The sequence below is a fragment of the Cornus florida genome, unplaced genomic scaffold, assembly GCF_030987335.1.
Source record: "Cornus florida cultivar Cherokee Brave unplaced genomic scaffold, ASM3098733v1 CherokeeBrave_3.0.0_Hap2_Chr10, whole genome shotgun sequence".
NCBI lineage: Eukaryota > Viridiplantae > Streptophyta > Magnoliopsida > Cornales > Cornaceae > Cornus > Cornus florida.
This window is the reverse complement of record NW_026775580.1, coordinates 65,608,792-65,680,880: the sequence shown is the minus strand read 5'-3', so window position 1 is coordinate 65,680,880 and position 72,089 is coordinate 65,608,792. Positions and strand designations below refer to the sequence as shown.

General features: G+C 34.2%; 5 protein-coding genes across 9 annotated transcripts; 1 reads left to right on the top strand and 4 right to left on the bottom strand.

Moving 5' to 3' along the window:
- Nucleotides 1-17,822: 17,822 nt before the first annotated feature.
- On the bottom strand, nucleotides 17,823-23,830 carry LOC132278800 (uncharacterized). The gene is made up of 5 exons (XM_059780690.1): nucleotides 23,688-23,830; nucleotides 23,194-23,604; nucleotides 22,005-22,200; nucleotides 20,714-20,845; nucleotides 17,823-18,228 (listed from the first exon to the last, which is right to left on the bottom strand). Exons 2-5 carry the CDS (start codon nucleotides 23,505-23,507, stop codon nucleotides 18,106-18,108), a joined length of 765 nt encoding a protein of 254 aa, XP_059636673.1. The 5' UTR covers nucleotides 23,508-23,604; nucleotides 23,688-23,830; the 3' UTR covers nucleotides 17,823-18,105.
- An 8,362-nt stretch (nucleotides 23,831-32,192) lies between these two features.
- On the top strand, nucleotides 32,193-38,605 carry LOC132279702 (ABSCISIC ACID-INSENSITIVE 5-like protein 5). Of its 5 annotated transcripts, none has more exons than XM_059781732.1 (6): nucleotides 32,193-32,293; nucleotides 32,554-32,583; nucleotides 32,833-33,988; nucleotides 35,596-35,667; nucleotides 35,790-35,819; nucleotides 37,941-38,605. In XM_059781732.1, exons 3-6 carry the CDS (start codon nucleotides 32,879-32,881, stop codon nucleotides 38,013-38,015), a joined length of 1,287 nt encoding a protein of 428 aa, XP_059637715.1. In that variant the 5' UTR covers nucleotides 32,193-32,293; nucleotides 32,554-32,583; nucleotides 32,833-32,878; the 3' UTR covers nucleotides 38,016-38,605. The 5 variants fall into 5 exon arrangements, with proteins under 5 accessions (XP_059637715.1, XP_059637713.1, XP_059637712.1 ...); XM_059781730.1 differs by having other exon boundaries at nucleotides 32,724-33,988; XM_059781729.1 differs by lacking the exon at nucleotides 32,554-32,583.
- Nucleotides 38,606-39,305: 700 nt separating this feature from the next.
- On the bottom strand, nucleotides 39,306-47,690 carry LOC132279985 (THO complex subunit 5A). Its single transcript, XM_059782073.1, has 8 exons — nucleotides 47,286-47,690; nucleotides 45,190-45,480; nucleotides 42,870-43,206; nucleotides 41,820-42,157; nucleotides 41,431-41,690; nucleotides 40,483-41,095; nucleotides 40,243-40,374; nucleotides 39,306-39,868 (listed from the first exon to the last, which is right to left on the bottom strand). The coding sequence occupies exons 1-8, from the start codon at nucleotides 47,493-47,495 to the stop codon at nucleotides 39,602-39,604; spliced, it is 2,448 nt and encodes an 815-aa protein (XP_059638056.1). The 5' UTR covers nucleotides 47,496-47,690; the 3' UTR covers nucleotides 39,306-39,601.
- Nucleotides 47,691-49,116: 1,426 nt separating this feature from the next.
- LOC132277733 (triacylglycerol lipase OBL1-like) lies at nucleotides 49,117-53,761 on the bottom strand. The gene is made up of 5 exons (XM_059779575.1): nucleotides 53,449-53,761; nucleotides 52,192-52,385; nucleotides 52,035-52,068; nucleotides 51,011-51,624; nucleotides 49,117-49,537 (listed from the first exon to the last, which is right to left on the bottom strand). The coding sequence occupies exons 1-5, from the start codon at nucleotides 53,759-53,761 to the stop codon at nucleotides 49,250-49,252; spliced, it is 1,443 nt and encodes a 480-aa protein (XP_059635558.1). The 3' UTR covers nucleotides 49,117-49,249.
- A 997-nt stretch (nucleotides 53,762-54,758) lies between these two features.
- LOC132279917 (triacylglycerol lipase OBL1-like) lies at nucleotides 54,759-58,749 on the bottom strand. Its single transcript, XM_059781986.1, has 5 exons — nucleotides 58,316-58,749; nucleotides 57,562-57,758; nucleotides 57,414-57,447; nucleotides 55,788-56,404; nucleotides 54,759-55,056 (listed from the first exon to the last, which is right to left on the bottom strand). The coding sequence occupies exons 1-5, from the start codon at nucleotides 58,617-58,619 to the stop codon at nucleotides 54,787-54,789; spliced, it is 1,422 nt and encodes a 473-aa protein (XP_059637969.1). The 5' UTR covers nucleotides 58,620-58,749; the 3' UTR covers nucleotides 54,759-54,786.
- Nucleotides 58,750-72,089: the final 13,340 nt, after the last annotated feature.

Below are 72,089 nucleotides of genomic sequence, written 5' to 3'. Positions count from 1 at the left end.
TCTTCTAAGATATTTGAATCTACAACGGCACTTTTCTGCATTTAAGTCTTCCAACTACTTCTAACAGACATATTAAGCTACGGCTGTCTATATAAGGAAGGCTCATTTGCTGAAGCAAATAGACCACCATTTTGAGAGACACAATATTACATTTCAAGAGAGCTTTTGTTCTCTCATCTTCTCATCTCTCTCATTCACTCTTATTCTATCTTGAGAGATTCTAGCAAAGATTAAAAGGGCTTTTGCTCTTGCTTTAATCTTCATAGAGTTTTTGCTCTATTATTCACTTGAGAGATTATAAAAGCTTACATTGTTCACTTATATCATCTTCTCTCATTCATATCATTTATAGAGTTTGAGCTTCACTTATATTCATATATACTCTAGTTGAGAGCTAAAGTTTGTACATCAATCTTTGAGAGATATTTCTTGTGAGCTTGCACTTGTATATCTATCTTGAGAGAGATTCAATCTTGTATTTCAATTACAATCTTTTCTACAAACTTGTAAGGGTTGGTGTGACCCAAAAGAAGCCTAGGAGAAGGGTGTTCTCCTAGCAAGGAAAAGAAGCAAGGTCTTGCTTCATGTAAAGGTTTGCTCTCCACCCGCAAGGAGAAGTTATATTGGATTGGGAAGTCTCAAGAGGGATCTTGAGCCGAGGAGTAGGAGTTTCCGAACCTCACAAAAATCGCCGTGTTGTAATTTGCAATTTCTTTTCCCTTATCTCTCTTATAATTATGCTTTAATTGCTTATTCCATATCTTGATCTCATATCTTGATTATTGCATAATTACTTAAATTGTTGAATAGAAATTTTATTTCTATATATTGCGAAATTTATCCATTGTTTGGCATTGACTCTATTCACCCCCCCTCTAGAGTCAATTCTTGGGCAACAGTATGAAATGGTACCTCAAATGTATATGCTTTGTTCTGGAATGGAATACCGGATTTTTAGCAAGATGAATAGCACTCTGATTATCACTGTACAAAATATTATTCTCTTGCTTCTTACCTAATTCTTCCAAAAAAACCTTGCAACCAAATCATCCCCTTGCTAGTTTTAGTAATTGCAACATATTCAGCTTCTGTAGTCGATAGAGCCACAATCTTCTGCAACTGAGAGACCCAACTCACTGTTGTACCACCCAAAGTATACACATACCCTGTAGTACTCTTCCTATTATCCATAGCACCAGCCAAGTCTGAATCAACATAACCATGCAATGCAACCCCTTTCCCAGTAAAACATAGTGATGTTTCTGTGGTACTCTTCAAGTATCTAAGGATCCATTTTACCGCCTCCCAATGATGCTTGCCTGGATTACTCATGTACCTACTCACAACTCCCACTGCATGTGCTATGTTCGGTCTGGTACAAACCATGGCATACATTATGCTGCCAATAGCTGAGGCATATGGAACTCTTTCCATATATGCTCGTTCCTTCTCTGTCTTGGGCGACTGTTCCTTAGTTAGTCTGAAGTGACTAGCTAATGGGGTGTTCGCTGGTTTTGCATCTTGCATGCTGAATCTGCTGAGAACCTTTTTAACATACTTTGTTTGTGACAGCTTCAGAGTACCACCCACTCTGTCTTTGCAAATCCTCATGCCAAGAATCTGTTTTGCTGCACTCAAATCTTTCATCGCAAAATGTACAGACAATTGTTTCTTCAGATTTTTAATGTCCTCAAGACTTGACCCAGCAACCAACATATCATCAACATACAATAGTAAGATAATGTAGCTGCTGTCAAACCTCTAAACATAACAACAATGATCTGCATAACATCTTGTGAAACCATTATTGCACATGAATCCATCAAACTTCTTGTACCACTGTCTGGGGGCCTGCTTCAAATCATACAAGCTCTTTTTTAGCTTGCATACCAAACCCTGCTTTTCTGGCACTGTGAATCCCTGTGGTTGTCTCTATAGATATCTTCCTCCAATTCACCATGGAGAAAGGCAGTCTTCACATCTAACTGCTCTAAATGCAAATTTTCTGCAGCCACAATTCCGAGCACCAATTTGATTGTAGTCAACTTCACAACAGGGGAGAAAATCTCAGTGTAGTCAACACCATGCTTTTGTTGAAATCCCTTGACAATTAATCTGGCTTTATAATGCTTGTTGCCATCATGTTCTTCCTTGATTCTATAAACCCACTTGTTATGTAAAGCCTTCTTTCCTTTTGGTAGTTCAGTTAACTCCCGTGTCTGATTTGACATGAGTGAGTCCATCTCATCCTACATAGCTGACTCCCACTTGGTTGAATCATCAACCTATACTGCTTCATCATAACTCTCTGGTTCACCACCATCAGACAACAATAAATAGTGTAAAGAAGGCGAGAAACGCTGCGTAGGTTTGGAGACTCTGGAGGACCATCTTAATGCAGTAATAGGTGTGCCTTGTTCCACCCATGGAACTATATTTTCTGGATTGTTCTGAACTATCCCCTGCACATCTTCCTTGGAGATTTCCTCCAACTCAACAAACTCATCATTTTTAGCATGAGTACCTGCATTAGTAGAATCTGATGCTTACATATCCTTATACATTACTTTCTCATTGAACACAGCATCTCTGCTTCTAATTATCTTCCGGTTTTGATCATCCCAAAACCGATAACCAAACTCATCAGTGCCATACCCAATAAAAGTACATTTTTTTTACTTTGGATCAAGCTTGCTTCTAGCATCAGAACTTATATGTACATATGAAATACAGCCAAACACTTTCAGATGTGAAAGATTTACCTCTTTTTTGCTCCAAGCCTCCTCTGGTAAGCCTCAATCCAAAGGAACAGAAGGTCCCCGATTGATCAAGTATGTTACAGTGTTAACTGCATCAGCCCAAAACATCTTAGGCAATCCAGTATGTATTCTCATACTCTGAGCACGCTCATTCAAGGTTCTGTTCATGCGTTCTACAACCCCATTTTGTTGCGAAATTTTAGGAATAGTCTTCTCCATTCTGATCCCGTTAATAGCATAGAATTCTTTGAAGCCTCTATTTTCATACTCACCGCCATTATCAGACCTCAGACACTTCACCTTCAAGCCTATCTCATTCTCCACCATGGCCTTCCACTTCTTGAAAGTATTATATATTTCAGATTTATTTTTCAATACCTTTCTTGTAGAATTATCAATAAATGTAACATAATACAATGAGCCACCAAGAGATGAAATTGGAGAAGGCCCCCACACGTCTGTATGAACCAACTATAATTTCTCTGTCTTAGGTGTCCTACCAACCTTTGAAAAACTGACCCTCTTCTGTTTCCCGAAGATACAATCCTCACACAAACCAACTTCAACTGATTTAATACCCGACAGTTTTCCTTTCTACAGAAAAACCTTCATCTCCTTCTCACTCATATGACCTCGTCTACAATGCCAAAGGTTTGAATCTACGCTAGCATCAGCAACAACAGTGGCATTTTTAGTGTTTGTTGTCATGTATAGAGTACCTGTCTTGCTTCCACGGGCCACGACCAAGGATCCCTTGGTGATTTTCCACAAGGCACCCACAAAATTAACTGCGTGCCCATCGTCATCAAGTTGTCCCACAGAGATCAAATTTCTCTTCAAGCCAGGAACATGCCTCACATTCTGAATCTTCCATACTGCCCCATTAGGTTGTCTGATCCGAACATCACCTTTACCCACAATATTTAAAGGCTCATCATCAGCTAGATAAACCTTTCTGAAATCACCACTAACATAGTTTCCATGATTTCACGATGCGAGGTAGAGTGAAAGGATGCACCTGAGTCTAGAACATAGGACTCAATCGGACTATCTACACTCAAAATCAGAGTATCAACAATCTCTTCTCTAATGGCGTTTACAGATTCCTGTTTCCTTCACTCTTCTTCTTTGGTGCCCGACACTCAAACCTTAAATGCCCATTCTTTCCACAATTCCAGCAGGTTTTAATTTTTGTGATACCCTTCGGATCCGAGACGCGGGTTGATCAAGTCTGAGCCCAAACCCGAGGGATATCAAACAATTAAAGTATTTTAAATCGAACACGAAATACAAAGTGAAATAAGAAATAAAATTAAATAGCTGGAAGAAACTAAATTAATAAACCTTGAAATAAAATTATTCAAATCTGATAATCCAAAACTCCATAAGTTTACAACTCGAGAATCCATCCAGTGGACCCCTTATTAATATTCTCAATTCAAAACTGAAATGACTGAAATAAAGTCTAAAGCTAATATAGAGAAGATTCCTATATAGTCGGAGGAATGAATATCTGTATCTGCTCTGCACGTCCAAGCTCTAACCCTGGAACTGACGAACACCTGAAAAATAAAGGAGTGGATCAGGCCCACATGCAAGTCCTAATCTACTACAATCCAAACAGTAATTCGATACGCAGATACTTCCTAGGAAGACTCAACAATATCTAGAGTAGTCCATATATGTACATAGTACACACTATAGGATACTCGCTAGTCCAGTAGGTTTGTCTTAGCCTGAATAGAAGGCAACATGCAAATATGCACCCTAAGGTGGGCATGAGTACCTAGACCTACCAGGGAACAACACCTATGTCCAGTTATCCATCCTAGGCGATATACGCACCGTAACCATAGTCCTGAGACTTAGGCTCATACCATGACACATAAAATAAATACATAAAGTCCGTACTCCCTATACAAAATATCAGTCATCTATGTAGTGGTCTGATATATGTAAACACTCCATCCTAAAACCGTAGTAAGTCTTTCAATTCACAATTGATATGACACATGTAGGTGATGGACTTAACCTTTATGGTTAATCCATACCTTAATCCAATTTGGGTAGGACTTAGTATTTTGAACTAATCCATTCCCAATATAGATAGGTCTTAGTATTTTAAACTAAGCCATCCCTAATATGACATCGTCCTATACCGGTTCATATATATATATATATCCATATAAGTAGGACTTAACCTTTTTATGGTTAATCCAACTCGTTCCAAATTAGGTAGGATTAGTGTTTTAACTAATCCATACCTAGTATGTCACCGTCCCATACCGGTACATACAATCCTCTAGTTAACACAGTTGACCATACCATTATTAAATAGTTATCAACCACATTCCATAATATGCACAAGATAAATTTAATATATAGACATAAATAATAGGCATTCAGTACGGGCCTAAAATCCAATTCCAATTATGTAAAGTGCTACAATAAATTTAAGCATTCACATTCTCCATCATAGTCCAAAAATTGATACAGTTAATAGAAATTTAAGTATCCACTACACCCAAGGTAAGCATAGGAAAATTCAGTTAATTCCCTATACTTCAAATACTATAGAATTATGATTTACACAACAACCTGGCCAAGCTCAGGTATATAAACCTAGCAAATCTTCCAATATAGTTCACGAATTGATACTATTAATAGAAATTTGAGTATCAATTAAACCTAAGGTAAGCATAGGGAATTTTTAGTTAATTCACTATACTTATAATACTATGGAAATATGATATATTTTTATAATTGAATCATATACACAATCTTTGTTAAGTTTCAGTGCCAATAAAACTTATCCAACCGTGTGCAACCCCTAAGTCTTATTTACTTATATAGTCCATCCTTTAATCAATTTTTGAGTTATTATTTTCCCATGTTATTATAGATTTATAACAGCCCATACAACACTTAAAATAAGTTAGACGAAGTCCTAATGCACTGTACAATCCAATTAACGCATAAAAATCATACTGTTTGAGATTTTCTGGGCAAGAGCAGGCTCTAGAAAAATTGTGCCTGCTCTTTTATGGATTGAGCTGGCTCTGAGGATCTAAGAGCCTGCTCTAAACAGCCAAGAGCCTGCTCTAAGAATATTAAAGCTGGCTCTTTCCATTTTTGGAGCCTGCTCTTGCTCCCTTGCATGCCGTTGTCCGTTCCGGCTTCATCTTCTTCAACTCCGGTGTTTTCCTACACCCTCTGTGATGTTTTTAATCCTTGTTCTAGGTTCAATCTTAATCCTAGATACATCATAAACCTCTAATATCCAACCATAACATGTATTGAACACAATATTTGAAACCAACGACAATAGAAAATCAGTTTGCAATCTACCGCTTTCCTTAGATTTATTTTGCTCCATTCTTATGCTTAATCATGGATTAATGTTTCCCATAATATATTAAGCCTATTATAGTCCCAAGACATCAATTAAACAATTTATATGAAGTGGTAATCATCTGAACAGTCCATACAGTGCCCAAAGTCCAATTTGTGTACATTTGGGTGAGAACAGGCTCCATAAAATTTGAGCCTGCTCTTTTAAATGTTGGAGTCGGCTCCCTAACTTAGGGAGCCTGCTCTTTTCAGCATGGAGCCGGCTCCATGCTCCTTGGAGCCGGCTCTTTGTGTGAGGGAGCTGGCTCTCTCATTTTGAGAGCCTGCTCTCTCTTTTTCCGGCGCGTTCTGCGTTTTTCCACTTCATCTTCCTCACATCCGGCGATACCCAAGCCTCTGTAAATAATTCAATACATGTTCTAGGGTTCCATTAAATGTTCTAGATTAACCCTAAATCCATGGTATACAACCACGACATGAATTGAACACACCGTTTGAAAACTACGACAACAGAATTTTCAGTTAGAAAATTTAACCAATTTCAAAACAGATTAATTCTGTAAACTCCAACCCTGTTTTAATACTGGTTCTAGGATTAAATCTTAGACCCAGACAAAATCCTAAACCATGGTTATACATCCACAACATGGATTTAACAAAATCTTTTAAACATAACGGCAACAGAAATTCGACTAGTAACTTTAAGCAAACTCAAACCCAATTTTTACAATGAAATTAAATACTGTATGCTCATGCATAAAAGACGTGTTACAACATCTATTTAATCCATTTTAAACCTTATTAAATCCCTGGAGACTACCTAGGCATGCACAGAACACAAATTATAGAGGAAAGAGAAGAACAGAACTTGCCTGCAGTTTCAGATTTTGAAACTGTAAACCAACGTCTCTGGATTTCCAGTCAACGTCCTAGGCTGCCGTTCACCACCTCCGGTGCTCTTGGTTCAACCCAAAAGCACTCTACTCCTTCCTCCTTGAGCTTCTCTGTATATTAGTCAGACTCACTCTCTGTTTCTTTGTCTCTCACAACTCTTTTTTTTTTACGTGAATAGGGTTAACAAAACCCTTGGCAATCCGTACTTATGTATTTATAGGTTTTAATTGAAACCCTAATTTAAATCCTAAACCAAACCCTAAAGTAAAGCCTAAACCAATTATATGTCGGCTCCAATCCTAGACACGATGTAAAACATGAAACCCTAATTACCAAAACAGTGAATTCACATAAGCACGTAATTAATTAAACTTGAGAAATACATTTAAATTAATGAAACAAACCAAAATACAATTTAAGCAATTAATTAAAGAAAACACAATTTAGAACGATTAATGAAAGAAAAACACAATTAATTGAATTAAAAATAAAATAAGTAAATAATTAATTAATCAAAACAAACAAATAATCAATTAATTTAATAAAAAAATAATAAATAATTAAATTAAATTCCAGGACTGTCCTTTTAAAATTAGGGGTATTACAATTTTTGACTTGCTTCTATGTTTGGATTTGGATTTACTGTGATCCAAGTCTGATCTTTCAGAAGTTCTTCCTCTACCCTCGATATTGAAAATAGATCCAGATGATTCCCCTGTTTCCCTTCTGCGAATATCTTCGTTGAGGATCAAGTCCTGAACATCATCAAACTTCAATTTTCTTTTTCCTGAAGAACTACTCACTGTTGTAACAATACCGTTCCAGCTTTCTGGTAAAGAGGGTAAGAGAAGCAGCGCCTTAATCTCATCATCAAACTCAATCTTTACAAAGCTTAACTGAGTCGTAACAATATTAAACTCATTCAGATGGTCAGTCACTGAAGCGCCTTCTGACATTCTTAGGTTGAATAATCGCCGTATCAAATATATTTTGTTAGACGCAGTGGGTTTCTCATACATATTTGATAGGGCAGTCATCAAACCTGCTGTTGTCGTCTCCTTTGCTATGTTGAAGGCAACGTTGCGCGATAGTGTCAATCGAATGACCCCTAGTGCCTGCCGATCAAGAAGAGCCCAATCATCATCCTTCATTTCTTCTGGTTTCTCTCCAGAAAAAGGCTGATACAACTTCTTCTGATACAGGTAATCCTCAATCTGCATCTTCCAGAACCCAAAATCTGCACCATTGAACTTGTCGATCTTAATCTTTCCTTCTTCTGTACCCATCGCTCCCACTCGAACCTAATGGCTCTGATACCAGTTGTTGCGAAATTAAACAGAAAACACAAGAAATAAATCAAACACACACACACAACAAGAACACACAAATTTTATTTGGTTCACCCAAAATTCAGGGCTACGTCCAAGGGTTGTAGGGATTTCATTATGATAATAATAAAAAAAGGCTACAGATACAGAAAGTTCAGTATGAATAAATACCCTCATACTAGGGCAACATAACAAGTGCGGAAATAACCAAAATACCCTCCAAATAAGTTGGGTCTTGGTGTACAGTATCGATCAGGTTCCACACTACCCATCAGAGAGATGGAGAGAGAGCCTGTCAAATCTGTAGAGAATAATACTTATGATTTTTTTGTCTTTAGCATTTTATTATTTTAATTTAGTGAGAATGGAATGGCCATTCCACAAGTCCAAAGGAGGAATGATCACTCCATCTAAAAGCTGAAATGAGCATTGCAAGAGAATGGCTATCCACTTTTAAAGTGGCAGGCATACCAAACAAGAGAAAGGAATGAAAAAGTAGAATGGTCATTCCATTCCACCCCCATTCCATCACACCAAACTAGGCCTAACGGGTGAATGGATATTTATAGTTGAATCGGTTCCTTGTCACTATAAATACCCTATTCATTCTACCGATTTCCAAATACCTCTACGGAGCTTTTAAACACCAAATCTACAATCTTCTCTCTTTTACCTTACCTATACCCTTACCCAGTCGATCTCTCAGTTCTCAGCTTGCTTTATCTCTTACTTCTCTCAGTTCTTAGCTTTCAAACGCTTATCTCTTACACCCATGGAGAATCTTCTCAACGTCAAAGTCACTGAGATGACTTCGGAGCTATCGAGTGTTAACTCACCGGCACACATAAGTAAGAAGAAGAGGAAAGCGAAGATCAAAATGATGAGCCAAAGAATCCTGAAGGCAGCCATAAAGTGCAATAAGAGGAATATAGCCTCACGTCGCAAGAGAATTTTGATAAGCAGCCGGCTCTTGAAACTTCAAATACTTGTCCCCGCTCCTGGCGGATTTATCACGATGGATGAAACCTCCATTGTAGAACAAGCAACCCACTATCTGGGCTTTTTTGAATGCTTAATTAAGGACAATACTTGGGTCCAACCCAGGTTGGATCCAACCTGGGTACGTGAACCAATCAAATTACGACATGTGGCTAAAATTAATATTAAATTAAATTGGGCATTGCCCATCAATTTCCGGGTATAACCCATTTTTTTTCTCTCATCTCTTCAAAAATCTGCAGCGGCAAGCTCGGATCACAGCAATTACAAACCCAGCTATCACCAATTACAAACCCACTTGCCCAAACATCAATTGAAACAGTAGTACTCTTGAAGTGTACCTTCCCCAAGTCCAACCACCTCCCTTAGATCTAATCTTTAAGTCATCGCAGAAGTATTTTTCTGATCTCGTAGAAAGCCATAAACCCTGCTCACCCACCAAACAGAACCACCCCAATTACAAACCCAAACCCTTGCCGGAAGACCAAATTAGTCCCATACATACCCTTCATCTACCACCCCAATCTGAATAGAGAGAGAGTCTCATTCGCAAGCCACTATCTCCACCATCTCCGCCGGACTGAACTTCAAGCACAGACCACCATCACCGGACTGAACTTTGCCGCCCACTCGCCATCACGCGCTGATGCTAGTAGATCTAAAGTGTTTTCACAAGCGGCGCCTTCTTCTCTGACGATTGCAATACCGGCTCCGAGCTTCGATCATGATCTTCTTTACGCCCTCTGGCCTCAACATTAATTCTTTGATGTCATCTAGCACTGGACCCGGAACTGGTCCGGCCTCCGTTCCTCTGTTGTCGCACATACAGCTGCCGTCGGCTGTGACACATTCATCGGCTAAGGGTCCTTCGTACAGCTTCGGCTGGTAATTGAAAGGAGGCAGCTCAGGCTGATCCGAAGAAGAAGGTGTTGCTCGTGTTCGTCGAGAGGGAGGATTGCAGATTTTTTGAGAGATGAGAGAGAAAAAATGGGTTATACTCGAAAATTGATGGGCAATGCCCAATTAAATTTAATATTATTTTAGCCACGTGTCGCAATTTGATTCGCCACGTATTCAGGTTGGATGAACTTCATCCGACCTGAGTTGGACCCAAGTATTATCCCTCAATTAATTCAGTGTGTGAAGTTTGTCAGTCCTTCGTTTAGTGGAACGGCCCAAGACATCGTTCACGGTGTCACGAGGAGAAGGAAAATGATTGGAAATGATTAGATGATAGAAAGATAATTAGATTTAGTTAAAACATCGTTTGCACTGTGCTGTTTCTCTTCGTTATAATTTCTTTTATCTAATAAATTTACTTCATCTTCCTGCCTTGGTTCAGTGGATTGTTCACGGTGCATTGATACGTGTGTGCGTTAGTACAATGTACTGACACTACCCGTGAGAATATTTTGTTAATATATATATATATATATATATAAAACATAACATAATTAGAAAGAGAAATATGGATCATGAATTGTTAGAAGATTATAAAGACAACAACACCGGCCGAAATTGATCAGGAGAAATCACGTTGAAGTTGATTAATGCTTCCAAGTTGATTTCATTGACCACTATTACGATAATAGCGGGTAAGTTGATGAGCTGGTAAATATGTAAACCGAAAATTTATATACGTGTAAGTTTATGAAATTGTAGAGGTACAGTATTATAAAGTGTGTTGGATTAGGAAATGAAATAGGTATATATAAATGGATTGAGGGTTACTTACATAGTTTTAATTTTTGAATCAAACAGAATCTTATCTCATATTGAATCTAAATAAAAAGTGAAATATGTTTAAATGAATTGAATGTTAAAAAGAAGGTGTTTGTAAAGTACCCTGTCCATTATATGTGGCAGTGTGGTCAATGCCACATACATGCATTGTATAATTTGTATGCATCTCATGAAATGAGACTACAGACCAAAACAAATATTTACCCAAAAAAAAAAAAACTAGTCAATCTAGGATATATTCAACAACAATCTGATTTGAAGCCCTTTCATTAAGGTCCCAGCATCCTCGTATTGAAGACGAAATTTGAAATCTACTTTTCTTTAATTGCATTCCATTTATCATTTTTTGGGTCATGTCAAAAGAAATAATTTATTCGATAAAAATACTTTATTTTATTTTATTTTTATCTTTATATATTATAATCTCTCTAAAAATTTCATTTCATTCTATTATTAGGCCTCAATCAATAGAGAAATTTAATAATAGTCCCAAATAAATTTAATTCGATTTAATGATTTTAATATTTCTAAAGATGAAAACTCTAAGCATTTTTTCCCTAAATGTATTATGGCGTCTCTTGCATTCAAAAGATTTGGATAAAATATTTTGTTTTTATTACAAGTTGTTTAATTCAAAGTATGGCACAAGCCAATTAAGGAATTAGAGACTGAAAAATTTTAATGATTTGTTTTTTCGCTTGCTTTGGCACTGTACACTCACAATTTTGTAATATACAAAAATTCTCAGCTCCCCAGTCCCCTCTCAATCGTTGGCGATCATGACACTTCAAAAGTTTATAGATGTTTTAAGATTTGATTATAACAACTTTCTTTCTTGTTCTCTTTTATGACAAAACTAAACTAAACTAATCTCTTTCATTCGCCTTTCTTGGAATTCTTTTCACTCTTTTATCCATCCAATGGATCATTAATGCATTATTTTTTATTTTATAATACTATAATTATTATTTTTATTATAAATAATATATATATATATATATATATATATATATATATATATATTTATTTGCTTGTTCTTATGTTCTTGCATAAATTAATCCTACCTAATAAACTATGTCTTTTAATTTCTCTTTCTAGTCAAGTTCTCTTGCGGAGCATCTCCAATGTCCTCTCAACGGGTATTTCAAAGTCAAAATATAACAGGTAAATGAAAATAATATACTCCAATGAACTCTCAAAAGACCTCTCATATTTTGAGATTGTCAAAAATAAGCTCTCAAAATTTTTTGAGAGGTCTTTTTTTTCTTATTCGGTGCCGTTTCTCATAATATAGCATGTGGATAAAAATAATAAACTCTAAATAACATTTTGAATTAAATGCACAATTAGAACAAAATTATTAAAATATAATATTTTGACACTGTATTCCCTCTCTAAATATAACTTTGACATAGAAAAATAGATCTTGCATTGGAAATGTTCTAAGATGCTTTGTGTAGCTTTGACCATTGCTGTGGTTTAATTGTTTGAACCACTAACAGGAGCTTCTTTGATTGCCGAATATTAAAAAGGCACATGCAATGATTCCCTCATAAGTTGATTCTAGGAAAAATTCCAAAAAAAAATACAGTTTTGGAGGTAAAAGGCTAAAAAGATGAAGTCAAACTTTAATTTTTTAAATAAATAAAGTTTTATGAAAGGCTGATGTGAATATGAAAATTTATTACGAAATAACCCAACTATTCATTCAACTATTTCTTTCTCTTTATCACTTTAAGATTAAAGACTCCCTGCCTCCCATTGACATAGCCGAAGAAGAGAAAAATCGACGGGAAAGTCGCAATGCTGAAGTAAGTTTAGGCTTCGGCACACAAAAACCATCGACTATGTCGCGATTCTGCGGTGAGTTCAGACTCCTGAAAAGACGCTATTTCCGAAGACGATGAGAAATTCCGACCGTAATGGGTACCAAAAAGCTAGACTTTCCCCCTCTATTATTAGATGGAGTCAAACTTGTTTTTTCTATTTGTTTATTTTTTGTTTTTTCATATTAGTTTACTCATCTTATTTATTTAACTTGTTTTTTTATTTTTATTTTTATTCTTTTAGGTTATATATTCTTCCTCATTTAGGTTATATTAAGAATATAAAAAATATATATTAAGAATATAAAAAATATATTACTTTAAAAGTTTCAAAGTCAACCTCTAAGTGAAAGTGTCATCATAATAGACATGCTATTATTAATATATGTTAAGATATATGACAAAAAATATACGAAGTAATATTTTATATTTTTATGAATTTAATTATATAGTGCTACTTTGTCCCCCACGAGTATTTCTAGCTTGGTTTTGAAATCTTTCATATTATATTTGTGTGCACATTATGGAGCATTGGCGAAAGATTATAGAACATCGGTGAGGTTGTAGAATATTGGTTGATTTGAGAGGATTTTAGAAGAATAAAAAAATTTGTAAATATAGAAATATTTAAGTGAAGAGTTCTAGAAAAATATTAGACGTTAAATGATTATTATTTAAAATTAAATATTAGGCATTAAATAATTATTATTTGAAATTGTTTCTTGTATAATAATGCATTTTATCAGTTTATGAATGAGAATGATGTTTTTATATGGATAGAAGTCTCATTTGTAACAAGCAGCTTATGCAAAAGAGGAAGATGTTTATATACAAGTAGAAGTCTCATTTTAATGAGAATAAAATAACCCGTTATTAACCAGCTAGCATGTGAGACACTACCATACTAGCGAGAGAGTGTGGTAGGGTATTGGTACCTGTGAACGTTAGTGCTATGTATTGACAATACCCGTGTATTTTGTCGATATATATATATATATATATATATATATATATATATATATAAATAAAGAAAGAGAAGTATGGATCATGATATGTTAAAAGATTATAATAACAAAACAACAACATTCGCCGAAGTTGATTAGGAGAGATCACGTGGAAGTTGATCAATGTGCCCAAGTTGATGTGATTGACCATTATTACGGTAATACCAACGCATTTCTTTAGCCAAAGACTTCGTTTTTTCCTCTTTCCGGATGGTAAATATTTCTCAGAACATGGAGTGTGAATCAAATCCATGTTTGAATTGAAATTGAGATACTGATGCAAGTTCCCCTCCCCAAGCTGTGCTTGCATTTTTCATTGCACACGGCTTTCCCTATGTATACATCTAAACCTCAGTTCACAAGAAGTTGAATACTCAGTTGATTTAACCCTTACCTACACGCTACATGAACATTTCAAAATAGAAATAAATGGATTTTTTTATCTCTTCATTATTCAGATTATTTAGGAATCATTTACACGATCTCATAACAAATCATTCGTGGTTGGCCAGATCATTGATACAAATAATATCCAAATACCAAATCCGCCTTCTATATAACCCCTGCGAAGTAGAAGAAGCTCTTGGGAAGGTCAAAGAAAGAACTTGTTCCTCCTCCATAAGGAATTCTTCCAATAATTCCGAGCCTAATCTTTTCAAAAAAGCGCGTACATCCTTGTATACGTGTAAGTTGATGAGGTGGTAAACGTGTAAACAAGAAAACTTGTATACGTGTCCAAATATTTACCAAAAAAAAAAAAAATAATTAATCAATGTAGAATACATTCAACGACAATCTGATCTGAAGCCCTTTCATTAAGATCCCAGCATCCTCGTATTGAGTTTTTTTATTCTTTTTGTTTTTCCACCCCCAAATGCACTGTCTGTACTTCATTTCTACACACATCATTTGTTTTAGATGATGAACAAAAAAAAAAACCTTTATTGCAAGGTGACAAATGCAAGAAATTTTGATGATATTGCAATTTTCATTTCCCTTTATTATTATTATTATTATTAAAAATGGAAAATTATATAAACCCTTAACTCTGTTGTTCCCTTTTAGATGTTATAGCAACTACATTACAATACAAATATAAGAACTAAACTTAGTTTGATGTAGGGACTTTTTTTATAATTTAATTTCAAAAAATAAAGGGAATGGAGAGCTGAGAATAATTGTGAAGCGCCAATATCAACTCCCTATATTATAACCTCCCTAAAAAATTTATTTCCTTATATTATTAAACCTCAACAGAAAGTTAACGGTTAAAAGATTCTCTCTTTTCTCACCTTCATTTGTTTTCCAATTTTAATTTATTTTTGGCCCCAATTTTTTTTTATTTTATATATTTATGTCAAAAGAGATAATTTTTGAAATGGTTACTTTTTCTTTTTTTGATTCGGTCAAAAGAGACAATTTATTCAACATAACAAAATTTTATTTTATTTTGGTCCCATAAAAAAAATTTATTCCAAAAATTTTTTTATTTTATTTGTGTTGTCAAAAGATAATTAAAATATTAAAGATTAGAGATAAGGAGAGAAAATATAAAAGGACAATTGTGTCATTTAAAAAGTAATAATTATTTACTTTAAAGTTAAGGTTAGAATTGCCATTTTATTTAAGATTGTAGCAAATATTGAAAAGTGAAGTATTAATATTGTCTCCCCTTTTTTATTTTTATCTTTCTATATTATAACCTCTCTAAAAATTTCATTTCCTTCTATTATTAGGCCTCAATCAATAGAAAAATTTAATAATAGCCCCAAAAAAATTCAATTAGATTTAATGATTTTAATTTTTTTTTAAAGATGAAAACTCTAAGCATTTTTTTCCTACATATATTATGTTGGTTCTTGCATTCAAAAGATTTGGATAAAGTATTTTGTTTTTATTACAAGTTGTTGTTTAATTCAAAATATAGCACAAGCCAATAAAGAATTAGAGACTGAAAAAATTTTAATGATTGATTTTTTCGCTTGCTTTGTACACTCACAATTTTGTAATATAACGACTTTCTTTCTAGCTCTCTTGTAGGACTAAACTAAACTAGTCTCTTTCATTAGCGGATGATGCATTATCTTTTATTTTATAATACCGTAATTATTATTTTTATCATAAATAATTTTTTTACTTTTTCCGTTCTTTGCTTGTTCTGTTATGTTCTTGCATCAATTAATCCTGTCTAACAAATTATGTCGTTTAATTTCTCTTTCTAGTCAAGTTCTCTTGCTAAGATGCTTTGTGTAGCTTTGACCATTGCTGTGGTTTAATTGTTTGAACCACTAACAGGAGCTTCTTTGATCCCCGAATATTAAAAAGGCACATGCAGTGATTCCCTCAATTTCCAAATACATAAGTTGATTCTAGGGATGATTCTAAAAACATGGGGTTTTGGAGGTTAAAAAGTCAAAAATATGGAGTCAAACTTCAGTTTTCTAAATAAATATAGTTTTATAAAAAGTTGATATGGACATGAAAAAATATTGCGAAATGACCCAACTACCCATTCAATCGATCTTCCATTTCTCTCTTTTATCACTTTCGGGATTGACGGCTCCTGCCTCCCATTGACATAGCCGAAGAAGAGAAAAATTGATGGGGAAGCCGCGATGCCGAGGTGAGTTCAGGCTCCGGCACACATAAACCATCGACTATGTCGCGATTCCGCGGTGAATTCAGGCTCCGGTGAGAAGATGCTACTTCCGAAGACGATGAGAAATTTTGACCGTGATGGGTACCAAAAAGCTAGACTTTCCCCCTCTATTAGAAATTTGAGCGAACCAAGAGTGACATCGGCAAATAAGGACGGGCAAGAAGGGCAAAGACTTTATACTTAAAGAGGGATGGTAGGCCTAAAGTCTCAGGAGTAAAGAGAAGGAACAAAGTCCATGAGAAGATCCTATCCCTAGATTATTGGATCAAGAAATCTTCAACAAATCAAATCTTCATATCGTGTCTTCAAATTGAACTTTAGACAGTCAACTCTATTCCTTACCGCACCCTGACTTACCTTCAGCTGTGTCAATGGCGAGGCAGAGACGTCCTAAAATGATGAAAAGAAGAAAGGGCATATCAAGAGAAAGGGCAGATCAATTCAATGGGTAGTTGAGTCATTTTGCAACAAATTTCCATGTCCACGTCAGCCTTTCATAAAACTACATTTATTTGGAAAATTAGAGTTTCCATTTTTTTATTCTAAAGCAATCATTGAAGTGGCTTCGCATGGTGGTCGTGGCGGCAGCAGCAAAGGTGGTGAAGCCCCGGTGGTCCTACGAATTGGCAGTTATTGAAATTAAGAGAGAAAAGGAGAATTGAGAAAGGGTCACGCAAGGGAAAGAGAGATTAAGAATTAGTGCGGGAGACCGAATAGGTTAATAATCAGAGACGAAAACATCTCAAAGGGTAGATGTGGTATTTGAGATAAAATACTCAATTTATTTATAAAATCAGAAAATGTCAAATCTTTTAAGATTAGAGTGCAATTATAGAAAGAGGGAGTTCGCACATTTGCAAGTTTTTTCTGAAGTATGGTGGTCCGAGTGGTAAAGGCAGGCCTTAAATGCCCCCATATGCTCCCAAGTTCAAATCCCCTTCCCCTAACCCCAATCCCCACTAATTCCTTACTCTCTAACCATTGCCAGGCTTAAAGAAAAAAAAAAAAAGGGAAAAAAATGCTTTGATTGAACAGATGAGCACTTGCTAGTCCCAAACTAACAAAAAAAACAACGGCTTCAGACACTTTCTAGAAGAAGGCTATGTCTCTATTTTCAATTTCTTCAAACATTTTAGAATTACCAAACAACTTATTTTGTTATATTTTTCTTTAAATAATTTGAGGTTAACAGACAATGTTCTTTGTTTTTCATTTTCAAAACAAGCTCAGCATTTCCGTGTTATCAAACAATATTTCAATTATTGATAAACAACATAACATAAACACTACTTGCATTTAAGCTTTAAATGATAAACAGAACCGAGAACGGTTAGCAAGCAGGTCATAAAAGCGAACCTTCGCACAGCACCCGGCAAAAATGAATGAGCAATGGGCACTGGCCAGCACACAGAACAAGAATCTAGCGGACATGATGAGAAATGAATTAGATTCCGTTGATTTGAAATTTGTGTGAAGTGCACAGAGGATATAAATTGGCATTTGAGTTTACAAGGGTATCATCATCAAATAAGCCGAACACTTTCACAATCCTTGGCCGTATGTGTTTTCAAGGATTCGAACCCCTGGTCCATATATCACACGACAACGATCATTGAATGAACTAACAAGCCGAGAGACCACCTCCTTGAAGAACACTGAAGCCATCTGTCATATAGAAAGCCATCAACTGAGTTAGAATTGCTTCAATCTGCTCTTCATCACAACAGAAAACTTCCTGTTTGAAACTCTTAATCTTCTGGACTAAATTTCATTAGTAGCATTCATTAAACGTATGAAACTAGTAATCATGAAGTGTATGCCTAAAATCTTGGTAGCTGGAATTAGGATATAAATCATGAAAATATAAATTGGCATTGAATAATTGGATGTAAACACAATCCATGTTCAACACAGCTACAATATGTTTAGCTCTTGCCATACACAATAAACCGAGAGATAAAAACACACACCACTTCAGCAATTAGGGAAATAATAATAATAATAATAATCCTTCAACCCACATGAGATTAGAATTTGAAATAATCGACAAATTCCTGAAGCAAAAACCTATCGCAATTAGTATGAGGCTTCAACAATTACAAAAATGAACGCTTACCAAAATCAAGTTCACTAAAAAAGTGAAATGTGAATAAGCAGTACTCAAGTCAGTATAAATGAACGCTTACCAAAATCAAGTTCATTAAAAAAGTGAAATGTGAATAAGCAGTACTCAAGTCAGTATACGTTGACAAGTGACAACAACTTTATATATTTCAGGAAATCTATGCATCTCATTCTTGGACCTGATAATCATTCACTAATGGAATAGCTATAAACAAAGAACTCATTCAACCAGTAGGGCCAGTGGTTGTACACGTAAAGCAGTTTAAACCTGACCCATCGTAACCTAATGATAACCCACATCCAAACAATGGCACGGCAAGACCAGGGACAGACATGATTCACTAGTCAAATATTGAGTCTTGCTTAAAATGAACCCGTTCATGGCTCTTCAATGTTTGTTAAAAGAATGGTGATCTCTTTAACTCACATTCATGTGGAGTCTAGGTGTGTGAAACCATGTGAGCTAAAACTTGAAACCATCATGTGAAATAATAGACTATAGAGCTCCATGCAAACCGATAGGGGCACACATTAGATTTCTGAGCCCCATCCAAGACGGTTTCAACCAATAACCTGAATCAACTATTGATTTCACATCTCCTTATGGTGAAACCAAGACCAAGACATATTGCTCCCAAAGGAATACCATTGTTATAGCATATTTAAGTGCAGTTAAAGAACTGAGAATTGGAAACTGTATAAGGTACATGATTTAAAAATAAAATAAAAAAATTGATTCAACCGGACACACGCACAAACATATGTTGGTTCGAAGATTCAATTGAACTAAATTTAGTAAAATATCTAGTTCTAAAGAAAGGAAGAAAATACTGAATCCTGTGGAACTGGCAGAGGGTGGTGAATGCACAATGGTGCCATATCTCTTGGAGATGCAATGGCAGCAGCAGCCTGCTGAGGTAGTGGATGAATTGATGGATGGGGTGATAACAGCAGCAGTATGGAAGTGTTCACAAGTGGAGGCAAAATGGTGCCTTGTATAGGCATGTCTTGCATGGCCATCACTCTCCTCCCCATATGGGTTGGCCGCAAATGGAAGCGTTCATAAAGATGTCCCTTGGCTTATGTTACCTGGACTTCGGTAAGTGTATCGGGTGCAGGGATATCTATCCAAAAGTTGTATAGGGACGTACTACACATTTAGATACATTATATGTTTTATTATAGCTTAATGTTTATTGTTGTTTTAGATATTCATCTGTTGTTCTCCTTTGGGAGAACTCCCCTCTTGAGAGCTGTTAATGAAGTCTTCTTACTTATCAAAAAAAAAAAAAAAAAATACTCAATTATTACTCTAATTACATGTGATGTAATAAAACAAAAGGGCTTCCATCTATCTCATAGACAGGAAACTCATTTCCACTTTCATACTCTCTCCGTCCCAATATAGTTGTCCACTTCGTAAAATGTGACTCACAATTATATGAGTCACAGTTTACAAAGTGGACAACTATATTGGGACGGAGGTAGCTATTTAATCTGAGTTTTTTCTTCTTCTTCAACCATGCCATGTGAAGGATTGGGCTGTCTGATTTAGCTTTGTATGTTGAACACGTATCTTGTACCCATGCCCATGTTGTGTTGTGTCAATATGGGTACATGAAGGAAAGTAGGAGAGTGCATGTAAGGAATCCCTTGGCAACTAATAAGAGTGGTCCACTTGAACACAACCTCTTTCATTGAGGATGGCTTTTCAACTCTTTCTAAAGATTAATCGTTGCAAATTCATTTCATTAAGTTTCTTTGTGTAAACTTTTACGAAGGACTGCTTATTACTTCTACTTATTTTCAGAAACCGTAAATCATATGAACTAGTCTTTAGACAATTATGTTCTTCAAAATTTACCGCATAAACTGAACATTGTGTTCATTCCAAAGATTGAGTAATTAAACTACTTCATCAATTCTCTATTCATGAAGCAATGGTAGCAACGATTAGCTATTATTCTGAAGTTTACAAAGCTACAAAAATGCATAGAATAACAAAATTGGCCAGAGAAACCATCACCTGTCGATAAAGTGGTGACTGGAACTTGAAATCCACCAAGAAATAAAGGCTGCAAGTTCCTGGAACAGGCCCCGGATTGAATTCCCAAACGTTTATCAAATGGTCAAAAAGGTTACTATCTGATACAGTTGTCTGGAAGAGAAACAGAAGGGTAAGATAAACAGCATCATCAGTAAAGACATGTTGGGTACTAACTAGAAAATAAAAAAGTAAAAAAAATAAAAAATAATGCCCATGTCAACATACATAAAAACACTTTTAGAGATCAAAACAATTGATGTTAACCCGTAAAGAAACTTTCATTCCAATATACCACTAAAGACTCAAAGAAGATGAAGCATGAAACCTACAAAAATAAAATGCGCTTGCACAAATGACAAATACAAAAAAGTAATAATAATATTTCGATTTTAAAAGTGAAGCAATATTAAAAGGTTGTGTCCCGTATTCCAATATCTTTATTAATTCCTTTGCCTGAAAAATAACTTTTAAATGAGTATCATATCCATTGATTACAAATTCTTCGAAACATGATACACCAAAACAACTCTTGTTCAGAATATTAGGATATAACGAGAATACATTGCCTGCTAAACCTTAAAATATGTCAAACACGACCCTGCAATAGGATGGCTACATATCACTAGTTGACGCGAACTTTGACTCGTATGGTTGTGTCTGTCTAATCACTTTCTATAAACCCATCCCATGTTAATTTTTATTTTATTCAAAACCCAATCTTCCCTTGCATTACTAAACCTTTTGGCCAAAGCTCTTCTATCCAAACCTCCCCATCGACAACAAAGCTTGACTAAAGAGAACCAAAACTTTAACACACAGCTCCTACTTTATCTGGCCTGCACACTTTACTGAAACTGCACCAGGAGGTAAACTTGTCTTTAACCCACCCCCACAGGAACTCCCATAGTAACTTACTAGTCTCAAAAGTTGATACTAGATAGAGAAAAGTAATACAAAATAGTCCAAAAGACTAAAAAAGTGCTCCTGATAAGCATCAGCCAATCCCCTTCCAAAAGGTAATTCCTTTATCAACATGCCAACCTTCCCCAAAACCTATCTACAACTGAGCGCATATAAATTTTGACTCGAAAGATGATCCCAAAGGCAGCCCCACCTAGGAAGTGGAAAGATTTCCAACAACACTACCCAAATTAGCTAAGAGATCCTTCAGATTCTCAAGATATTACTTGACAAATATTTAGTGAACAAAAAGGAAGCAAATTGGGAAGACGTCTAAAACAGCTCAGACGATTGATGGGAAAGATATTACCTTTACCGATTTTGGTTTTTTTAATTCCACATGGGAAACATAACTTTCAACAAGAAATTTGAAACCAATCTCCAGCTCAGCATCAAATGATCCATCTGGGTGGCGTCGAACAATCTCTGATCGTTGACACCAGGGGAGAAAACCTTCATACAAGTCAACAGCAGCAACAACGGCAAACAGCTGCTCAGGAGAATACCTGATAGCTAAAAACTATATCAACTTATGGAACTAGTAAAAATTCTATAGGAACATATATAATATTAAAATGAAACAATAATAACAGTATCCAAAAAATCTAAAATCCACTGTTGACCGCTAGATGTGATTTCAGCTCAAAACATATACTTTCAAAAATAGATAATAATGAATTAGCCAGTCTCAGCCACATGAATTGATATCCCTAGAAAGCCTACGAAGAGGAATGAATGACAAAGACAGAGTAGATTGGACCTAAAACAAAAACTAGAAATGGGAAATCAAGCCAGGAAGATGAAGTAAATTATTTAACACTACTATACCAGGAATTGATATTCAGTAAGTTGAAAATAAAGTATTTATAAATTGGGATCACTGATACATGAGTCACATTCATTTCCCCTTTCTTAGATATCCCAAATCAAAATTATTTTATTTTAATTCACTGAAAATTAATTTTCCCTTGATAATCTGAGGGAGTGTCAACTTAGGTGGGTTTAACATGCATATAGAAGCACATTAACATTGCCAATGCAAAAGAAAAGAAATAAAAGTGAGATTGTACTGATATTTGGGAACAAAAAGGAGATGAATGTTACGATATGAAATCATGGAACATAATTCTCGAATTGATCCCTTGATTGAGGATTTCATACAAGAAATTCATGGTTGCTTGATCGTGTATTAGAATCTGAAAAGTAAAATTAAGTTTTGCTCTATCAACAATCATTCACATTCACAGACACAACCAAAGGCTTAGCCCAGTTGGTACCACCTGTTTCTTCCAAATATAAGGTTCAGAGCTCTGAGTCCCCAGTGGAACACTAATGGGTGCGTCTGTGATTTATGCACCGAGAGGGGAAAGAAAAAACCATTCACAGATATCTTTGATATGAATCAATTACATAGCAAAAGCAAAGAACTTTCTTTTCAATACTCATAAAATTGTCCCAATTGTAAGCATCATGAATGACATAAAACCAAACAAACTTACCCCAAAACGCGCCTCTCCTCGTAAACTTTGGATAAAACATTGCCCTCTTCTCCATCACCAACACCAAGAAAACTCCTCCTCTGAACAACACTCCGATTACAAATGCTTCCAAAAGCAAAATCACTATCCTTATAAGCACCAATGAGCTTATTGATCGGCAACGGCTCCATACCTGCAATGCTGCTCAAGCATCGAAACTGAGCATAATTTCCCAAATACCCATTATTCTTGGAATACCTCGCCAACTGTTTGATACAATTCCGGTGCGAAACAAGCCGCCCAAGGGCCTTCGAAGTCGACATAAATGGCGGCATTAAGAAACGAACTACTCTCTTATCAATACTCTTAGCAATCGAAAACCAATAGATGTTTCATACATATAAGCCCCAATGATGCCTTAATTTATTAAACCTAATTTCAATACATTAGCATAATATTAGTGAATTAATCTAATCTATATACATATATAAAGAGAGAGAGAATCAATTACATACCTCACAGAACAGCAACAATGCGATGGCAATATATGTGCATGTAGAGAGAGATTATCGCCAGCGAACATCGCGGGCTGAGCAGGACGAAGAGCCAATATACTGTGTCACACAGAAGCCTTTTCGGTAGAAATTTACACAGTATATATTATAATATATATATATATATATATATGTGCAAGTACACAAATGCCCCTGATTTTTTCATTGGCTTTAAAATTTTATATTTATATTTTTTATTTTTTACAGATCCCTCAAATCATTCTAAACCATGTATAACTGAACTTTTATATATTTTTACAATGGCTTCAACATTTTCAATTTTTTATTTGAATTTATTTTTTATTTTCTTTTGACTCTATTCATCTATAATATTTGTTATAAGAGGTCTCTCATATTTATTCAAATATTGATCCCTATACCTAATTGGGAAAAAATAACTGTGTCAATAATTCTGACATATTTTTATTTATTAATATACAATAACTATAAGAAGAATTATGAAAAAAAAAAAACTATAAGAATAGAGATCATATTTAATAAAATAAAATAAAATTTAGATTTACTTTTTTTTTGAACCTTGATCTACTTTGAGGATTTTTGCACATTATTGAGTTTATTCCATTGTGACAATTGGTAACGGAACTACCTCTCTATCAGTGAATGTCCGAATATATTTAACTTTATTTAGATTTTACAATTGTAAAAATTGTTAGAATTCCCTCTAATGTTATAGGCATATATGAGTGGGTATGCAACATTATATTAGATTTGCATACCCACCTATCTAAGTTATTGGATGGTGTCACTGCCCAATAACTTAAGTTTTCAAGTCAAAGAGCAAACATCTGCCTGTTACATTTTGTACATTTTACTCAAAACATGAAAAAGAAACCGAGTATTAATCAAATATGGCACCATTACTAAACTTTCTCTAGACTATATTTGGTACAGTGGAAAAGAAAATGGATGATAACATTAGTTAAGAGAGAAAAAAAGGAAGTAAAGAGATGCATTGTCAACTACTAATTGTGTTCCATTCATTAGTAAAAGAAAAAAAAATATGAAATGATAGTAATCATGTTTTGAATTTTTCATAGATTTTCTTTAATAAAAGTAAAGACAAATTTGGTATTAATAAAGTTATTAAAAATATTAATCTTTCTTTTACTTTCCCTCCATTTTTTGGAAGATTACAAAACCAACCCTTCATGCCTAACCACCCCCCCCCCCCCCCAAAAAAAAATTAGCTCAGTCCAAAGTTAGCCCATCCTATTCAGAAATGCTGGATCCGCCCTTAATTTCCTTTCTTTTCCTTTTAAAAAACTATACCAAACACACCATTTCATTTCCCTCCATTACCTTTATTTTCTTTCCTTTCCTTTACCCTCCAACCAAACTGGTCATAAATGATTGATACTGTATGTATCAAGCTCCAACAAAAACGTAAAAAATTGTCCATTGTCGAGAACAAAATCTGTTTGTAAATTAGGCATTATCAGATTATGATATTGATTCATTCACATATATGGATTCTATTGTTAATTGAAGCTATCTTAAAACAGGCCCTGAATACACGAAAGAAAAAAAATAATCTTATGTTATGTTTGAGAGTGCCGAATTCACTCATTAAATTTGATGGAATTAGAGGAAATTTAAATTAAAGTTTAAATTAAAATTTTTTCAATTTTAAATTTAAATTGTCGATTCGATACTCTCAAACATAACATTAATATAATCACGTCAAATAAGTGATGATTTTTTCCATACGTCGCTAATTCACTCAACTAGTCCAACAAAAGGTTTGGAGTTGCTAACGTCTCCAAGAAGTTGGATAGGTGTCATGAATTGGCATGATAGGTGGTATATTGAATTTATTTTCCTCTGTCCGATCTAAGCCAGCCTAGATTGATGTTTCAGCATTTCTGACCATTCCTTAACTTAGGTCAAGTTTGGTGTATAAAAGAATATTTCATTCAAATAGTTGAAGGTTTTTTTAGCAGAAATGGCTGACTTCTTGTTTCAAGAAAAAACTGGACATTTGCCTAAAACTAAATTTTTAAAAAAAAACTTGGACAATGTGGTGTGGATTTCTCAACTTAGTTTAATTAACTCTATTTGAATCTTAGAGGTAGAGAATTGTAACAAAATTTAGGTTGCTTAAAAATCTGAAACTGGCACCACCTTTAGAAAATTTTATAATAATTGTTCGGTGCACGTGGAAATAGATTCTTCGGAGATCATATCTTGATGCTGGAAAAAGAGACCATTCAATGTTATTTTCATTTACTGGACTTTAGTTACCCTTATGTATGGCAATGGGGTAGTTTGGGGCGGGGATCTCATTCTTTATCCCAATTCTTGTTTAATTTTTTCATTCTCATAACTGTCCTAAAATTCGTTGAGTTTTTCAAAACATCCCCCATCGCCGTCCCTATTTACATAATCGGTTCCCCAAAACCGCCCACAGCCCTGTCGGGGTGGAGATTTTTGTCATTCCTACTCGCGGTTTTCTTTTTTTCACAAGACTTTAACACGAAACGAAATGAGGGCTAAGGCTTCCACCTATATGTGTGTGTGTGTGTATATATATATATATATAAACTTAAATATATTTTAGTAATATATCATAGTATGTAAAGATAATTTAATAAATTTATAATATATTCGGGACAGGACGGGACGACCCTCTCCCAAAACTGTCCCAAAATCCGTTGGGTTTTCCAAAGCAGCCCCATCCCCGTCACCATTTACAAAATTGGTTTCTCAAAATCGTCCCCAAGCGGAGCGGGGCAGGACCGGTCCAGCCGGGATGGGAATTTTTGCCCTCCCTAGTTACCCGGGCACTTGGAGTCACAAAGGGATTGGGCCAATAAGAGACTCCTCTTGGGTCGCTTGGGCCGTTACGATATTTCTTAGATATTTTTCATTGTAATCCCATACGGGCCCATTTTTTTTTTTTTTCAGGCTCTGGAATAAGCCCAAGTATACTTGTATATTCTTTTTATGTATTTATTCACATTCTCACTTATTTACCGGAGAAAAAAAAAAATCAGAATTGTCATACAAAATATTTTTTTTACATAAAGATGTGGTTGATAGTTCAGGTCAACTTTAAAATTTTAAATAATTTAGTTAATTAAAGAGAAGCAAAATCATACAGCCACGTATACAAACACAAAACGTATGGTCGGTACGTAACGTGATAGTTATGCTGCATCTCCACAAACAACTGATGACGACAACCGTATGTAACAATACACCACCCAAACAACACAAGAGTCATCTCCTGATTGGTCTGCAAAAGTCAAAACCCATCTAGTGGTAATGTGTTGATTGCTAATAAGTGGGACAATTATTTAATCTTTTTAGTCCCCAAGTCCATAATTAGAAAAGGTGCAAATCTTTATCGAATTGGATTGGACCAATTTGGAAAGTGTTAATCTATAAAAAAAATATCCTTAAAAAAAAAAGAGAAAATTTTGCTTTCTTGATGAAATTTCAATTATACCCCTTTTTACTTTCTAAAATAAATTATATTATTGCATAATTTTTTATAAGAATATTATAATAGTTGCTCTCTATCTACATATCACAAAATTTCACTATTTAGATTCTTATATTACTTTTATTTTTTTTTTAAATTAAATATTTATTAAATTTAAATTTATTTAGACCTGTTGTCATATTTAATAAGAAATGCACAATTTAAGTAAATCATAATATTTTCTATTTTTCTTGATATCCAAACTATGAAATAAGATTTTCTCATAATTTTTTGAAAAAATTTCATACTAACCAAAAGAATCCTAAAAACTTAATTTTTTTTTTTTTTTTTTGTTTTTTTTTCTTCACTCACTTTCTTTAGCATTGATTTTCATCGATCTAACCAAAATAACTAAAATAATAAGAACAAAGATACATACAATTTTGCTCCTTTCTAGGCAAAGTAAAGTGACCTAAGATTAAGATAAATATTGATCCGAATTTTGATTTTTTTCCCATTTATGTACCATAGATCACCGTGAAATATGAGTAAAAATAGATATTTTAGACGCAATTATAAAATAATTTATTGTATAAAATAATGATACATAACAATTTGAAATGCTTTGATGCTAATTTGTTTTAATATCATAAAAGGCTACATTTGGTATGCAGGAATGGAATGAAATGTAACTTGGAATGAAATGAAATGCAACTTGAAATGGAATGAGTATACTATTATAATGTTTGGTGTGACACGGTAAATCGTTATGTAATGGAATGATTATTACCATTCTATTGTTTGGTTGATTATCATTAAATATGGAATGGAATGAATCTCAAAAATATCATTTTCATTATTTTTTAATAAAATTAATCTAATTAATATTTTGCCAGTATAATTTTATCCAAAAACGGGTTGAATACTTAACCTAAGAAGCTGATGTAAAGGCTAAATAAATATAAATAAATATATATATATATATATATATATATTATTAAATATATATATATATATACATCAATCTCAATAATATATAATGTGTATATTATAATATATATTATATATTATGTATTATATATATATATATATATATATATATAATATGGTTGAAGGTTTGTAATTTTTTGTCAATGACAGTTCTGGGTATATTCAGAAGAGGGGGAAGGTGAAAGACCTTTACCACGTCTAATAAAGAAGCTCGAAAAACGCAAAAAATGGAATGTGAAAGATTTTTGGTCTATGCAAAATATTTTTGCCTTATTGGAATGTGATGAAGGGCTTATTGGGAATGTTAGAAAAATATTTAATCTTACTATAAAATGGAATGGTCATTCCATAGGTTTAGTAATGGAATAAAAATTCATTCCATTAGAATGGTCATTCCATTCCATTCCTGTACACCAAACAAACGAATGGTTGGAATGAGTATTCCATTCAATTCCATTCCTACACACCAAACGTATAAATGTCTATATTTCAGTGATATCTCTTTTTACTTTTTAAAATTATGCTCTATTTGGTAGGAATGAAGGAATATGCGTGGAGATAAAATAGGAATGAATGAACAAACTTTCTTTGTTCGGTAGAGACCGTACAGATGAAGCAAGGAAAGAAAGAAAAATAAGAAGATGGGTCATCCTTATTCATTTACAAATTTTCATTCTACCAACGATGGCCTAGCAATATCAAGTTCCTATTTTTCAAAGAGAAGTTAGGGATTCGAATTTCAGTGGAGGCATGTGTATGTGAATACTTAGGAAAAAAAAAAATTCATTACCAAAAAATGGGCGAAAGACAATTGGACTATTATACAAGTTTTAATTTAAATACTATATTAAATTATACAGATTTTAAATTACAGTATTATCCTTTATCAATTATAAATATTATTAGATATAATGATAAAAACAATTAAAACTTTCTCTCTTAACGAATATAGTAAATTATGAGTTTATTATTTTCTCTTCTATTTAATCAAGTAAAAAGAAATAAATACATAATCTTTTTCCTAAGGATATCTCATCTATCACTTTTTTTTTCCCTTCTATTTAATTTTTTCTTCCAATCGAACAGAGCAACATTGATACTTTAAATTTGTAAAATAATGTGAGGGTTGTAGTTATTTGTCAGGAAAAAAGAATGATATTTTGTAATGTTATAATAGAAAATAAACTGAAGAACAAGCAAGATATGAAAAGCAAAATCAATATCTAAGAAATTTTTAGGCTTGAATGGGGAGTATTATGATAGCATACTTCTTTTAGATAAATGGAACATACGTACATCTGGACAGGAATTATGTATGGAATGATTGGAATCCAAATGGCAAATTCTTGGAGAGGGACAGAACTGTTGATGAATGTGCTCTCTTCTTTAGTGCAATCCAGTCACATTTAATATATATATATATATATATCTATCTACTTTATTTGTCAGTTGTCACATTAATTATATATATTAATGGGACTAATGTGAAAAAATTTGCCGAAACTTTTAGGTGACGTATGGGATAAGGCAGGACTTTTTTCAAAACATTGCGAAAGTGCACGACTGCATGCCACTCAAAATACATAAGGCCCACTCTTCTTATCCAGTGATACGACAAAACTAACCTTCTGTGGTTATAACAAATGAACAACAAAAATATGTTCACGTGAGTGTATAAGTATGTTGCTTACTCTATAAAAAATTAAAAATAAAAAAAATTAAAAAAAAAAAGAAAAAGGGAAAAAAAATAAAAACAACAACAAAAAAAAACTCTCACAAGTCACAACACTTGTTAATCGCTCAATGAAAGTTGGATAAGTATGATAAGGGCAACTCATAAACATGTTTGGGAATGATTCTTTTAGTATGATATTTGAGAAGGGTAAAATTAAGATTCACTCATTAAAAAAATAAATAAATAAGACATAACACATAATTATATACATTCATATTATTTTCAGTGGCGGGATGTTGTTTTTTTAATTATGGTGTTTGTTGTCCAATTTATAATTCTAAATGTATTAGATAATTAGTAGTTTTGGAGGTTTTCACTAATTCGTTTTAGTTTCAGAAGTGACAAAAGAATGATTGAATTAGAAATTTTGAATATATTAACAATTTCTAATGTATTAAACATATGTTCTAGAAGTGAATGTTGGGTTGGTTATGTTGTGCATTTGAATTTTGAAATATGAATATTTTTGTAATAGAAAAAAAAAAAGAACCGTATAATCGAACCGAACTGAACTGGTGTTTTATAGCTTGGTTTGGTTCGATTTTTTTTGGTCGAATGATTCGATTTGATTCTAAATTTTTAAAAATGTTAGGAATGATTTAATTCAAAAAAATACTTTGATTCAAACCAAACCGTGTGCTTCCTGAGTTAACCATACCATTTCCTCTCTATTTTTTACTTTATTTTCTTACCAAAATCCAAATAAGTTTTTTTTTTTCTTTTTCTTTTTCTTTCTAACTATTTCAGAAACACACTTTTGTAACCATTAATTATTATTTTATCTTTTTTATTTTTGAAAGGTCAAACAAATTTTTATGGAATGGTTTTATAAACCACCATAATTGGTGTTATAAAAGGATTGCAATGAAAAAAAAAAAAAAAAGGCTTTGTATTCGACGTACTTTCTCTCTCTTCCTTGTTATCCAGTTGGCAAAGGGTCGGTTTGACTTGTTTTTTGTTGTAGGGCGGCTATACCTATATTAGTAAATTAAAGTCGGATCAAGCTAACACACATTAATACCATCTCTTTTTTGGGACAACTATATCCACTTATGTAGGAGTATTAATTTTGTACTTACAATCATGTCTTTATCACAATTTTCTTCCACATAAATAGAAACAACTAGAAAAAAACACTCATTTTGGAGATGAATTTAGTAATTTCGTGTGTACAAGGTGCATTGCAACATCTTGAAGATAAGACCAACAAAAACTTACCACCTCCCCTGAGTGTGATTTGATACTAAGTCAATCACGCGAGAATAATTTTTTTTTTTTTTTAAGAACTGCAAATAAATAAATAAAAAAATTTGAAAGAAAATTTTGTTTGATTAACGATTTTTAAAATTGTTTAATAAAAATTGAGTTAAAAAAAATTATATTTTCAGAAAATTGTTTTTAGAGAATTGAACCAAGTAAACTTTTAAATTTTTTTTGAAGAGAGAGTTTTAATTTTTACTTAATAAAAATAATTTGTAAATCTGATACTACTAGCTCATTTTCTAGAATACAGCTTTTGAAAAGATTAAAATTCTTTATTTTTCAATTTGAAACGAGACGTGATACTACTAAACTACGATGAATTTTTAAATATATTTACCAAATGTTTGCATTCAAAATTTTGTGTTCTTTACCTAATTTTAAAGAGACCAATCTCAAGCTCAACTCAATGCAATTTGACTCAAAAAGGTTCTATACATTTGCAACTTTATTTACATTATTAATTTAGCTTAACACAAGTAATATTGATGTTGTAATATGATTCGCAATATGAATTTAAATAAAATTAATATAAACTGATTAATATGAATTACATATCACACTTAAAAAAAAATCACATATCAGCCAATATGTTACTTGTTGAACGGCACAACGAACCATTTGATATTGGGCAATGTTTGGGGTTGATCATTGGTTGATAGTGATTCAAGAGCACTAGGGAGACGAGAGACAAGCGTCCAACCCTCATTGTCCTTGCCCACTGGTCAAGTGCCAAACAACACCCGAAATCCCAAAACACCCACTCGCAAACGCGTTAGGTGCGTACTACAATCCAGGCGTACTTTATGTAGCATCGCTGTCCGGATCTCTCACAAAAAGACAAACAACACCATCCCCAATCGTTCACTTCAACGTCGACGGTCCAGATGCTTCCATATAGCTAATTATGATTGGGCTGCACCTCACGTCAAACCTTCCTACCCCTCAATTATTGGTCCACGTCTCATCCCGTTGGGCCCACATTGGCATTATTTTATTGGCTACTCACTTCTTTAATCGGACCTCCACCCATTTATAGAAGTCTCTACAAAGTCGAGTCTCTCACAGAACCGACACTTGTCGCCAAGAAGAAGCTGCGCAGCCTGTAGTAGAGGAGCCAGAGATTAAAAAAATCAGGTAAAAAAACGTATCCCCTTCCCCCACTTTCTCTCTCTAGAAAATTATCTCTCTAGATTTTCTCGCTCCTTTAGCGCTAAATTGTTCTTGAAATTTCTTTCTCGGATACTTAATTAATTGTTTGGTTTGCGTACTGTCTTGTTCATCTTCATCCCTCTAATTTTTTGATCCTTATTTTCTCTTAAAAATATTCCTCATTGTAATTTCTAGTGTTTGTGTCTGTTTTTCTTTCTTAATTTTAATTTGATCCTTTTCTGTAGCGGTTAGTAGTTGGAGAAGCGTTAATTGAGGTTAGGGTTTTGAATTTGGTTTCATTATTATTGTTATATATATATATATATATATATATATGTTGTTTATGCACTCAAATTAATGAAGAATTTGAGGGTTATTATTTTTTTTTTAGTAATCTGTGAAGTTCAAATTTCAGTGTGATTGCTATCTGTTGATTCGATTTCTGAATCGAATTTATGTATATGAGGGAGAGGGAGATCGGAGACTCTGTTTGATCTAACTTGTGTGGGATTTGTATGAGACAGTGAGGTTGGATCAGCTTTGGGCACGGGTACAAACAAATCTTACAAAATGGGAACTAATATGAACTTCAAGAACTTTGGAAATGAGCCGCCGGGCGGTGGTGGTGGTGGAAGGCAACCGGGGAATTTCCCGTTGGCGCGACAGTCGTCGGTCTATTCGCTGACGTTTGATGAGTTCCAGAGCACGATGGGGGGAGTTGGGAAGGATTTTGGGTCTATGAACATGGATGAACTGTTAAAGAGCATTTGGAGTGCTGAGGAGACACAAATTATAGGGACTACCTGTGGTGCGCAAGAAGGGGTTGTTGCACCTGGTCCTGGTGGGTTTTTGCAGAAGCAGGGGTCTTTGACGTTGCCGAGGACGCTCAGCCAGAAGACGGTTGATCAAGTTTGGAGAGACATATCGAAAGATTATGGCGGTTGGAAGGATGGGAGTGTTGTCGGGGGATCGTCGAATTTGCCACAGACGCAGAGACAGCAGACTTTGGGAGAGATGACACTTGAGGAGTTCTTGGTGAGAGCTGGGGTTGTGAGGGAGGATGAGAAATCCAACAATACTGGATTTTTTGGAGATTTTTCGCGGCCTAATAATAATAATGCTCTTTTAGGAATTGGATTTCAGCAGACTGGTAGGAACACAGGATTGATGGGAAATAGGGTTCCTGAGAGTAATAATCAAACTGCCATTCAATCTGCTAATTTACCATTGAATGTGAATGGGGTTAGATCATCACAGCAGCAGCAGCAGCAGCAGCAACTTTTTCCCAAGAATGCTACACTGGCTTATGCTAATCCAATGTCTATGCCAAGTAGTGCTCAGCTGGTTAACCCAGGAATTAGGGGTGGCATTACTGGAATTGGAGATCAGTCGATGAATGGTAATTTGGTTCAAAATGCTGCGCTGCAGGGTGGAGGGATGGGGATGGTTGGTCTAGGAGCTGGTGCTGTTACTGTTGCAACAGGATCACCTGCACTTTCTTCTGATGGGCTTGGGAAGAGTAATGGAGATACATCCTCTGTGTCACCAGCTCCTTATGTGTTTAATGGAGGTTTACGAGGAAGAAAATATGGTGGGGCTGTGGAGAAGGTTGTTGAGAGGAGGCAGAGGAGAATGATAAAGAACAGAGAATCAGCTGCAAGGTCGCGGGCTCGTAAGCAGGTACATGTTTTGATATATTCATTAAACTGACCTTTTCATGCATCTTCTTATTTTGAAATCAGCATACTGCTTATGCATAATTGGAAATACTTGCTCGTTGAAATGAACACTTTTGGACTAGCATACATCTAATTCTCCAAAATTAAATCAATGAATGAAATGATTAGTTAATGATGTCATCCGATCAACCTAAGAACGTACTTGGTTATGAAACTTATTATAGTTGTACTAAGTAAAATTTGTCTTAATCTCTCCAGTGAGCTAAGGTTCTGCATCTCTAGCAGAATAAATTGTACAATTTGTCCTTTGGACACTTGATGTCTGTTTCCCACATATTTACTGCAATATTTGCTCTCTGTATCTAGACTATCTATTATGGGAAGTTCCAGAGTGGACTGTCTTCTAAATTTAAAACAACTTTTTTTTCTTCTTTTTTTGAAAAAGAAAAAAAAAAAAAAAATCGAGAGAAAAATGGCAGAAGAGATCTTATAAGTTTGAACTTCACGTTTAGAGAGATCACAGAGAAATTAAAGATGTTCACTGTTTTTCAAATGGTATTTGAAATATAAAATCCATAATTCCAGATGGAATAACTAAACAAATCAGATCCATCAGCACCTCATAATATTGGATCACTTTTAGTATGTTCTGAAATGATGCTAATTTTATAGCCACTTTTGTTCCCCTACTGATGGTAGGTGCCATTCTTCGTATTGGCCTCACTAACAAAATTGTTTTAGTACCTTCAAATCTTATATTCATATGTGTGAGCATTCCCGTCTATGTCGTGGTTAGCGTCAACTTTTACAGAGCAGGTCCCAAGCCTAGAGGGGAAACGTTTTGGTGGATAGACAGTCAACGTGAAACTTATAGTCATATTTCATAAACATATGCGGCACATAAAACATTATGAAGCCATTTAACCTCCTTGGGATACTGTAGTGTGCCTTAAATAATTCGAGTGCAAAACTTGTGCCTGTGCTTATGATGCATTTTCAATGCCAAAAAGTGCAAGAGTTTCAGGTTCGTGACAGCAGTCTTTAATTATGGAACAATCCCCATTTCAAGATTGTTTCATGACTTTGTGGCAGGGAGTGTAAGAACACACAATTTGATTCCAATAATACGGAGAGAATGAATGACAAATTTCATCTTCTTTTGGTTTATAAATTTTATTAACTTTTTGCTTCTATCATCTTTGGAGTTTAGACATGGTTCATTGCAAAACTTCATGAAATATTGGATATATTATGTGGCAGACTGTAATGTGATAGCAATCTGATACAAGAGATGAAAGATTGTGAGAGGATATGCTTCATGAGAAGTTATAAGTTACTCAGTAATTACAAGGTAATCAAATATATGCTTTGCAGAACATAATACGAAATTGAATTCGTACCACCTAGATCAATATAAAAATCAAATAAGTAGACTTTGTGAGCTCAGTATGGGGGGCCTAGAATCGACACCTGTATTTTTGAAACATTATGTATGAACCTGTTGGAGTATAATTATACGAGTGATTTTATACTCCAACAGAACCATCCACTTGTTTCAAATTATGGGTTTAACTATTGTCCTAAATATATCTTTTGGATGTTTGCCAGGCCTATACTATGGAATTGGAAACAGAAGTTGCAAAATTAAAAGAGGAAAATCAAGAATTGCAGAAAAAACAGGTATGTTTCAATATGGTTTATGTTTTGTGTTGGTGGATATGTTTGTTATGTGTGTAGTTGCCTAACATATGAAGTTTTTGGCTTTGGTAAATCCCTTATTGACTGTACTTTGATTGCTGCAGGCGGAGATAATGGAAATGCAGAAAAATCAGGTATTGTAGATTTTGTCATTCTACATGACAAATTTAAATATGCCGCTTAAAATTATCAAATTATATATACGGCCATGACTGATGTCCATGGCTAATTCATGTCTTTACTTGCTGCCTTGATCTACACTTTTTCAGTCTTTCTCTGGTTACTGTAGCACTTCTAACTTGATTAAATATCTACTCCTTACTAGTCTTCCTTTTTAATGAATAACCATCTCATACAATCTTATCCGGACTTGTCCTAAATTATTGCAATCATTAGTTTATTTGAAATGAATTCTTGTCATTATTAATCATCTCTCTCAATACTGTTTTTTCAGTTATGCTCATTTTATGCAGCACTTGTTTCTTTATTGCATATACTTCTATATCATAAAAAAATGGCAAGTTTCTATGTATTATTAATTTTCTCCCATATGGTCAACAATATTCGACATTCTCAAATCCTATTAATGCGTTTTTCCTTTTCATCACCCTACTCTAGTTATATGCATAATGCACTTCTCTATCTCTACTAGTTTTGAATGATCAATTAGATATAGCAAAATGGTCAATTCTTTAGTTCCTTATCCCCTCAATTTTACTTCTAGTATTGCTCAAGTTAGGAGTTTTCAGTTGGTACTATGGAATGGGAAAAAGAAAACTTATAAGCGGGAAGTTGCGAGTTTGAATCTGAGATTAGCCAGTGTGTGTAAATAATATCAAAGGTCAGCTATGTCACCCTCCTAACACCTCACATAGACTGGACATTCACATGGTAATTTATTCTTGCTCAAGTTGCTGTATTTATTTTTGTTTCAGCCCTGCTGATCCTGAAACCTTCAAATTCTAAAGCATCCCTTGGTTATTGTAACTTAGAATCTACCTTTGTTTTGGTTTCGCTCATGGAGGTATTGAGAGGAGAGGGGCCATCTGTAGAGGAGTGTGGTCGGTGCCAAGTATAAATCTGCTTGGAGTTGGTCTTCTAATACAGTAACCTTGTTACTTGCAATTAGGGTTTGGAAGAGCATCATGAAAGGATAGGGGCCTTTGACTCCTCATATTTCCTTTGCAGTGGGGAATTGCGAAAGGGTAATATTTTGGCCTGACTTTTGGATCTGGAAAAAATTTCTCAGTTGGAGCTTCTGAGGTCTTTGTAACTTGGCAATTGATAGAGAGTCTTGGTTGGGGATAATATCACTCTTTGTGATGGTCAATTTAACTTACTGAACACCCTTGAATGTTGCTTTATTTATGTGGTAGCCAATGAATGAAGCAATTTTTACCATTGATGACCTTTTGAAAAGGAAACAAAAGCCTGCAAAATGGTTGCTTTATGCACAAATGTCAGCAAAACATCAGTCGTTTCTTCATTGCAACTTTTTTAGGGGCATTTGGTGTTTTCCTAATTTGGAGTGGCCCGGTGATGTCAGGATCTTGTAGGAGCTTGCTGAAGGGGTCTTGTACCCTCTTTCTTAGGAATGCACGGGACTGGCTCCTCCATGTGTTATTTGTAACATCTAGAGGAAGATGAATGGTGAGTCTTTTGAAGGGATGGAATGTACCTTCATAGATTAAACCATTTGTTTTTGTGTTCTCTTGTTGATCTGGTCGATCGAGGCATTTATTATGCTCATGTACCTCTTGTGTACATGGGATGCATCCTGCTGGTTCTTTTATTCGGAACAATTTAGATATCATATTTGGATATCCAAACTTCAGAAACCTAGAATGTCTGAAAATTTTCATTTTTGTGATGGTATACATTTCGGTCCACTATTACAAGATAGGCATAACACTATAATAGAGATGAAGGGTGATACGATGATTGTCAGGATGTCTAAATTTTTATATCAATCTGATTGTACCATGACCCTTGAAGAAACAAAAAGATTCCACAACACATCATTAGCATGTGGCTTTGGGTTTTGATTCTTTTTGAAAGGTCCAATGGAGATGGATTCTTAATTCGTTACTGCTTTTAATTTCGATCGTTAAAGGTTACTTTCATCCCAACACAGCTACACACGTGCATCTCTCTCTCTCTCTCTCTCTCTTTCTAGAATATAATAAGTTAATTATGCTTGCAATTTCAATGGAATTTCATAGAGTATGGTAATTTCAATGGAATTTGTTGGATAGGTCCTGGAGATGATGAACCTGCAGAAAGGAGTGAAGAGACGATGCTTGAGACGAACACAGACTGGTCCATGGTGAAGGGTGTGATCATGGTTTGATGGTTAAATTATTTATATGGATGGTTGGTGGCTGTACATATTTAAGGAAAGCACATGTTTTGTGTTGTAGATCAAAACCACTGAGAGCTGTATTTTGTCATAGATTAGTACATCAAGTTTATCCGTACTCTTTTTGCTTTCTTTGTGCACATCATGAACATGTAGAGAGAATTACAGAAAGGAAGCAAAATATGTGGTCCAATAGCTTGCTTTGAAAGCAAAACATATTTGACATATGTTTGAAAACACATCAAGTTCCCTAACATGCGAATCAAAGAACTTTGTCTGGCTTCATTTCACTTGCTGTGTCTTAACAACGTGGGAAATTCGTATTTGCTATCCGTAACGTTCTATGATGATTGGTCTTCTGAATGGGTACAAATGTTGATCTGACTGACCTCGTGATATATATTGTGAAACAGATTTGTGGTGTTCAATTAAACTACTGTCCAAGTCGCACTGTTGGCAAATTGAAGAAATTTGTTTTGATTTTTTTTGGTTGTTGGAAATGATGGTTTTTGTAATGACAGCTACAATCATTAATAATGTTTTTGGAGTGTTGTTTGACATTTCTGCCGATAAGGTTGCTGGCTCTCCAGGGCTTCAAAGGGTACGTTCATCCTTCAACGACTGATAGTTGCATTTATATTTAATTTGTGCATGTATTACAATAATTCTGTTCAAGAAAACGACATAATCCAAGTCATATAGAGTGAGAATAAAAGTCATAGAGCGTGAAAATGAGAGCTGATTCAAGACACAAGTGCATTTAACAAGATTTCGCATAGATATGATACCTAATTTTAACAAATAATTTAATAATTGAACCGGATCGATTTACCCCAACGGTTTTACAAAATTGAAGATAACTAGCAAACGAAGGCAGTTGTGGTAAGGAGTTGCATAACGACATCAACATGGCGATGGTAACAGGATTGTTTAGAGTAACTGTCTATATTATTGTACCTGCACTATTTAAGAATTCATTGTTTCAGGCCATGCACAAGTCCATGAAAAGTCGACTCTGTTCGGATTAGTCCATAGCCATAGCCTAAGTGTTGGTAACACATTTAGTCCATAGCCTAAGTGTTAGTAACACAGTAACGACAACAATTTACCAATAGAGCCATAATTTGTCTTACCTTCTTGTTTGACAATCACTGCAATGGCGTGATGAACCATTTCTTAAGACTACTCCGCAGTCATGTCCTGATTATTAATTGCAACAATTGCATTGACACAAACATGGAGTAGCATAGAAAAGAGAGTATTACACAATTACAGTACTTCACTCAGATAAGGTTCAGTTTTCCATTCTTAAAAAAACTGACTCATTTCAAAGCATGTAGATAAATGTGACTGCATCTGGAGCAGATACTTCAAGCATGTATATCGATGAACACGACCTACATAAATTGTAAATTTTAAATCGACAATCGTTCTTACCCAATGTCTAATGAGGTTATCTCGAGTTTGGAGCAACCTAATGTTATTGTCACATTGACAAGAGAACGATCAGTAATGACTACTAACTTGCCAGAGAAGGTAGCAGCGGTGGATATAACTCTAATAAGGATAACCTGGAGAGCAACCAAAGTCCTTCCAGGAGATCATCTTCCTTCGATCCCTTCCTCTGAAAGATCTGGCAATAATCCTACCACTAACAGGTTTGCACAAACCAACGTCAATGACAGAAGTGTTCTTTCTCTTTTCAGAAGACGGGTTGACTCCATCCAGGTAAAAGTCAAACAGCATTGCAAGATAACACACTTGGTGACCCAGGATAAAGTTCTCTTCATCCCGAGGAATCATCCTTAATATATGAATATTGACCTACAACACACAGGTGCGCATGTCAATTCAGAGCACAAATTCAAGAGAAAAATAAAATAGAAAGATGGTTCTTGAAAATTGCAAACAAGGAGAAGTTATTAGACAGCCACATGTAACTTGTTTCTCCTCACAAAATGCTGTGGAGAGGAAGATGGGTAAGGAGTTCAAGCACCATTTGTTCTTTTCCAGATAATAAATGGAAATAAGGTGATTAGAAATTCATTGTGTAAAGTGGGATATATATTATGATGCGAATTTTATGCAGGCCCATCCTGATGAAACTCGGACAAATTTAAAGTAAAACCTTGATTTACTGGTTTTGCTGCCAACAAATATATACGTAAATGTAAAACACAAAGTGTTCAATTGCTTACCTCTGCTTCCATGGCACGAAGTTCATTGAACCACTCGGAATCATCAGAGTCAGAATGATTTTCTCCGGCCTGAGTGTAAAGATTTATTTCAAAATGAGGAGGCCTGAGAGGGTACTCCATGCTGATCTTAATCTGCCGTAGTAGATGTTCAAGCAAAGCACCAAAAGGTCAACAATCACACATACAATAGAGTAGAAAATACAAATGAAAGCAATACCAAAAATTTACAAATTCATCTACCTTGGCTTCTAACTTCTTTGACCTCCTGTTATTATCCCCCGTCCTGGCTAAAACAAGACAATATTCCTGAATGCCATAATCGGCCCATGACTTTTCAACCATCTCTGAGCACCCAAATCTAACTCCATTTTCCGTCCCTGGTTCAATTTGTGCTTGCTCTTCCATATCACTTTCAAAATCCAGCATGGGATCTGAATCCTCTTCAGGTTTCCTAAAGCTTAGTGATTTAGCCTTGTTGATAGGAGTCTTAGGAGATGCCATACTCTTTGGTATTAAAGCCAGACGTCTTGAATGGTCAAGATCAGGTCCCTTCGAGGAACTGAGTTTAACACTGTTTCCAACAGCTGCAACCGAAATTAAAGATGGAAGTTCCCCATCTTCCCTTGCATTCTCAACGTCTTCCTTTGAAGTACCAGATATTACATCCACATTAATGTCTGAAGGTTCCTGTACTTGTTCCATTTCAACAACTGGCAATGATGAAGCCTGATTAGGTGAGAGCCCTATAGGTGACCATTTATGCAAACTGCATAGAGGGTTATGTAAGGCCCATGGAACCTTTTTACAAGTCAGAGCAGGCCATTTAAGGTCCATCAGCAAATCAAGCTGTTCCCTGTAAACCAACCAAAGAGTTCCAAGTTCTCAACATGAACCATGCGTTACCACACAGATAAACAAAAACTAGGAGAGCCCAGCTAAAAGATGAGTTTCATGAACAAAAAGAACACAAACAGGCGCACATAAATGTCACATAAAGCAGAGCACATTAAAATTCCAAAAGTAAGCGCAGCATGATCCATCTATATATAAATTTCATTAGAGGTTCCAGCCAATTGAAACAAAACCGTAGAAACCAATACTCTGTTTGACTACATTGTGGGATTTTCCCCATATGGGCTTTCTATTCTTAAAGATCCATGACTCCAAACATATAGAGCAGTGACTCACGCAAGTGCCTTCTGGGCCTTTTTCCGAGAACGAATCCTTTGCACAACTGTCTGTACCCGATTCTGCTGGCGATATAGTGACAGACCAGAGATAACCCCAGCATGTTTACCTGTTTCATTGTCAGTAGTTTCGCAGCCTGTAAGTAATGGAGACACCTCTGGCAGAAAGTCGATTCCTGCCAAATGCTGTGCCCACTTATATGGTCGTGAAGTTCTTTTTTCATCAAATATGAGCGCATCGCCAATGCAGAGCTTTGCTGGCTGCACATCATTCAGGAAACATTATAATAGTATATGTAAACTGGCAAATTAAACCAAAAAAAAAAAAAGAAGACAGGTTTATTATTCATGCATGAAGATCACCTAAAAAATGTAAATAAGCATCCATACCTGGTGAGGAAGCTCAAGGCCAGTGTCATCAGGAAATAAGTTGCACAGGATGTTATTCTCAGGTCCTTCATGTGATCCTTCAATCCCAACGCATACAACATTCAACTTCAACAAGTATTCAAACTTCAGTGTGATCAGTTTTGCAGACTTAGGCTCAGAAGCCTCGTCATCAGATACGTGGAGAATGATTTTAAGTGGATGAGTTTGGTATATTCTAGCCTGGTCAAGATTCTCCTTTCCTGTAACCTTCTTCGGCCGCTTCCTCCTTCTCTGGCCATCATCTTCGTCATCAGGTGCATCATCCTCCAACTTGGTACTCTCTAGATTGCTAGAAATGCCTGGTCCATTAAAGCACATTATTATTTCCCTTTCTTTCCTGTTAGATTTCTTCTCATGACTACGGTCACTGTCCAAATAAGGGACCATTGGACGGACATGAAACTATATTATACACTTGAGCAGCCAACTCAAACAAATACAATTTAAAGTACCAAATTCCCAAGATGGCAAAATAAAAATTGGACCTGCCACCCGGTCACAATAAAATGGATTGGATTCAGTTCAGGCTCTAGAGGATGACCAACTCAACAAACCAAATCATTCTTCTAAATGTTATAAATTTTCTGATTCTGAAAAATATTTTTTCTTTTATCATGCTGTTACATAACTGTGTTGATGTCTCTGGAATGGAGTTTGGCTCCAAGTTGATGGTTCAATAACCAGTATATGGCCCAATCAAGAGTCTCAAACCAAACCTATTGCTTGCTATGCTCGACTGACTGTCCAGTAAGTAATGAAAGACCCATAAAAACAAAATCATTTTAAGTTATTAATAATCGTATAAAGTTAAGAAGATGCATATTACTATCAATACGAGTTAAAGATACCAAGAACGTAACACATCAGTACAGGTATACCTCCATGCATAATTTCAAGAAAACAAGCTTGCAAGACCAAATTATGCAATCAACCAAGGCCCTCAAGCTGTCAAACATTCAGAGATTGATAGTTGCAAGAATAAGATACAAAGCATAGGTTACACTCAATTACCAGTGTCCTTATTTGCTTGCTGGCGGGCAAAGGATTGAGCATCCTTCACACTTCCCACAATCTCCAGATCAATATGTTCTCCAAATGCTTCCTTTTGGGCCAAGAACTGTGAGTAAATCACATAGAGAGGAGGTGGAAGCAGCTCAGCAGAGTGCTGCTGCTTTAGTTTCTTTGTATGCAGAACCCCTAGTTGGTGCTGCACCGGCAATGATGCTTTCTTAAGAGATTTGAGGTGTGAAGGCAGACTTGACAAGAACTTCTTCCTGTTAGCAATGGTCTCCAAAAGGCTTTTCTTTTGCAGATCCAGCTTCTCACGAAGTTTGCACAATTCCTTGCGCTGATACAGTAAAGTACTTTTAGGCGTATATAAAATGATACTAACAATAATAATAAAAAAACAATATAGCTTTATTGTGACAGATACCACTCATTAAAGAGGAGGAGAAGAAACCCAAGCCACATTATAAGATAAGCATATGAATTGCATCATACACAACCCCAAGGGGTTGGCCTAGTTGGAAAAGACTTGGGCCCAGGTGCCTCATGAAGTATGAGGTCTTAGGATCGATTCCTGCTAGGTGCAAAAAATTCCTTGGAGGAGGGGTGTGTGAGTACCAACAAGGGAAAAAAATAAAAAATTGCATCATACACATATATTTGGTAACATCCACATAGAACAAATATGATGCTCCAAGTTCCAAAATCGTAAGAAATCTGAGTAAATTCAGAACATCTAGCTTGTTGTGTTTGCTGTGGATAAGTCCGTGCATTCATCTGTGTGGGCAATATTTTAAAGAAATAGAAATGAGAAGTGAGGATATCATGATTGCTAGATGGACACTTCCACTTTCATAAAGGCTTCTCATTTCTTATCCATGCTTCTCCTGTAATGGGACTCTGTTGTTTTCACATGAAAATCAAACAAAATAAAATAAAACAAACACGTTCACAAGCACACACAGAGCATCCTTTTGGATCTATCTTTCCACCATAGCAGTGAGCCCAGAATAATACCTCCTTTAGGATAATTTCTTCCACCACATGGACCAGGACCACTGCATCATATGATCACATCCCTAGAAGTCATTCCAAACTACCCAACAATAGAAAGAAATGACATCAACTTCCTCCTAGAAAAACCCTCCATTCTCCACTTAATAAAAAAATCCCAGACCTAAAGTGGCATCAAGCATGCCAAACCATAAAAGAAATCTTCCTCAAAACTAATTTGTTAAGGAGGCAATATAAGAACAGATGGTTAACTATTATTGCATTGGTATTATACAAAAATGCTCCCTACATCCCAATTTAATAATCTCATGATGATTGCATCTTTCCACAAATATACAAGTTTTGAAAAATATTTCAACTTGGCAATATTTATATTTAAACTTCAAAAGGGTAACTTGGAAATTTCAAAAGGAAACAATGATTAAATGCATGTCCTTTTGAGGAAATCCCCAAAAGGGGGACAATTAAATTGAGTCAGAGGGGAGTACCTATTTCGGACAATCAAATTTTGCAAACCAAATGATCAATTGTGAGAATGATATTCAAGCTCACAATCTGAATGAAAACATATAGTGGAAGGCACGGTGAAACTTAAACTGGCAATTGATGTGTATTATATATATATATATATATATATATATATATATATATATTATAAACTGACACTAAGCAAAATGCCAAAATGTTTATTCAAATTATTAGTATCTGAAAGAACAATGATATCACATGTAAAATCTGTGAACACAAGATGATGATCAGTCACACAAAAAATGGATCTACTATAGTCTATACCTTTTTAATGTGACAGAAGTGTCATTGAGTGCTTTTTCTGCATCCTCATAATTTTAAAAATCTTATATTTCATCATTTGAATCTTATGATATTTTGATTCATTGGCTCCTCTTCAAAGACCAAACCTGATACTGTAAGGAATCTTACTATAACTTATTATTCATAAATCCTACATGTTCTCACATCTTCCATTTGAAAGTTGACGAAAATGGCAACAGAGAGAATGACAAACAATAATAGCATAAAAGATATCAAGTCAACAACCTCTGACTGATGGAATATGGCACCATGAGTAGTGATCTTACTTCATGTGCACATTTTCTATTACAATGTATTTAAGTACATAAAAAGGAAAACAAAAACCCTTGATATCACAATTTCTTTTGATAAACCAATGATTTTCCTGAAAATTGTGGCCGACTAGCTATAGTTTAACCATCAACTAGATTATTAAATCATCAAGAAGAAAAAATTTCCAAAATATTCAAGGCTTTTTTTAACATATGGTTTTTATTACCTGGAACAGCTCAAAATTAAGCCTCTTGAGCATCAAATTGTGTGCCCCATCATTTGATATTACACAGTTCTTTATCTCCTCTGGTGCATCTCTAAAGAATTCTTCCTCAGGCACAAGTTCAATATCTGGATATTTTGACTTGAAGTCTTTGCATGCCTTTATTGCTTTCACATAGTGATTTTTCTCATACATCAAGTTGTGGAGCTGCAAGGTTGTGAAATCTACGGGTGCTTTTGCATTTTCAGTTTCTGCCTTTACATGATCTTCTTCAAGCAAGATGGAACGATTTGCCTGTAAGACAACATTTTAAGCCACCTGAGCTTGTAAGCTAGAACTAGATGTTGGACTTAAGATTCACCCGGGTCATAAATTTTAGCACAAAAAATAAATGTGATACTAGATGGAAAAAGAAAAAGGTAAAAGGTAAAAGGTAAAAGTTAAGAGACATCAGGAGTTCCAATTCAAAGCATTTATCTAAAATCTGACCATCTTGGAAGAAGATGAGAAACAACAGTCTATGGAGAGAGAGGGTGAGACTAGTGGAAAAATAACTGGGGCCAACAAGAAGTATGGACAAATAAATCTGAAGCATAGGTGGATGTGATTTAATTATTTTTTTTAAAAATGCATCTTTTAGATGATCCAATTTGTAAGAAATACAACAAAAAAGGAATTAATTAACCCAACTCATCTGCATTCACTTTTTTTGCAATATTCTTTTGCAAGAATCAGCAGCTTTGATAAAATGGCAAAAGCCCGGTCTACAAGGACTGAAAATGGATGTTCTGAGTCTAAGAGTAGCAACGCTATGCAAAGTAATGCCAAAAGGTTAACTTTGTATGTAGTCTGCCCCTCCCAAGCCCGACAACTCCACAAAGGTGAAACTAGCATTATTAACGACCCTTTTTTTTTTTTTTTTTTTCTTTCCAACAAGTGTATGTCGGATTGCTTTAAAACAAATGTGTCAAACCCGATTACAAACAGAAATGCAGGGGAAAAAACTTATACAAAGGATGGTTAGATAAATATCCAATAAGCATGCTTACACAAGAAATCCCGATTATACCTTTCAAAAAAAAAAGAAAAAAGAAATCCCAATTATGTAGTTGAAAAACTACTTTCACAATTAAACCATGATAATGATATCCTTACTAAAAAGGCCAATCAGAAGTTAATTCTTTATAAAAACACCACTACTTTCTCATTAGGAATGCCCTGTGGCTTGTCCTTGCTTCTGTAATCACATGTTGTATGTTGTATGTTTTCTTTATTACCATGAACATATTTTTTTGAACCTTACTTTCTTTTCTTTCTGCAAGGAAATCTTACTTTATTGCAAGGAACAGAAAATTATAAAATTGAGAGAACTAAAAATGAGGTGAAAATCTACCCACCAAAAATAATAAAAGATGGATTTACATCAAATAAAGAACAAAAGAACAAGACTAAAGAAAATTGTGAGGTAGACCACTACGATTTCAGCAGCCAAGTCGACCTGAATGGATAAACAAGTAGGAATCTAGCCTAGGCAACAATGTTCCAACCAAAAACTAAATTTAAAGCAACGGGTTATCGCTGCCCCAGAAATCCATCTCTTCAATGTCTGATCTTTGTTAACAAAAAGAATCTGTGTCCTACAAATCATGACCAACTAAATTTCTCCCCCATATAGTTGCATGCTTATATGCGTGCAATCATATATATGAATTCACATATACCAATACCCCAAGAAATATATTCATGTCCAGGCGTATGTATTGCAAATGGGTGTGAGTAGTGTAACTATATGTAGAAATTTCCATAGCCCACAATTCACATGATTAATTTTCTTTCCATAGAACTTCGATCCCTCTTCCCTCCATAGAGTTTATTTACCACTTCAATTTAAAAATTCCAAGCTTTTCCTTCAACCATTTTAACATTTTCATCACTATCATGATTATAATCCAATATTTTCATTCATTAAGTAAATTCACTACACGCAATGAATTTCAACAAAAAAAGCCCTAAATTTGTCACCCTAAAATTGTTCAAATACATACATATGCATATATATATATATATATATAGCCCTAGGGCTTTGTGAGTGAGGGGACCTGGCGAAGAGTGACGAAATTGAGGAACATCCGAGTGACGACTTCTGCGAGTTCCGATTTGGGTTTGGCTTCTTTCTTTAAAGAGAGCATCTTGGAGACGATGTCCTCCACAGAGGTCCTGCTCTGTTGCATCTTATCGTACGCCGACTTCTCTATCTTGGGCGATGGTAATATTGCACCTTCTTCTGGTTCTTCCATTGTCACCTCCATGTGTAATTCTAGCCCCCTTCACTCTTTTTTTTTTTTTTTTTTCCGGAAGATAGCCCCCTTCACTCTTTGCCTCTGCTCACAGCTGATGTTCAGTTCTGCTTTTCTTTTCTCTGCGTTCTAAGGGCTTCTCTGTGTAGTTGTTGACACAATAGTGTCGAAAAACGAAAAATTACTAAATAAACAATGATTTTCAATATGAAGTAGAAGGGCAAAACATGGGTCCTAAATATTAGGGTGGGGTAAAAAAAATAAAAATAAAAATATTAGATTATATTATATTAGTTTGTATTTTCTTTCATCAAGTTGTAGATAAAAAATAAAAATAAGTGTCACATACTCTTGCCTTCATGTGCCACCGGTGTGAGAAAAATACAATAAAAAAATGTTAAGCATTCTCACGGTATATTGTTTTTCTGGAGACTCTCTCTCTCTCTCTCTCTCTTTTGTTTGGTTGAGAGAAAAGAAATAGATGGATATACTACCTTTTTATTGTTAGGTAAATTATACTTACTTTTATTGAGGTCTGGCAATATTCACTTAGATCTTCTTTGTTTCATAATTCGATTTACTTGTATTAGTATTGGTTGTCCAACTTAATAACATTAGTGTGTCATTTTACGGTTTTGTTCATAAAATATTTGTCGAGCAAAATTGACCTTTTATTCATTTTTGTTGTTGACATTAGTAAATTTTATTTTTCTCTATTAGGTGCCTAACGACAAAGGGAATTTTTTTACATAAAGTAGAACCTTAGGTGATATAAGTGGAACTAAAAAACACAGAGGGATTCCATATTTGATATTGACAAATCTCAGTAGAGATAAGTGGATTTAAGTGTTTATTATTTAATCTTGTGGAAAGGGGAAGGAAGGAAAGGAAGAGTTTTATACTTTTTTATTTTTATTTTTCTTTTCTTTTATTATAATTATTATTTTACCACTATACCTCCATTATATAATTTACAAATAATAATGAAAGATAATATTTTATACCTATCCTTCTTCCATCCAAATTTGGAGCAAATAATAAAAATTAAGTATTGAAAGGTAATGTTAAGTTGTGCTTGCAATCCGCCTTTTTTTGGTATATCACACTTGGAATGGACGCAATTTGGTTCTCCACCAAACTTTGGAAGCAATTAGATCCAAACCGTTGGTACCTTCAATCTCAAACGCCATCAGCAGAATGGTTTATAGCTGAATTACATCTCCGACCACCGGATGTTCACATTTAATTCTGCACTTGAGTTTGCAGTTGTTGGAGAATTCTCCATGTTTACCGGAATTGGTTGACCAGTAACGGTCTTGTTCTCTATGCTGAATTGTATCTTTGGGCTAGTGGGCCTGCTTATATGTTTGAGCTGTATCTTGGTTAGCATTGGGCTAACTTTGTGGGCTGACTTTCATTCTATATATATATGAGTTGATCTTTTTCCTTCAAAAAAAAAAAAAAAAAAAAATCCGCACCACTCTAAATTAAAAACAACATAACTTGAATTTGATGCCATTTGAGTGGTGATTGAAAACAATGAACCAATTGTTGAAAAGGTACAATAAAGATTGTAAGTAGAAGTAATTAGAAACATGTTATTGATGGATAATTATCCGATAAGAGGTAAACCATTAGTAGAACCAAATGGGCAATAACTATAAACTTGGCTCCAAAGGAAAGGTAAGGAGTTTGAGGCACAGTAGAATCATATGTGTGTGAGTTTGCTTTACCATTAAAAACACACACACACAGATCATTTGAACTTATTCATGTTTAAGACCTTGTTGCTGAATTAGGCCTTGGCTAGAAAGTAATGAATGTAAGGAGCCCAATCTAGTGACATTAACATAATCTTCAGGCCCATGAGCCGATAATCCTGGAACTGCCAACCCAAACACCCTAACAAATCTCAAAAACCAGCCTTCCTTGTAGTCTGAACCCTTGATGTATGGGATAATGAAACTCCTAATCAGCTCCCAAACAGCGTTTAAGATCTTGGGTATTGCCCACAGCACTGAGAAGTAGTTCTTATTTGGTTCCTCCCAAACAACCTGGATTATCATTGAGTTAGTCACTGGTGAAATTGTATAACTAAAATTGTCAATGATTTGATCAATCATGGAGCCAAAAAACAGTTTAGATCGGTGAAAAATTAAAAATTTAGGCTGATTAATGATGTAAATGCAGAGTATTGGTCCTATTCAGGTCATTTTGAACCAATCTAGATTTTATCTAGTTGATCTTTTACTCCCAAAGAAGTATATAGTAGTAGTATATGTTAAATAGACCGATATGACTAGTCGCGTGTCTTACAAAGCATAGATTCACACCATACTATTTGTTGTAAATTCCATTATTGTGTGAGCCACCCAACATCGGTTGTCAATTTTATTATTTTCACCCCAATTTGACAATCATATTTGTCCACTATGTTATTAACATCTTCATTCATTCAGCCACAGCACACACAAAAACACATAGTTAGACAAAATCCAGAAGTGGAGGGGGAGAGAGAAGAACTCACCTTGCCTTTGTAGCAGCTGTTGTAGTAGATACAAGTCCCAAAGTGCTTAAACAAGGGAGTTCTACCATCATATGGCAATCTAGGCACTATGTTAAATTAGCAAAAGCATGAGAGTATGTTTGGTATCTAGTTGATCTTTTAGTCCCAAAGAAGTAATAGTAATAATATATGTTAAAGAGCTGTGCTATTGTAATTGATACTCGACTAGTCGCGTGTTTCATAAATAGACTTGTCAACGAATTGGATCGATCAAATCCATATATAATTTGTTAAGCTAACGGATTATCGGATTCGTATCGCTAACGGGTTATCGAATTGAATATTCCAATCCATCTCCTATTTAGCATTCAAATTCGGATTAAAATCATACCCACCGACATTTACAATTATAAGGTTAAATAGAGTAGAGAATAGTTAATATGTGGGATGTTGAATAATATAACTATGTAACCACATTAATATAGTAGTAAATAATTAATATATATAAATTTAATAGTAGATAACTAATACACACACACACACATAACATTCATATATAGTATATTACACACACACACACACATATATAACATTCATATATAGTATATTACACACACACACATATATATAACATTCATATATAGTATATTATAATGTAATAACAAATATATATATATATATATAATTTTAGTTACCTATAATTTATATCTGATTTATTAAGGTAACAGAAAATCGGATTCGGATCATTATGGGATTTTTTTTCTCAATCCATATCTGGATAATCGGTTGGATCGAAATTCGGATCAAAATTCGATCCATTGACAGGTCTACTCACAAATCATGGGTTCACAACATAGTTGAAACTCGGGTGCCGTTAATTTTATTATTTTCACCCCAATTTGACAATCATATATATTTGTCCACTATGTTATTAACGTACATCTTTGTTAATTCACCCACAAGCACACATAAAAACACATAGTTAGACAAATCCAAACGTGGAGAGAGAGAAGTCACTCACCTTGCCTTTGTAGCAGCTGTTGTAGTAGAGACAGGTCCCAAAGTGCTTAAACAAGAGAGTTCTACCCTCATATGGCAATCTAGGCACTATGTCATTACAATAAACAAACCTAATATATCTCACATCATACTTCCTCATTTTTCCCTCCATAAATTCCCCAAACTTCTTGTTCCCAACCCTAGGCTGCCCAAAAGTGTACACCCCTTCCAACCTGTTCAACAACCCTTCCTCCTCGTGAAACCCTAGCACTGCCGCAAACAGAATTGCTAGTGCCCCTCCCAAGCTGTGTCCTGTCACTACAAACTTTGCCTTCTCATGCTTTTGTAATAAGTCTCTCAGCTTCTGTCTAATTGTATAGTAAGCATATGATTTTTCGTTCAAACCTTGTTCTATCTTCTTAGGCCACCCTTTTCCCTTCTGTAAGCCCAATGCTTTCATAAAGCCACCATGGATTCTACCAACATTCTCGAGCTCATACCATGAGATGTCCACATCTGTGCACCACTTGTCTGCGTCGAATGGCTCGGTTCCTCTAAAGGCCACCATGATTAGGTCAGAATTAGTGCTTGTATCGTGGAACATGATAGCTTGGGTTGATGATTGATTCTGATAATCTGTGACACATTGGTTCCGGATTAAAATTCTCTGTTAATATACAAAGTGATGGAGTTAAGAATTTATTTTAGTAAAAATAATATATAATTAAATAAAGTATTTTTAAAAACTAAAATAGTATTTAAGAACTTGAATTAGATTGATGGTATTTTTATTTATGAGGGTATCCTGCATCGTTTTTTAAGAGGTATAATTAAGAGGTGGGGGTCAACTTTCATTTCCCTTTCATCATATCCTTCTTAGGTCATATTTTTTAAAAGACAATTTATAGACACTGACTCAATATATAATTTTTTTTAGCACACTCAATAGATGATAATTAGTTAAGTAACCTATTCAACAAAAAATAAAAAATAAAAAAAATTAATAACAACTTATATCATAATTAAAAAGTATGTTAGTATCTCACCATTCCAGAAGCTGAAGAACCCCAAGAATTCCATCTGACAAAAAGACAATTTAGGACACATTATTAATAATATATCATCATCATTCTATGCATATTGAGTACAAAATTAATTATTAGTATCTTAGCTAGGCTAGCTGATAATTAATTACGTACATACATTCCAGTGCTCTGTGACTATAGTTTGGACAAAAGCTGCATTCTCATAGGCCAATTTAGCAGCCATCATAGACAGTGATGTAGCATATCTTCTGTCCCCATTTCTCATATTTTTATCTAATTCCACCCTTAGATCAAGATTTCCCACCACAGATGTGAAAGTTGCTGATGTTCTGTTTGGCCACACAAAGTTTCCTACATATTATAATTAAACAATTTGAATTACTGCATTAGGTAATGGAGTGAACAAACATAATTAAGCATTACCTTGATTTGAGAATCATCATTATACAACACACACACACACACACACACACACACACACGAAGTCTGGCACTCTAAAATCCATCGGAACCACTAATTTGCTAGACTATCGAAACATCTGCATGCACATTTTATACACATAAAATAATTTAAAAAGAATTTTAAATTATCCAAAGACAAAAAGTAAAATAAAATAATTGTTTAAGTTATTGGACAGTGTTACATATATATTCATTTATACCCATTTCAATTTTCATTAAGATTTGTTGTGGGACACCTCCATCACTGTGTTAATATATTTTTTCCAAGTTAATTAGAAAACTATATTTAAAAAAGAGGAGATTTAAGGAGTCCTTATCATATTCTTATCTCGTCCTCTTACTTCTGTCATCAGAATTATTCTCTTTATTTTATTTTTTTATTATATTTTAAACTCTCTAATCTCTCATAGAAGAATTCTTTGAGAGAGAATTCTGTTGAAATTAAGGAACTAATAATAGGATTAGATAAGAATATGATAAAAGACTTAGTCTTCTCCTTCTTAATGATCTTTCAATACACAGAAAAGGATCTAAATTCATCCTTGCAGTTGGTTGTAATGCTACAATCAAGACTAGAAGCATTCATCATTCTATATATTGAACCTTAATGTTATGCTCATGACCTGGTGTGCTACTGACCGTTAAATGTGGACATGTAACAATCAAGAAGACTAGAAGCATTCAAACCACGAGAGACATCATGTTGCTTCAAGAAAATTTGAAGCCCATAACAACAACAACAACAAGAAGTAAAATAAAAAATAAAATGAAATAATTTTCAAGCATGGATGTGCACTATATATAGCTATGACATTAATGTGTGCCCAAGAAACAGTTACGACATGAAGACTATCCATGGAGGAAAGGAAAATAAAATCACTATGCAAAATTAAGCTTGTAAGGAATTAAAGCACAAACACACACACACACACACACACATATATAAACCTAACCTTTTAGGGTATTTAGCAAAAATGGGAAGAAAGCACCACCATTGCTTGACAGGAGATTGAGCCACATCTCGAGCAAGAACCCTATCCGAGCCAAGGGTTTTTTCAAGTAAAGGAGGAGTTTCTGCGCAAGGAAGGAGACGGACACGATCCATCTATACTCGAGTCCTCTGATCAGTTTCCCTACACCAGAGAATTCAACAAACTCTCTTTTGTCTAATTCAGATGAACGTAATATACGAACAAGATCGAAAAGACTACCTTCTTCTGGTTTCAACACCAGATAGTCCTTGCAGAATTCTTCATCACAAGCCATAGCTTAGAATGCAGTATTGAAATGATGGAAGAAGTTATGAATGATCGGTTGCTATATCAGTGTCTCAACTGCATATATGTAAAAAATAGCAATGAGCTATTGTATTTTGTATGCATATTTTTTGACGTGTAGAGAATAGATTGAGGAGAACATATTGGGTGTGGTGGGTATGAATTGCTATGTCCAACCAATGAAAACTTGTGAAGTGACTCGGTTTATTTTCTTGAAATACTCCCCAAAGCAACATAATATGGTGAACTTTTATAAAAAGTCTAGTTAAATTTATTTGTCAAAATGAAATAGTTGTTGATAGCGTGAAGTGGGATCTAAAACCGGCCACAAATCATCAATGATGATAATTATTTTACTTTAAAAAATAAGTTGAAATAAAAGGCATGAATATTATTTTCGTTTTAAGTTAGGCACACTTAATATTTACTGGAGAATGCATATGCTTTACAATGTGGTCAACCCTCACAATGGAATATTTATTCAAAGAAAGATGCCTTGTCCATCATTCTTTATCTTAGTATGTTCAAATATTAAATTAAAAAAGATGGCTTATTATAGTAATTAAATAAATCCAAGTCCAGGTTTGCCCCTGTGATTTAGTCCATTAATCGTAGTTTAAGTAGCTTAAGTTAGATCTTTAAAGTGGCTTACCTAAATTGCCTGTTGATCTACACAACTACCCATGACAAGACATCACTTTGTTGAATTACCTACGAAAATTAATGAAGGGTCATAGCGTCAATTTACAAATATTTATACCTATCACTCTTTACCTCTCTTTTTTTTTTTTTTTAACAAACTCTAAATTAAAAAAACAACATAACTTGAATTTGATGCCATCTGAATAATGATTAAAAACAATGAACCAAGTGTTTGAAAATATGCCAAAAAAAATATTGTAACTAGAAGTAATTAGAAACATGTTATTGATGAATAATTTATACAAATTACAAGCTAAATCACCCCTGGAACCAAATTGCCAGTAGAAGAAACAAACAGACCATAATTTGATCTCATTCACGTTTAAGACCTTGGTAAGGAAGTAATGGAGGTAGGGAGTCTAATCTGGTGGCATTAACGTAATCTTCAGGTCCATGAGCCGGTAATCCTGGAATTGCCAACCCCATAACCCTAACAAATCTCAAAAACCAGCCTTCCTTGTAGTCTGGACCCTTGATGTATGGGATTATGAAACTCCTAATCAGCTCCCAAACAGAGTTTAAGATCTTGGGAATTACCCACAGGAGTGAGAAGTAGTTCTTGTTTGGTTCCTCCGACACAACCTGGATTTCATCATAGTTTCACTTTGTTAGTCACTGTCAAATTTTGCATAACATAAATTAATGTCAATGACTTGAGCCAAACACAGTTTAGATTAGAAGATGAATGATGTAAATGCAGAGCATTACTCTGCATTTACAGCACATATACTCTCATTTTTTGGTAAAGCAAACGTATATATCTTAAGATTGATTCATCATGAGTATTAAACATTGCTCCCACTTTGACAATTATATTTGTCCACTATGTTATTATGACACAATATAATATAGACTATGGAGTACTTTAGGTGGTTTTATTTGAATATTAATCTTTAAAGTCATCACCCAATTTGACAATTATAGTTATCCACTATGTTATTATGACATATCACTATCACATTTCGTGATTAATACTATCCAATCATAAATGAATACATACTCTTTAATTACAAAAGTAAGAAAGTATAAATAAGTAAAATGAATCCAAATTAATCCTACTTCCATTTCTTTTTCTTTTCATATTTTTTTTATAAAAAAAAAAAAAATAAAATAACCAAAGGTTGTGTATCATTTAAGATTAATTGAAACGCATTAGTAATTAGTAAAAATAATCTACGTCTTATCTACGACTTCATTTACCCACAAGCATACACAAAAACACATGAATAGACAAATCCAAAAGTGAAGAGTACTCTGTGTGTGTGTGTGTGTGAGAGAGAGAGAGAGAGAGAGAGAGAGAGAGAGAGACTGACCTTGCCTTTGTAGGAGCTGTTGTAGTAGAGACAGGTCCCAAAGTGCTTAAACAACATAATTCCATTATCATATGGCAATCTAGGCACTATGTCATTGCAATAAACAAACCTAATATATTTCACATCATGCACCCTCAACTTTTCTTCCATAAACTCCCCAAACTTCTCGTCTCCAACCCTAGGCTGCCCAAAAGTGTACACCCCTTCCAACCTCTCCAACAACCATGCATCCTCATCCTCATGTAACCCTAACACTGCCACAAACAGAATTGCTAGTGCCCCTCCCAAGCTGTGTCCTGTCACTGCAAACTTTGCATTCTCATTCTTTTGTAATAGCTCTCTCAGCTTCTGTCTTATTGTGTAGTAAGCAAATTGTTTTTCCGGGGATTGATTTATCTCCTTGGGCCACCCTTTGCCCTTCTGTAAACCCAAGCCTTTCATAAAGCCACCATGGATTCTACCAACGTTCTCAATGTCATACCATGAGATGTCCACATCTGTGACCCAATCGTCGGCGTCGAACGGATCGGTTCCTCTAAAGGCCACCATGATCAGGTCAGGGTTAGCACTTGTATCTTGGAACATCATAGCTTGGGTCGTGTATTTTTTCTGAAAATCTGTGAAACAGTGATGGAATCAATAATTTAGATATACAAAACTATTTTACCATATTTGGAGTTGGAGTGATTGCACATATTCGGATTTACTTATATAAAACCTTCACTGAGTGTAACTCCCTTATATATATATATATATATTGTGTTTCAATATTACTTTGTTCCCTCCCATAAAACACTCCTACAAATAGAAGAGGAATATTTTTTTTAGTGTGAAGAAAAACACTTCAATGGTTGATGAGTAAAAAAACCTTCCCTAGATCACTTATGAATTGGAAGTTATATATATATATATATATATAATATTACAGATTAGGACCTGTCTGGGCATGATTTAAAAATCAAATTGTCTATATATAATATTTGTGATCAAGACTTTATATATATATCTTTTTAATCAGTTATTGATTATACTTGAATGTCCAGTTGTCATTCTCTTTTTAAATTAATAGCTCTATTTTAATCAGAATTATGCTCGATGATATAGACTCTTAGTGATGCGGAAAAGCCAACTGATCAAGAAATCATTAATTAAGCAATGAGATATAATCAATTAATTATAGCTGGGAGAATGATCTCTCGTGAGAGCAGTCTCATATTAACTTATTTCAATGTAGAACTGGTTGCGTGACTATGAAAACCATTTAAACTGTTGGAAGGCCAAATGGGCGGGTTACAGTTTTAACCAGAGACGTACTCATTTTCGATCAAAAACGAACTAATAATTAGATAGGAACTAAGAAGACTGTTGAATTTTTCCGGACAGTTTCATCATTTTGGGACGAATGTTGAATGTTACAACAGTGAAAGTTCCATCGTTTAGGGTCCCAAAAGAAAGACGGTTGAATATTTCTGAATTTGTTCGAGGTCTAAATAAACTTGAATTCTTCTGACTTTTTCTGTATATATTAGTTTGTAGTGATCAATTAAGTACAGATTCAATTCTATTCATTATTATCAATAACAGCTCAATTTACTTCAATTTAAAAGTATCTCAGTAGCTTCTCACCATTCCAGAAGTTGAAGAACTCCAAGAATTCCATCTGAAAAAGAGAATTTAGGACACATTATTAATTATATATCATCACCATTCTATGCATATTGAGTACAAAATTAAATAATTAATAACTTGGGCTAGCTGATAATAAATTACGTACCTTCCAGTGATCTCTGACAATAGTTTCGACAAAAGCTGCATTCTCATAGGCCAATTTAGCAGCCATCATAGACAGTGATGGAGCATATCTTGGGTCTCCATTTCTGATACTTGAATCTAGGTCTAGTCTTAGATCAATATTTCCCACCACAGATGTGAAGGTTGCTGATTTTTCGCTTGGTGGCGGCACAATGTTTCCTACAAATTATAACCAATTTGCATGATCAATACACATATATATACACACACACACACTAGTAAAAGTGTATGCACATTTTATGTAAAAGAATTATTATTATTATTTTGAATTATTTGAAGATGAGAACAGAAAATGTAACATTAAAAGAAAATGTAACATTAAATTATTGCCATAAAACAAAGCATGTAGTGAAAAACAACAATATCAACAACTAGTTTTTGAAATAGAATAAGAATGTGAGTGAACAAATCTAATAAAATGACAGTGCCGAAGTAAACATGTGATTAAATATTTACTAAAAAAATATATAAATTCAAAATTTTGTTTTGATATAAACAATTCTAATAGTGAAGTATTGATCAGAATTAATTAATTAGTTCGTGACCAAAATGCAATGAGAGGTTTATGAAAATGTAAGCTAATAATATAATAAACCAAAAGATATTGAAACAAAACTAGATGTTTAATATATTAATCATCAAAAAATAAGTATAAAAAAAATAAAATAAAATTCTATACAAAATTAATTAACCCTGGAAGCAAATTAAAACCAAACCTTTTCGGATTTTTTGCAAGAGTGAGAAGAAACCACCATTGATTGACACGAAGTTGAGCCACATAGTGAGCAAGTAGCCTATCAGTTTCATGGGCGTTTTCAAGTAAAGGAGGAGTTTCTGCGCAAGGACGGAGATGAACAGAATCCATCTGTACTCGAGCTTCTCTGTCTCCCGGCACTGAACAAACTGTCTTTTGTTTAATTCAGATGAATATAAGATACGAACAAGATCGAATAGACTAGCTTCTGCTGGTTTCAACACCAGATAATCCCGCCTGCCGAATTCTTCTTCTTCACAAGCCATGGCTTAGAATATATTAGCAGTATGAATTGAAATGATGAAGAAGATATATATGTGTGTGTGTGTGTGTGTACATCAACGTAGACCCAACTGCACATGTATTGAAAGCATTACCAATGAAGCTCTTGTATTTATAAACATAATTTTGACGTGTAGAGAATAGAGAGGCTTAACAATGTGTGGCCAACCCTCACAAATGGGAATTATTCAAAGAAAGATGCCTTTTCAATCACGTGTTCTTAATTCTCTTAAATTATAAAAGATGACTTGTTAGATTAATTAATTAAATCCAAGTCCAGGTTTGCCCTAAGGTGATTTAGTTCATTGATTGTAGTCTAGGTAGCTTAATGTGAACCTTTAAACTGGCTTTGCCTGTTAATATTCACAAGTACGGATGTCTTAATTAGACCATGACAAGAGACATAACTAGGGTTAAAGAAAATTAATAGAGTTCATTGACGACCCATTCCTCGCGCAAGTTTAAGTCTACTTAGAAATAATCATAAAGATTGGACGAATTAAAATGCAAACAAATTTGACTGTTTAGTACCACGTTGAAAATGACCTATCTTTGTCATGTCTTGAAATTTAGAAATTGCATGGAAAGTTAACAATAGAATGATTTACTTAGTGTTCATATGAATTAATGAAAAAAATGCATTAATTGTGTTTTTTTTGGTTAACACATGAATTGTGTTGTTTTCATTGATTTGATGATTATGACCCCTCCCTCATGTGTAAGATTAAGTCTACTCAGAAAAGAAAAAGTCAATAAGGTTGTGTGAATTAAAATGTACGCAGTTAGATCGACTACTTAATCCCAAGTAACAACATTCAAAACAACCTAACTTTGTCTCATCTTTGAAATTCAGAAATTGCATGGAAAGTGTTTGTTTTCAGAAGTGATTCTTGCTTAGAAGCTCGTTTGAGTGTCCCAGGCTGCCAAACAGGCCTTGAAAGTCTGTAAATCAAATTCAAGTGTTATACGTTATCTCCATTTCTATTGACACATCTATTTGTTCTTTTATTAATATATTGCTTGAATTTCCAAATAATATATATATATAGTTACAATGGAAGAGCCATTTAATATTGGGCTAGGTTTGGCATTCGTACATGCAAAGGTAGTCCTATGGTGATTTATTGTCGGAGATATCTTATATGAGAGGAAAATGTTTGATTCGAATATATATGGCCGTATGATTATAGTACTACCCCCGGTCTCATAATATGGGTCAATTTACTATTATTATTATTTTTTTTTAAATAAGAAGGGTTAGGAGTTAGATTAGTAAATGTGAATAGTCGAAACCTGACACTCCAGAGTTTACCAAAGGCACTAACTCATTGGACTATGAAGACATGTACAAGTGGAAATTGAGAAGTGCACGTTATCTCCTATTTTTACGACCTCCTTGTGATTTTTTCATTTGGAATATATTAGAGCACTTTAAACTGTTGTGTGTGTATATATATATATATATTTTGGGTAAATCTGATGTGTCATAAAATTTTTGGATGCTTTTTGGATGATTTATTTTTAACTTTAGTGGTTGTTTTATATCTTTTGTGTAAAAATATATTCCCCAATAACAACCAACCAGTGTCTACTGTCATGCCTGACCCAATAAATTTTTACAAACCTACTTAATACTGGCTTGATTCATTAATGAAATGAGAAACAATAGCAGAAAGCAAATATGCTGATGTGGCTATGTAAAAATGTTGTGAAAAATATACAACAATTTTACAAATGGTGACACGATAATGTAGCTTAACAAACTGGAGATAAAAAAAAAATTACACATCATACGTGGTAGTATATATTTTACACAAAAGAGTGTTTTAAAATATTTCTGAAGATGCTCTTAGCCATTCTTTTTTGATCTCTAATTTGTTATTTCTGCTCTGTCCTTTTGTGGATTTGTTTAGATTGAGAACTATATATTGTATGATTATGTTTAGTTAATTAGTTGTTTCCTCTAAAGCAACATTTACTTGTTTTCTATATATTTAGGATAAAGTGTAAGAAAAACCTAAGTTATATAAATAATAATAAAGAATACTCCTACTATTTATTATGTGCATATAAATTCTTAGTATTTTCGAATGTTGGAGTAAATTGTTCCCTGATCATCAATTTTAACCAATTATTATTATTATAAAACTCCTAAATACCCTTAAAAGAATTTTAAATATTTATTTTAATAATAAATAAATAAGTAAAAGAAACTTTTCGTTTTAGTTCTATAATTTTTTAAAATATTACCTTAGTTTATTTATTTATATTTTGTTTGAAGGGTATTTTAGGTATTTCAGCCTTTTGCTCATTTTGAAAAATTATAGGATTTTTTTTTTTTTTACAACAAAAAAATGCAGTAGATTTAGGGAGTGGATATTACTGTACACAAAGTTGGGCAAGCGACCGAGTCTTCCGAATTGTGACAAAAGACCTCAACTGCATCATGTGCTAGACCCAAGAGACAATTTGCCACCCATAGGTTTCTAGACGAATTTACACTATATATATATACACACACACACACACACACAAAGTGTACGTCTACACCGTCAAGTTATGACTTGCGTCTTCGCAAATCTCTATCACGTCCCACTAACCAAAGTAATTCCAACTAAAAATCCAACGGTGGATAACGATAGGTGGATGGCTTTTCTCCATGATTCAATGAACAGTAAAAAAAACATCACAAATCCAACGGTGGTGGATAAGAACACGGTGGATGTCTTTTTCTCAATGTCCAATCAACACTGCGACATCAAATCACTGCAAATCCACTACTTTTCTTCCCATCTTTACTTGATAATACGGAGTTCTATTTATTTATTATTATTATTTTTAACAACAATGGGTATCTGCACATTCTCTCTCTCTATATATTTTTTAAACTTTACCCATATATAATATATATAAAGGCTGCTGATATTCGTGCTTCAACAATCCACTTTCTTTCTTTCTAAAATGAGATTAAAAAAAAATAAAAAAAAAATAGAACCCGCGCACATAAATCTTAATGCCATATATTATTACCCTTTTCTATTAAAGTTAGGAGTGCTCTAAAATCTAATTCCCTATCTTCTCTGTCATGTTATCCTCTCCCTAAATCTACTAATTAAAATTAATGATATTGAATCATAAAATTAATGATATTGTTGTTATTACAATTTCTTAGTTTAACAGAGAGAAATCATGCCTCCACAATACCTGGCAGAGAGAAAGAAATCCCAATTAATAATAGCACATGCAACTAGAGCCCAATTTGAGAATAAATTAGTTGTACATGTTCTTCTTCTTTTCCTTTTTTCTTGTATCAAGTCAGTGACTTGAAATTCTTCAACAATTAATGCTTTCTATTAATGGAGATCTTTCTTTCATGCATAAGATTGGATCAAAGTAGATGCCTTAACTGCTGTTTTGGAAGAACAATTTCTCCCCACAAATTCTCAGGTACTGGTTTCTTCAATGGCTCTGGGCCACCCAATCATGGTGTTGCATTGGTTTCCGCTGTGTTCTCCTCCAACTTCCCTAACTATTACTCCATTATAAGTTATAAGCTCGTTCACTGAATCAATCAAACTTCTAATTTCTTCTAGGTAGATTTATTACTTCAATTAAGAGTTATGATAGGAATTTAGATTTTATGTGAGTAAGGGGTTAATTTCATTATGAAGTTATATATTAATGACATCACGATGATGTCACCTCCCACACACATAAATTAACCAAAATTATGGGACTTTTGAATTTCAAATTGAATTAATCAAAGTTTTGATTTTTTCTTATAAAACTATTGAATTTATATGTTTGGGTCATTGATTTGTAGTAGGGGAGAAATTAAGGGTACGCGAGAGAATTGATTTGTAGTAAGGAAGAAATTAAGGGAACGTGAGAGAGTAGATTACTATTAAAATTCAATTAAGGCTAATCTTAATAAAGAAGGGTGGGAATCACATTAAAAATGTAAGAATTATGTATTGTTAGTTTGGGAATTTTTATTTATAATTTTTTCTTACGAGAATTAAAAAGGTTGAAGTCAAAATTTTATATTGACCACGTTTTGTTTGCTTTTTTAACCTACCTTCAATTACCTACCACATGCCGTGTTAGTTTGATTATTCTCCAACTTGAAAAATCAAAGAAATGAAGAGGACGGAGGAACTTAGAAAAAACACCTTTCTTTTTAGCCCAACATATTCGTCACTTCTCAAGTTTAGAGCAACTTCCCAAATTTTTTTTAAGAAAAAAAGAAAAGCTTTACCCTTCCAAAAAAAAAAAAAAAAAAAAAAAAAAAATTCCTCAAATTATGAAAGAGAATTTTGTCAAATATACAATTCTTTTGTCAAACAGAACTTTACTTTAATAAAAAAATAATAATAAAAAAAGTCAACAATGTCAGTTAGTAACTAAGTGCAAAGAGTTTAAGGTAAACTACAATGACCTCCTCTGAGGCTTGGCCTAATAACAAACAAACATGAGGTTTGGCATTTTTTTACAAAGACCTTCCCATGTCAGATTTTGTGATGAATTTACTTATTTACCCTTGTTATTATATTGTTAAATATTTAAAAATTAAAATGACTATTTTGCCCTCAACCATACAATTACTTTTCTTCCCTTTTTTTTCTCTCTCCCCCACGCCCTCTCTCTCTTTTTAGCACCGCCGCCGCTACCATGAACTATGTTGAAGCTATCGTCGTGAACCACGACACTACCATCGTGATCTAACTTTGAACCTGGTCGCGAGATCAACCTCTCTGTCGCAGAGCGTGAGATCTTTGCATAGTTGTTTCGCAATACATATCGGTGGTGGTTGCGGCCGGGGGGGGGGGGGGGGGGTTGAGGACGGTGGCGGCGGTGATCTGCAACGTGATCTGTCGTGGCCGACGTAGCTTCGGCCCACGGCGGCGGTGGCACGGCTATGATATTGCCCCTTTTATTTGGCTGACAGAGAATACATGAGAGAGCTCCTTAAGGCCTGTAGCAATTGGGTTCAATTCCATTCCCTTGCATCTTTTTACAGCAGCTGGCAATTGTTTTTTTTGGGTCCTCTTTAGCCTTCTTTGATTTGTTGCCCTCTTTGATTTGTTGAACAAGAAGTGTGTCTATCGCCACCTCTAACACGTCGACCCGTTTTTACCATTAACCACCATTGCCACCACCACCTAATCACCACTTCTTCCACCCAATCTTAATCGAACCCATGAATAATACAATCAAACCACGATTAAACCCAATTCGTCGGAATCACGACTGATTCATAGTCTCATCGCCGGAATCGCGACTGATTCATAATCTCGTCGTCGGAATCGCGACTGATTCACAGTCCTCACCGCTGTTTTATCCCCCGCTGCTAGTCGCCATTTCCGACCACACCGCCTTAATTTAATGAAAATTATTCAATAATAAAACTTTGTAATTTATTAATACATTCTTATCGGGTCATTTTCTCAATCTGAGAATCTGTATTTAACTGATCCACCAAGTGTTAATGGTGTTGGGAGAGATAACAATAAACAAATTAGCGGAATAACTCTTCTCCCTATATGCAAGCAAATATAGTGTATCTTTAATTTTATATGTGCTGAAAATAATAGAAAAGAAAATCAATCACACCAAACCACAAGAACATAAGCAATTTTTTACGTGAAAAATTTCCCCAGTGTGAGGAACAAAAACCACGGGACCTAGTCCAGTTGAAATCTCCACTATCAACCAAATAATAGGTACACAAAGTCTTCTCTAATCGTAATTAGAGGCTACAATACATCTCATCAAGATATCAACAATCTTGGCAAAAACAAAGAGAATTGGAGAGAAAAATACCAAAACCTGGTTACTGTTCATGGGCACGAATCACTGTTCCCGAGCTCAAAATCCGATCTCCACTGTTCAGATTTTAACTCATTGAGTCGTGAATCTCTCCTCCAAATTTTAACTCGATCGGACCACGGATGAAGCAGGATCGGACGTTTGATGAAATCTGGGCAGAATAGAAAAAACCAAAACCCGGTAACTGTTCACGAGTACGAATCACTGTTCCCGATCTCAAAATCTGATCTTCACCGTTCAGATTTTAACTCATTGAGTCGTGAACCTCTCCTCCAAATTTCAGCTTGATCGAACCACGGACGAAGTGGGATCGGACGTTTGATGAAATCTGGGCAGAATAGAAAAAACCTGCGTTTTTCTTTTTTCTTTTGTGAAAGCTACGGCTGATCTCTCTCCATTTGTATTTAACTTCCTTAGGGTTATTTACCCTAAAGAGCTGGGCTTTGGGCTTTAATAAAATCCACTTGGGCTTTCCTCTATATAGAAGGAAATAAACCCAACAAATCTCCCCCTTTCCGACTATGTGGAGGGAATCGCCATTCCGACGATCGAACAACAAACTTCAAGCTTCTCTCTTGGTAGGGTCTTTGTCAACATATCAGAACCATTATCATCAGTGTGAACCTTCTCAAGTTCAAGTAACTTATTGTTCAACGCATCTCTGATCCAATGGTATTGTACATCAATGTGCTTAGATCTTGCATGAAAACTGGAATTCTTAGCAAGATGAATAGCACTCTAGCTATCACAGAACAACACATACCTCTGCTGCTTGAAACCAAGTTCTCTCAAGAACTTCTTTGCCCATAGCAACTCTTTAGTCACTCCCGTTGCTGCAATAAACTCTGCCTCTATCGTAGAAAGAGCAATACACTTTTGAAGTCTCGATTGCCAACCTACAGCCCCACTTGCAAAAGTGGTCAAATAACCCGAAGTAGACTTACGAGTATCCACATCCCCTGCCATATCTGCATCTGTGTAGCCAACTAACAATGGTTGTCTGTTTCCTAAACCAAGTCTCAATCTGGAAGTGCCTCGAAGATACTTCATGATCCACTTCACTGCATCCCAATGTTCTCTTCCCGGATTTGACAAGAATCGGCTAACTACACCAACTGCATGGGCTATATCTGGTCTTGTGCAAATCATTGCATACATCAAACTTCCTACTGCTGAGGTGTAAGGAACTCTTTCCATATCTTCCTTTTCCTTATCTGTAGAAGGACATTACTTTGTACTCAGTCTGAAGTGGGTAGCAAGAGGAGAGCTAACCACTTTAGTGTTGTCCATATTGAACCTCTGAAGTAATTTTTCAATGTATTCCTCCTGTGACAAATATAACTTCTTGGCACTCCTATCACAATTGATTCTTATGCCAAGAATTTTCTTTGCTGGCCTCAAATCCTTCATAGCAAATGACTTACTCAATTGCTTTTTCAACTGGCCAATCCTTGAAGCATTCCTACCAACAATCAACATGTCATCCACATAAAGCAGTAGAATAATAAAATCGTCATCAGAGAATTTTTTAACAAATACACAGTGATCAGAAGTTGTCTTCTTGTAGCCTTGCTCCCCCATAACAGACTCAAACTTCTTATACCACTGTCTTGGTGCTTGTTTCAAACCATATAGGCTTTTCTTTAGCTTACACACATAATCCTCTTTCCCTTTCACTTTGAAACCCTCTGGCTGCTTCATATAAATCTCTTCCTCCAAATCACCATGAAGAAAGGCAGTTTTCACATCCATCTGCTCAACTTCCAAGTCAAGACTAGCTGCTAGGCCGAGTGCTATATGGATCGATGACATCTTTACGACTGGAGAGAAGATCTCATCAAAGTCAATACCTTTTCTTTGACCGAACCCTTTGACAACCAATCTAGCTTTGTACTGTGGCTGTGAAGAGAACTCATTTGGCTTCTTCCTGTAAATCCACTTGTTTTCCAAAGCTCTTTTTCATTTAGGTAGCTTTACTAACTTAAAGGTGTGATTATCATGCAATGACTGCATCTCATCTTGCATGGCCTCAACCCACTCTATCTTGTGTTCATCTTCTATGGCTTCTGGAAAATACTGGGGCTCTCCCCCATCAGTCGATAACACATACTGCTCTGCTGAATACCAAGTGGAAGGATGTCGGTCTCTGGGAGACTTACTGGATGGAATCTCTGGTGGAATCTCTAGCGCTGTCAACTGCTCATCAGTCTCAACTTCTCCGTGAACCTGTAGGGGAACATCCACATCACCTGTACACTGGTGGTCATTTTGAACATCATTCTCAACCTGAGATGGTAGATTCTTCAGAGGAGCTGGATCTACATCAGTCAAGATATCACCTTGCTGACTTAAATGATCATGCCTTATCGTGGAACATATATTATTTGTTGATCCATTCAATTTCTGCACGATTTAATGTGCTTGATGTTCTTCGCCTTTGAGTTTGGTTGTTGGGGATGAGAGCTTTTGTATTTCTCTTTGGAATTCTGGATTTCTGAATTCTGAATTTGTGTACCCCCTTCTTCTTCCTCCAGGCCTCTATTTATAGGCTTCTTGGATTAATAGGATGATGACACGTGTCATCTCTTGATAAGGATTGATAAGCGCCGAATATTGTATATTCAAGCGCCCTAAATTGCATTAGTTAAGTCCATCGTTTGATTATTTAAGTAGATTATCTTCATTTGTGTGTATGTATATATTTTCAGGTCCATTTGCCAAAAAAGGAGCTAAATCAAGGCTTTGTGGAGTTTTGGCCATCAAAAGGCACAAGGCTGAATTTCTGGCAGCAATTGATCCTGAACTTTGCTTGCCATTTTGACCTTGAAAACTTGAGAACTGGACTTCCATCATAACATGACATATTTAGAGCTCTGAATCAGCTTTCCAAATCTTCAAGTGGTTCATCATTCGGAGTTCGGAGCAGAGAGTTATGATCTTCTTATCATAGGTGCTCAGAACAGCCTGGCAGCAATGAATTTCTGCCTTGCTCTTCAATTTCGATCAACCAAACTTGAGAATTGGATCTCCACTAAAACATAAAGTTTTTAGAGCTCTGAATTATCTTTCCAAATCTTTAAACGGTTTATTATTTGGAGTTTAGAGCACAAAGTTATGGCCGTTTTACCAAAGTAGGTCCGGGCGGAGCAAACCAAGCATAGGGATACAGTTAAATACTTTATTTTCGCTACTTTATAAACCAAGCATAGGGCATTCTCTTTAATTATCTTTTGACAACACAAATAAAATAAAATATTTATACAATTCAGAGCTTTAAACCGTTGAGTTAAAATTAAATAATCCTAAATTTTTGTGTAAATTCATCATGACACATCATATTTATACAAAAAAAATATACACCACGGTTGGAGATGCGCTGCTTACCGTAGAAGACGGTAAGTGATTAGATTTTAAAAATATTTTTTTAATGACTACTCTACCCTTAAATAATCACGCTTTCTCTTCTAAGATTCTCTCTGCGTTTTCTATAGGGCTTCTCTATACAATTTCTTTAACATTTTTTTTGCGATTTCTCTCAGCATCCAAAAACAAAGTGAGTTCTTTCGTTGAAAAACTCTTCTATATATATTTGGTTGGTTGTTAATTTATTATTATTATTATTATTTTTTTTGCTTTTACATTACCGAACAAATTCTTTAAAAAATATAATTTTACCAAATTCCTAAAAAATAATAATAATAATAATAATTTTAGGTATTATCTTATAAATACGTCTCTTTTGGTTACCTATTTAAATTGATTTAACACAGTTATTTATATAATAGAATTCTATTTCTAGATAAGAATTATTTTCCACCTACTTTCTTTAATATTTTTAACATCTTTTTTGATACCTTACATAAATATTATATAATCCAAACCTCATATATTTTAAATTTTTTTATCACTTATTTATATAATAGAATTCTATTGCCGGATAAGAATTCTTTTTTACATACTTTCTTCGTATCACCCTTTTTAGTACCATACATAAATATTATGTAATTCAAAATCAATATATTTTAAATTTTACTTTCTTTAATCTTTGTAACACCTTTTTCGATATCCTACTACCTAACAAATATTATGTAATCCAAAACCAATATATTTTAAATTTTACTTTATTTAATCTTTGTAGCACCCTTTTCGATATCCTACATAAATGTTATATAATCCAAAGTTCATATATTTTAAATTTGCATCCATTATTTATATAATATAATTCTATTTCTAGATAAAAATTCTATTTTTTTTAATGATTATTTCACATTATTATTCATTGTTAAATTGATATATTTCATTGAGTGAATTATTGTGGTTATTTTATTAATATTTTTATATTATAAATATAAAATTGTTATGAGTACCATATATTGAGGGCAAAAATGTAATCTGTACAATATTCAGACTTCAACTTTTGTAATAACAAATAATTTTAATGAATTCAGTATTTAAAATTAAAACATTATCAGACAAGTTTTCAAATTAAAACATTCAGCACTTAAAATTTCAGCGCTTAAAATTCAGTATTTAAAATTTTCAGTACATAATTTTTAGTTTTATAAAATGACACCTAGAGAGAGAAAATAAGTAATAGAATAGGGTGTCTTAAGGGTATTTTGGTCTTTTAAAATGAATGATATTTTATAAATAAAGTCAATCTCGTCTTTTCTAATCTTTTAGACTTTGTTTGGATACATAGGAGAGAAAAGAAAAGAAAAAAGAAATGATAGTTTCAGTTACGAGAGAAATGAAATGAAATGATAGAATAACAATAATTTTTATTAATATTTGGATAGATAGAAAAGAAAAGAAAAAAAATAATAATATTCTTGTTTGGAGATGATATAGGAAAGAAAAAAAGAAAAATGATAATAACCAAATTACTAAACATCACTACCTGATGGAGTAATTAGATGAACTTTGTGATTGGACTTCAAATTAACGTAACACCGTGGCTGCTCAGAGAAGAAAGTTCCATTTATGTACTAGAATGGACTTCAAATTGCCGCAATCACTGTGTCTTTGATCAAAATATACTGTCTCAATTTGTTGAATGATATACCCCTTAGGGTATGGAAAATTACAGTGTGAAAAGAAAAAGAAAAAGAAAAAGAGAGAGAGATAGAATAGATTAACATGAGATCAAAGAATTAAGAATCAGCTCAGAAAAGGGGAGAAGGGTTTGGCCCATTAGAAATCGATAATACCAATCTTTTAGCTTTGTAAGTTTTTTGAATATGTGTTTTAATTTCATTGATCCACCTCATGTGGATGATGAACTTCAACCCCATTTCTCCCCGGGAGAATCAAATATTGTCCTAAATTATTAGCTTGTTTAGTGAATCAATCAAACTTCTTCTTAGTAGATTTATTACTTCAATTAAGAGTAATGATATGGATTTTGACAATGAGACAAATCCGATTAATTTTATATGAGTATGGGGTTAATTTCTTCATGGTGATGTCAGCTCCCACGCACATAAATTAACTAGAATTGTCTTACTTTTATATTCAAAATCATTAAAATTGAATTAATCAAAGTTTTGATTTCTTATTTTCGTTGAACTAATCAAAGTTTTGGTTTCTCCTACTAATATTGTTGGATTTATGCCACTGTAGTTTTTTCTTTTCTCTAGTGCGATAAGGTAACACCCGTACGTTTGGGTCATTAATTTATAGTAGGGGAAAAAATTAACGAAGACGTGATAGAGAAGATAACGATTAAAATTTAATAAGACTTCTTTTTTAATAAGGAAGGAAAAGAATGGCAATAGAAATGCAAGACCTATGTATTGTAAGTTTGGCTTGTTTTATTGCCAGGTTAAAAAAAAAAAAAAAAGTTTGGGAAATTTTTTTGTAATTTTCTTTTACCTTAAAAAAAAAGAGGGTATAGCCCCTGAGGATATTGTTGAAATGTCACCTGTAGTGTATATATATATATATATATATATATATATATATATATATCAATAGACTAAAATAAATCTACGGTTAAATTGAGCTGTTGTTGTTTTTCCAAATTTTTGAATGACAAATTTCTCTATTTGACCACGTTTTATTTGCTTTATTAACCTACCCACAAGCTGTGTTAGTTTGATTTTTCTCTAACTTGTTTGGTAGAAAGAAAAATCAAAGAAATTTAATAAAATTAAGAGGACAGAGGAAGGAGAATGGATATTTATTAAAAAATTAAATAATAATAATAATAATAAAAGGAGAAGAGGATGCTTAAAGTCCCTTTCCTTTTAGGCCAACATATTCGTGACTTCTCAAGGTCAGAGCAACTTCCCAATTTTTTTTTTAAAGAAAAAAAGAAAAGTTTTACACTTCAAAAAAAATTTCTTTCCTCAAATTATGAAAGAGTATTTGGTCAAATATACAATTATTTTTATCAAACAGTACTTTACTTTAATAAAATAAGTCAACAATGTTAACCTAGTACAAAAAGTTTAAAACAAGAAGAAATTTTGGGATTAAAATAAAAATCACCAATTTTTCATTCTAGAGTTTTACTGTAAAATAAAACTCTTATTTCTTCAAAATTTCATTTTCAACACCTGGAATAAAATCCAAATAAAATTAATTTAATTGTACTTTTTCATTGGTTGTCATGAAAAAATTTCCTTGCATTTTAGAAAGGAATAATTTTACCATAATTTCACCTTAGAATTTATTTTGCATTGCTTTTAATAAAGGAACTTTTAGAATTATTGCTTTTAATAAAGGAACTTTTTAACGAAGGAAAAGATTTCATAACTAACTTTTCATGAAGGAATAGATTTCTTTATTTCCTTCTTACTCAATCAGACTCGAAGAACCACTTAAGAAGTTGACCTTTTTAAGGCCCAATCTATGCTTAGGCTTCGCCCATGCAAAACTAAAATGAGTAATTGAAATTAGGTACTGACTCTTTAATCACTCGGCAACATTGTGCAACAACTCCACCCAACTATTGTATTATGGGGGTACGAAAAATATAATATAAGAAAAATACTATAACACAGTTTGAACTCTGATCATTTGAGATTTAAAAAAGTTTTTTTTCCCTCCTTCTATCTCAACTTTATATATTTATTTTGTGATATTAATTTTGATAAATTATTAAATTTGCTTGTTTTACTAAAAAATATTATATTTCTTACTCAAAGGGTAAGAAAATTTTATTTGTTTCTGCCTTTATTATTTAATGATCGGTTTAACCGCCTTTATCAATTAATGATTTAATGGCCGGTTTTATCGTCTTTATTGCTTAAATTATAATAGTTCATATTATTTTACTTAATGTCATTTAATTATTAAGATATTCGCTTATTTTTATATTATGCTAAAATTGTGTTCTTATATTGTTATTACATTTAGTTATTTTGAAAATGTCAAACTTAACAGAGCTGAAATTCGTGGCTCTGGACATTTCGGCAAAATTTATTTATTTTGGTTTCTGGATGCTTAGATCCATTTAGATGCTATGGGCCTTGGAATCATAATTCAAGAAAAAAATGATGCATCATCACAAGATAAGGCAAAAGCCATGATTTTCCGTTGTCGCCATATTAGTGAGGAACTAAAAACTGAATACCTCATTGAAAGAGATCCACTGAATTTGTGAAAAAAATTTGAAAAAA

What these genes read in the sequence shown, in the direction of transcription:
- LOC132278800 (XM_059780690.1), bottom strand. Translation starts at nt 23,507, where the DNA reads ATGCCGCCATTTATGTCGACTTCGAAGGCCCTTGGGCGGCTTGTTTCG. An exon ending in GAGGAGAGGCGCGTTTTGGG is followed by an intron (nt 22,201 to 23,193) that starts GTAAGTTTGTTT and finishes TTTAGCTATCAG; the next exon opens with GTATTCTCCTGAGCAGCTGT. An exon ending in AGTCACCACTTTATCGACAG is followed by an intron (nt 18,229 to 20,713) that starts GTGATGGTTTCT and finishes TCTATATGACAG; the next exon opens with ATGGCTTCAGTGTTCTTCAA.
- LOC132277733 (XM_059779575.1), bottom strand. Translation starts at nt 53,761, where the DNA reads ATGGCTTGTGATGAAGAATTCTGCAAGGACTATCTGGTGTTGAAACCA. An exon ending in TTTGCTAAATACCCTAAAAG is followed by an intron (nt 52,386 to 53,448) that starts GTTAGGTTTATA and finishes TATAATATGTAG; the next exon opens with GAAACTTTGTGTGGCCAAAC. An exon ending in GTTCTTCAGCTTCTGGAATG is followed by an intron (nt 51,625 to 52,034) that starts GTGAGATACTAA and finishes AATGTGTCACAG; the next exon opens with ATTATCAGAATCAATCATCA.
- LOC132279917 (XM_059781986.1), bottom strand. Translation starts at nt 58,619, where the DNA reads ATGGCTTGTGAAGAAGAAGAATTCGGCAGGCGGGATTATCTGGTGTTG. An exon ending in CTTGCAAAAAATCCGAAAAG is followed by an intron (nt 57,759 to 58,315) that starts GTTTGGTTTTAA and finishes TATAATTTGTAG; the next exon opens with GAAACATTGTGCCGCCACCA. An exon ending in GTTCTTCAACTTCTGGAATG is followed by an intron (nt 56,405 to 57,413) that starts GTGAGAAGCTAC and finishes ACTGTTTCACAG; the next exon opens with ATTTTCAGAAAAAATACACG.
- LOC132279985 (XM_059782073.1), bottom strand. Translation starts at nt 47,495, where the DNA reads ATGGAGGTGACAATGGAAGAACCAGAAGAAGGTGCAATATTACCATCG. An exon ending in GCCTTGAGCTTCCTCACCAG is followed by an intron (nt 41,691 to 41,819) that starts GTATGGATGCTT and finishes AATGATGTGCAG; the next exon opens with CCAGCAAAGCTCTGCATTGG. An exon ending in CAAAGAAGTTAGAAGCCAAG is followed by an intron (nt 40,375 to 40,482) that starts GTAGATGAATTT and finishes CTACTACGGCAG; the next exon opens with ATTAAGATCAGCATGGAGTA.
- LOC132279702 (XM_059781729.1), top strand. Translation starts at nt 32,879, where the DNA reads ATGGGAACTAATATGAACTTCAAGAACTTTGGAAATGAGCCGCCGGGC. An exon ending in GGTCGCGGGCTCGTAAGCAG is followed by an intron (nt 33,989 to 35,595) that starts GTACATGTTTTG and finishes GATGTTTGCCAG; the next exon opens with GCCTATACTATGGAATTGGA. An exon ending in AAGAATTGCAGAAAAAACAG is followed by an intron (nt 35,668 to 35,789) that starts GTATGTTTCAAT and finishes TGATTGCTGCAG; the next exon opens with GCGGAGATAATGGAAATGCA.